We start from the raw sequence: 72,089 nt of genomic DNA, 5'->3' as shown, positions 1-72,089 counted from the left end.
CCACAAGTTTGAATCTGTCTAGCTTTGGATAACCATCTAGAAAATCAATCCTAAACTTTGAGAATGTGTCAGCTTTGACATTTAGAAATCTTCCAACCTTGGAAATTCTGCTCATCCCTTTTGCCTTGAGTTCTTCTGATCTTTTAATATACATTTCAATCTCCTCATCATATTTCCTTATCTTCTCCTCATATTCAGCCTTATTTCTTACTCTCCTTTCCTCCCTTACTATCAACCATTCAGCTAAAACAGATCTCCATGCTCTTGTAGCAGTATCCTTATCCTTCAGTAAATTATTCACTCTCTTGATTTCTGTGGGTGAAAAGGTGTCCATTAAGGTGCTGCCAAGAAATATGAAAGACCCATCTTCATAGTAGATTCTTACTTCTCTTAGAGTTACAATCCAGATTCTGACTATTTCCTCAGCTAGTTGTTGAAAGTAATCTTCATCTGAGTTGCACCAATTTAGAAGTAGAAAATCACTTTGTTTGTAACAATTCCAGATGGCCCTCTCAACTTGCACATTTTCAGTATGCTTGGCTTTCTTAAGTTTCCTCCCAACAGACTTGTAGTTAACTTTGAGTGATGGCTTTACAAAAGGTAGGTTTGTGATTTTCTTGAGAAATGTTTGGCTTGAGGTGATTGGTATTTTTAGAAAGGTGTTAGCAGTTTCTTTGTATATGAATTTAGGCTTTGAGGTATGAGGTGGTTCAGTGTATGAGTTTGTTGGCTTTGAAGGTTGAGCTAGATTTGTTTGGATTTTTAGGGTTTGTAGGTGTGGTCCTGAGCCATCTTGCTTTTTCTTCCTTCTTCTCTCATCCCCTTTATTCTTTTCATCATCCTTCTTCTCTTCTTGCTTTTTATCCTTGCTGCCTGTTGCTTTTGAAAATTGACTTGGATTTGAGCCAGAAGGTTTTTGTTCATCATGCTTATGCTTATCATCATCCTTGTCATTTTTTAGATTATAGTCTGTTGTAGGCAACATGGTCTCTGCATTTTGAAGATATCTTCCCAAGATCCTGATCATTTCCTCATCTTCAGGCTTCTTGTGAATTTTGGTCTTCAGATCAGTTTCAAGAGTCATAATCAATCTCAGATTGTTTCTTACACAATTCTTAAGAACTGTGAAGTATCTGCATTTTCTGGTTTGTGGACAGATGTAGGCAATCCCCCTGCTTGGATGGAGATAGGCTTCAGAAAAAGCAGCTTTCTGAGCATTTTTGAGTTCCTTTAGCAGCTGGGTGTCTTTTGGAATTACTTTGTGCACTTTTTCAATCATCACATCCATCTCAGATGCTCTCAGTTTTTGAATATTGGTGAGAGACGCCTGGAGACATCTGTCCAGACCACAGTCATTCACATTTGCTATGATCCTCATTTCCAGAAAGTTATCAATCTTGACAACCACCACTCTTATGAAGTTTATGTTATTGGCCAAGGCTTTCATGTATGTGATGTAGTTGTTGTGGAGAGACTCCCTCAAAACTGACATAAGTTCATTAAATTCCTGGTCTTGACAAGCTCCTTCTACAGCTTTTAGGTGCTGTCTTGTCCAACATCTTTTGAGAGTTGAGCTTTAGCAAAGTCTGTGGTTGATGTACTAGTCTCCTTTGAATTACCAGCATCCTTGGATTTTTGAATCCTAGGTTCTATCTCCCCCTTAGTCTTGGTGACAGGCATAATTAGGGGAGTTGGTAATTCTGGCCTCACAGACTCAGGAAGTGCAGGCAGTGGGATGTTGAGCTTGCCCATGATGGCTCCCAAAGCAACATAATTTTGCATTTGTAGGTGCTTGTGGGAGTCCACCAAGGCTTGAATGTCTGCCTGTTGACTCTGCACCAGTGTAGTGAGAGCATGCACTTGAGTTGTGAGTTGGTCATTGGAGTTTTGCAGAGTGGAGACTTGACCTTGAAGTGTTTGAATTTGAAGATTGGTAGATGTAGAGACAGGTGGATGAGAGCTTGATGGAATAGAGGGTCCAAAGGTGTCTGTCACAGCCTGTTTGATACCCTCCATTAGTAGTGTAGAAGGCTCATATATGCTTTGGTGAAGCTGGTTTAACTTAAGCTTTGTGTCATTTGAACTTGTGATTTGTTGTTGAACCACTTCATGAAGAGCAATGAAAGATTGTCTGAGATTTTTGACATCTTTTTCCATAGTGGTCGGATCTAGTCTTTTCATTTGGTCAGCAAAGTGTTGAAACTTTGAGGTGATCTTGATTTGGGAAGGTATAATCTCAATTATCTTCTCATTTAGTAGTTTCTTTACCCTGTCTTCATGACCAATCAGCCAGAGTTCTAGAGCTTTTCCAAAGAGATGGAAAGCTTTGAGTTGGGATTTGGAAACTTCATTGATAGCATCATAGACTTCAGTAGGAGTTAAGGCTTTAGCATTGCTTCCCAAAATAGTCAAGTAGTCTTCCTTGAATTTAGCTAAAACACCCTCCATCTCCAGATTGTAGTCCCTGTTTAGCCAAGCATCATAGTTACCATCTTGTTCGGCTTCATTAACAATTTTATCTTGTTGTTCTTGGACATCTGTTTCATATGAGAGCATTATGGCTTGGTAATCTTGGTTAGCATATCTGAGGTTAAGAGTTGTTGAGAGATCTGTGCAAGTCTAGCTAGCTGATCAACCCTGAAATCTTCAAGATTAGATTGAGGTGCGGCTTCTTGTAGCCAGTTGGAGACTAGATGAGTTGGTTGAGAGGTTGAGGGTTCAGTTGTTTGGATTTGTGAGGAGCCATGAACACCTGTGATAGAAGTCACAGTTGAACTCACAGTTTGCACTGTGGTTATGACAGGTTGTTGTTCCTCACCAGTTGTGGGAACCTCCATTTGAATTGGAGGGGATTTGACTGTGCTACTGTCATCTGCAACAACCTCAAACCCTTGCGTGTCTTGCACCACACTGTCACTTAAATGTGCTATTCTTGCCTCCTCTATGACATGATCATTGACAATTGTACTCCCAACTTCAATTATCAAAGCAATGTCAGCCAGAGTTTTGAGGGGAGTTGTTCCTTGAACAGGAACCTCCAATTGAATTGGAGAGGATTTAGATAGCTCCCCCTTAGGAGTACTACCCTCAAACCTAACAGTCTGTGAAGACTGATTTGCACATGAAGGTGCATTAGTGATCTCTATGGGGTCTTTAGTAAAAATTGATGAATCCCTCATGTTTGTGTTGGTATCATCAAGTTCTACCCCAGCATGTAGCCTCTCACCAACTAATTGTGGTTTCTGGGTGGTGAGCAAGGTTTCTTGAACCAAGTCACTTGAATGTGGCAACACTTGAGGATTTGATTCAAGTGTTTTAGTATAGGAAGAAGAAATATTAGATATAAGAGTTTTAAGTTTAGGACTAAGTGTGTGTCATCTTTGTGTGTGTCATCCTTATTTCTTCTACCATACACTTGGATTTGTTCAAGTGTTGGTTGTGCAGACTCCTTACAAGATGCATTAGAGAGAATGCTCTTTTCAATAGAAACATCATGTTGAGAGGATGTCTCTAGAATTTGTTATGTTCCCATTTGTACAACTACATCCTTTTGGGAGGATACAGAGGTGGCTTGAGTGGTCAATTCAGTTTTCTTAGCCTTCTTTGTTTTTTTGACCAAAGGTGACTCAGTTGGTGTTTGTTCCTCACCACTCTCATTCATTACTGTAAGGGTTATCTCCTTTCTCTTCTTTTTACCCACTTCATCCTTTTGAGATGATGAAGTGGTTGGTTTCCTAGATGCTATTTGTTTTGAAGAAATGATCTCACCTTGGGAAGGCCCCTGTTGGTTTTCCTGTATTTGAATTTCTACAGGTTCAGGGACCATAGCTGTACTAGATTGAGCATTTGATCTAATATCAGGCATAGGATAAGGGTAAGTCCTAAACCTATATATCATAAATGGAGTGATTTTCAGACTCACATTTACCTTAATCTTTGTAGTAAGTGAACCAAATATAATTTTGGACACTTGCTTACAATTGCCTATTCTAGTGTTGTATATACCATTCAACAAATGTATATCTGATACCTTATGATTTAAGGTAGACATAATAAATCTAGGAAATAAAATTTCCTTACCTCTAGCAGATTGGGGCATGGTCAGCCTGGTTGCAAGTTCTTGAAGGATCAATAGACCAACATTCAAGTGTCTGTTGTGGGCTATTGAGAACACCAACTTCTACACCATACTTGAAATATTGTCATATCATGTCTTCCTGCATGTGAAGGCCCTTACTATAGAATCAAACATAAAGGACCACTCATTCCTTAGGTTTGTTCTGTTCAAACTTGCCAAGTTGACTCTTCCACCATAGTTGATGAAGTCCATAAACTCAGTTAGTTCATCCTGGGTTGGCACTTCCACTAGATTTGCAGTTGGAAGACCCAAAGCTGCATTCACATCTTGCTCATTGAACTCTATCTGTTGGCCTCCAATTGAGCATGTCACCACCAATGACACAAAGTTGTCAAGCATAACAGTTCTCACCACTGTCGTTGTTCAAAATTCATGCAAAACATCCAAGTATAGGACTGGGTTAGCTGTTAAAGCACCTGCAAGATAAGATTCAGACATAAATTTCACAAACCCCTTGAAACTGTCAGGGGCTTGGTTAGCATCAGTGAAAGCGATGTAGTTGGTTCCTTTCTCTGGGATTACGGCTCTAACATTGTTGAGTGCCATTGGTGTTGAGTAAGAGTGAATGGGTAAGAAAAATTAGTGAAAAAAAGTTTGAAACGAGAGAGAAATCGGTTTGGAATTGAAAAAACTAGGTCACTTAGAGTTCCCAGAGGCGTAAGTATATGTGTATAGAGATGTCTGGGTATTTATAGTAAAAGCAGATGACTTGTCAAGAACTCAAAAATAAACGTTTGGAATTAGTCTATCGAGAAGTCATTTTGAAATGTGAAAAACATATCGATAATTCATTTTGTTTTATTCTTGTAGAGAACTAAAAATAAACTTACCGAGATGTAAAATAAATACCCAGTTTGTCTAAAAATGGACTGAATTATTTCCAATTTTTATTTGAATAAATAAAAATAAAATCAGAATAATTTTGTCAAAAGTATTTTACTAAAATAATTTATTGGATTAAATTATTTAAGTTCTGAGTTATTCATAAGTCTAAAATTATACTTGTATAGAACTCTGTAAGTTAACACTTATAGAGTATTCTACAATGACTTATCGATAAGTCATAATAAAGCTTATCGAGAAGTCACTCAAGAAGTTAGTAAATTGACTTATCGAGAACTCACTCGAGAAGTCTTAAAATGACTTGTCGATAAGTCAATTAGACTTATCAAGAACTCAATTCTCAATATACTTTTGATCACTTTGATTCTGCCTTGTGTTAATTTTACATATTAAAGATGAAAATTAACAATTAGACAGTTTTCTTAGAATTTGAAAAATTCCAAGTAGAATTTTGAATTTTAAAAAATAAATATGCAGAGATTTCTGAAATATTTATAATTCATATTTCAGTTAATTTCTAATTAAATCAAATTAATTTTGATTTACTAGAAATTAATCTGTTGCAAAACATTAGCTGAGTTCTTGCCTTAGGTTGAAGAGTTAAGCATTCCAATTTCACCTACAAGTCTAGTGAAAGTTGCTTCATCCAAAGGTTTAGTAAAAATGTCAGCTAATTATTTTTCTGTTGGAACAAAAATGAGCTCAATTGTACCATTTACAACATGTTCTCTAATAAAATGGTACCTTACATCAATGTGCTTTGTTCTAGAATAATTAATTGGATTAGCCACAATAAATATAGCACTAGTATTATCACACATAATTGGAATTTTGTGTAACACTAGGCCATAGTCCATTAGCTGATTTCTAATCCAAAGCACTTGAGCACAGCAACTTCCAGCAGCTATGTATTCAGCTTCAGTTGTGGAAGTTGACACATATTGTTGTTTCTTGCTATACCATGATACAAGTCTTTGTCCAAGAAACTGACAGCTTCCACTAGTACTCTTTCTGCCAACCCTGCATCCAGCAAAATCTGCATATGTGTATCCAACAGCTTCAAAACCAGTTCCCTTAGGATACCATAATCCCAAGTTTGGAGTCCCCTTCAAGTATCTAAAAATCCTCTTCACAGCCATCAAATGTGATTCTTTTGGATTGGCTTGAAATCTTGTACACAGAGATGTTGTAAACATGATGTATGGTTTACTTGTAGTCAAGTAAAGCAATGATCCAATCATTCCTCTATAGCTTGAAATATCTATACTCTTGCCCTTTTTATCTTCATCCAACTTTGTTACTATAGACATAGGTGTAGATGCAGGTGAACAATCAACTATGCCAAACTTTTTCAATAAATCTTTAACATACTTAGTTTGGCTGATGAAGTTTCCATCACTTCTTTGACTGACTTGAAGTCCAAGAAAGTAACTTAATTCCCCCATCATACACATTTCATATTCACTTTGCATAAGCTTAGAGAATCTTTGACAAATCTTTTCATTAGTAGAACCAAAGATGATATCATCCACATAAATCTGAACTAGGTTCATATCACCACCATGCATCTTGTAGAAGAGTGTCTTATCTATTTTTCCTCTAGTGAAACCATGTTTAAGTAAAAAATCTGTCAGTATGTCATACCAAGCTCTGAGTGCCTTATCTGAACTAGGATCATATCACCACCATGAAGCTTGTAGAAGAGTGTCTTATCTATTATTCCTCTAGTGAAACCATGTTTAAGTAAAAAACATGTCAGTGTGTCATACCAAGCTCCGAGTGCCTGCTTTAGTCCATATAAAGCTTTGAGTAGCTTTTACACAAAATCCAGAATTTCTGGATCTTCAAAGCCAGGTGGCTGTTGCACATAAACTTCTTCTTCTAATTCACCATTTAGGAAGGCACTCTAGACATCTATTTGATATACTTTGAAATTTGAATGTGCAGCAAATGCTATAAAAATTCTTATTGCTTCAAGTCTTGCAACTGGAGCAAAAGTTTCATCATAATCAATTCCTTCTTCCTGTGAGTAGCCTTTTACAACCAACCATGCCTTGTTTCTGGTAACTATACCATTTTCATCCATCTTATTCCTGAACAACCATTTTGTTCCAATTACACTTCTGTTCTTAGGGGCAGGAACTAACTCCCAAACTTTGTTTCTTTCAAACTGATTAAGCTCTTCCTGCATGGCAGATATCCAATCAGGATCCATAAGAGCTTCTTCAGTTTTTTAGGCTCTACTTGTGAATAAAAACATGTATGTAGGCACTCTTTAGCAGTTGCACTTCTAGTCCTTACACCAACATTGTGATCACCAATTATTGCATTTTGATTGTGACTCCTATCCCATTTTCTGGTGTGTGTTTGTTGATCGGTGCCTTCATCATTTTCTTCATTATTGGTATGACTAGTAGATCCTTCTTCTCTTTCTCCCCCTGAGTTTGTGCCATCAAATTCATGTGTATGAGATGAGCTTCTATTTTCATGATTTTCTTGTTCAGTAGTCTCTTCATTCATCATCTGTTGTGCATTGCCTTCATCCTCTTCATCAGAATCACTGTCAATGTTGAGATTTTCAAATGCAAGGGCTACAACTTCATTATCATCAAGACATTCTAAGCCAGGACACTTGTCATCATCAAAAGTCACATATGTGCTTTCCATGATTTTCTTTTGATCAATTACATAGACCTTGTAGGCAGTTCTCTCCAATGAATATCCCAGAAAAATTGCTTTAAAAACCTTTGAGTCAAATTTTCCCACATATTCGGAGTTGTCTTTTAAAATGTAACACTTGCTTCCAAACACATGAAGATGCTTTACATTAGGCTTTCTCTTAGACATGATTGAGTAAGGTGATTTGCCGTGATTTTTGTTAATGAGATATCTGTTTTGAGTGTATCATGCAGTATTTACAGCTTCTTCCCAAAAACTAGTCGGCAGATTGGCATCTTGCAGCATTGTCCTTGTAGCTTCTACTAATGTTCTGTTCTTTCTCTCAACTACCCCATTTTGTTGAGGGGTTCTAGCAGCAGAGAACTCTTGAACAATGCCTTTGTTTTTGCAGAATTCACTCAATGTTGCATTTCTGAATTCTATTCCATTATCACTTCTTAATCTCTTCACACGGTTTTGATCTTCAGCCTGTTTCTCTATCTTTTTTATGTGCTCAATTATGATGTGTGGAGTTTCATCTTTAGAATGCATAAATTCTACCCATGTGTATCTTGAGTAGTCATCCACCATCACAAGTGCATATTTGTTCCTTAAAATTGATAAGACATTCACTGGCCCAAACAAGTCCATGTGAATAAGTTACAATGGTGCACTTATGGAATTCACAATTTTTGACTTGTGACTTGATCTTTTCATTTTACCTTTCTGACAGGCTCAGTGTACTCTGAAGGATCTTTAGGAGCATAATGAGCTAGAATGACCATATCTCCATCTGTAGATTCCTCAACTCTTACCATAGGAGTGAAAGGCCCATTCTTGAGAATCTGAATATATAATGGATTGGCCATCCTGATAAACAACAACATTTTCTTCTTCCAAAGAGTGTAGTTAGTCTTATCAAAAGTAGGGATTTTAATGTTACTGATTTTCTGTGTATTCATTCTTCCAAGATCTTGAATCTGTTTACTTTCAGATTCTGCTCTGATACCACTTGTTAGATAATGAATCACACACAGAGGGGGGGTGAATGTGCTTTTGTGTTTTTCTGCTTTTTTTGAAGCGTTTATGGTGATGAACAAAGTAAATTAAAACAGTAAACACAAATCTTTCAAAACTCGCATAATTTTATATTAAAATTAAGAATGTTTTGCTATAAAATTTTTGGGCTCTTTGTTGATAAAGAGCTTAGCTTCTTCCTTGAGAGAATACAAGATTTTTCAGATCTAAATTGTTACAGCTAACAAAGCATCTAGTGTTTACTTTATAGAACAGTAAATACTGGTTATTACACAGCATGCATTAGCATGTACTAAACCCTATTTTTGGATAATCAAATCTTTCTATTTCTAGCTTAGTGTATCTTTGCTAATCTTGCACGCCTGTGACTTTACCTTGCCCATTCATCTTGGCCTTTGATCTTGTACTCTTCAAGCTGCTTTTGTAGACTTGTCAATCCAACTGATTAGATTATTTGTTGATTGATAATCTTGGATATTGAACTGGTCTGCACTTTGTACTTTGAATTTTACCTCGAGATCTCCAGTTTGGTATGTAGAGAACTTGACATCTTGATAAGTATATTGGCTTATCGAAATGTCTAATCACTCAATAGTTGTTTTGACTTATCGAAGTCTCTGAGTTCTCTATAAGAGAATTTGACTTGTCGAGATCTCTCATCTTCATATCTTCACTTTTGCTTATCGATAACTCAGAGTTCTCTAGTGACAACTTGTCTCATCGATAACTCTGAGTTGTCTAGTGACAAATTGGCTTGTCGATAACTCTGAGTTCTCTAGTGACAAATTGGCTTATCGATAACTCAGAGTTCTCTAGTGAAGAAATGACTTGTCGATATCTCCATTCTTCATGTCTTCAAATTGGTTTGTCGATATCTCTGAGTTCTCTAGAAGTTTTTCTTGACTTGTCGATAAGTCATTCTGGAGTTCTCGAATGACTTTTCTATACCACTTAATCCGTGACTTGTAGAGATCTTGACTTAGAATATTTTTCTCAAAATAAATTTATTCAACTCCTAGCTTCTTCATAATTCTTCTGAGGCATGATCTTTTTGATCTTCTTCCAGATTGAATTCTTAGGCTTGACAATGTTTACAGAAAAAGACTCAGTCTACCCTTGAACATTTTTACAAACTTAAGTGATACAATACAAAATGCAAACTTAGATTACAATACAACTTACTTAGGGTTGTCAATTTGACTTAGTCTTGTTATTGTACAGGCATGTCTTGCACAACAATATTTATCAATAAAAAATCTCCAATATTCATGATGATTTAATGTAATTTTTTTGAAGTTTGGTACACAATTACCACTTTGGAAAATTTTGTCAAAAAATATCACTCTAATACGCATTTAGAAAATAAGTATCACTAATACCAACCCAATCCAAACCATACATAACAAGTATATATCGCTTAGAACAGTGTGTAGGGAGGGTAAGATGTATGCAAACCATGCCTCTACTCCAAAGAGAAGGGAGGTTATTTCCGTGAAGATCCCTGGCTTAGTGCACGACAAAAATAGTATGTGATAAAATAAAAACACAAATGATAGATACTAATACAACAAAAAATATATGAAAAGTGCATAAGACAAACCTATAAAATAAGAAAAGTACTTGAGACAACCCTGAGCTTATAGTTATATTCACATTGGAATTACCTACAAAGACGCCTCTCTATAATTTAGATGATTTACATTCCCAATCTGACCGATAAATCTGAGACAACGTCGAAGATCATCGTTAAAATTTTAATCCAACGAGAAAATAATGTTATGTGTTTGTTGGTCCGATTAGTAATATTCATGTGTATGTAACAAAATGAATGGACCGCTGGATGAAAAATGCAAGAGATCAAATCTTGGATGTTAATCTCCATGATATCCTGTTCTTCCCGTTCTTTCGAGCGACATAACAAATAGATGTCATCAATTAACACTAAACTCTTCCCCTTCCGGGTTTATGATTATGCCTCCTGAGCCAGAGCATGTCACTTAAATGCGGTTTACCTTGGTTCACGTGGTTTGCAGGCTATTGCGTGAGCCCATGGGATTTACCCAGTGCGCACCTGAAGGGTAGCGGCTGCGGGTTCCCTACGATAATAAAAAAATAAAAAAATTCATAGAATCTCATACAAAATTTCGTAACCACGTGGCAATTTTGTTGCAGATACGCTTGGATGGGATGATTGACACGTCTCTGATATGCATTTAAGAAATGAGTATCACTAATACACATTTAATAAATGAGTATCACATAAAAATTTATTATAAACTGCAATTTGTTTTTAAAAAAAATCAAAAATTGACACACATTTCGAAAAATGCGTATCACTCAATAAAAACAAGTAATACACATTCCTCTCATGTGTATCAAATTTAACCTATTTTTTAAATAGAATACCCATCTACAAAATTCGTATTACTAATACTCGATTCCAAAATATGTATCAGCATTTTTGAGCGCCGCCTCCCTCTTAAACACCATAGTCGGTAGGGCTTCCCCAATTTATCTGGTGGAAAACCCTCAAATTCTTTACTTGTTTTGTTTGATTAGTTTCCTTTAATATTCTTTTTCTTAAGGGAATGATTTTCATCCTCTTGATTATGTTTAGTTTGTTTTTCTAGATCTACATCATCAGAGCTTTTAATTGGCTTTCTTTTTTCCCGATTCAAACGAGGCTTATTAGACTCGAGAGTTAACTGCCTATCTTGTGGTTCCGACTGTTAGATCTAAGTTTTTTTGAATTTTCATTTATTTCGGTTTTTGGCTTGTATTTTCAGGCTGTTTTCTCTACGGAGTGAAAGGTTTGTTTTTCATTTTTTGATTGTAAGTGATGGTCTTGATTTAATGATGAATTTTTGTATGAAATCGCAGTTTTGATCGATAGCTCAAACGATAACTCCATCGAGGCATGATGAAGAGAGTACCAGTAACTCAACGACAATACATGGAGTGGGTACTTTTATTTGTATATATATTATCTTTAAAATATTGTTTAACTGTCTTTTCATAAGAACGGACGATTGCAATTTACTGTTTGTTCGACTCAATCATTGGTGTAGATGTCGTACACTTTTTATTATTAAATTAACATATATGTTCTTCAAAAATAAATAAATATGTATAAGCATGATATATTTTGACCAAAATTTTAAAAAATATTAATTTTATCACAAAATCTAAAAAAACCTATCATTTTATTTTCTAAAAATGATTTTTCTAGGGTGTGCCTATAATGACCCGGACTTTTCAAAATTTATTTATTATTATAAAAGTAATTTTCCTAAAAAGAAAGGAATAAAATTTAATATTTTATTCCAGCTTGTATAAGTTTCAAAATGTTATTCGAGTTATTATGTTATCGATGTGTAAATTTCTTTCTAAACCAAAGTTCATATATTATTTCTAAAATACTGATTTATTATTTATGTGAGTATAATTTTTATGTGATTAAGTGATACATGTGGTTGTGATTGTGTCAACAGTAAAAAAAGAAATTATGAATATTATATATGGATTTTCTTTAAAATTATAAGTGAATAATTTTCCGTAATTGTGGTTTATATGTGCCATAATTGTGGATTTGGATTATTAATATTCTCGAAATGAGCCATATATTATTTAGATATTTTACAAGTGAAATATTGATTGTTATATGATTTTATAAATGATTTGCGGAATTATTTGATAATTTTTCTAATTAAATATAAATTATTTGTGATTATTCGGAAACCCGCAACTTCAACAGTGTGGGGAATCTACAAACCGATATATTTCCGAAAAATAATTTCTAGCCTAATTTGATTATTTCAAACACTTTTCGTGTTTTGAGTTTTTCGATCCGGAGTACGGTTTTATCGATAAAGATTCCAGGTTAGTTTTACGGGTATTAAAATATTATTTTATCGTCTCGATATACGTGCAATCTGGATAGTATTGTTATCAAGATATATTGATTAAACTATTATATTATCTTCTCGTAGTACGTGCAATACTATCTTATCTTTTCATAATACGTGCAACCAAAAGTGCTGAGCCCCAAAACTGTATTTAAAAACCCGGTTTTGATGTTTATCCTAAAACGGGGACCGTTTGGATTAGTTTTATTTATTCTTAGCTATTAAGTATTGGATTTTTATATCCGACATGATCCAACGGGGTCCTAATTTCTCGTAAATATAAATAGCCTTTACCGGGCTTTATTTTATACAGATACATTATTATACAGTAAAATCTTATAACTATCCAGAGAAACGAATGGTGTTCTTCGTGTTTTTCGCAATCAAACGAGGATTTGAGGACGTTATTGGAATCCGATGGAGGCGTATGAATAGTCAAATCGAAGCTCTCGACGAGACGATCGTATCCGTATCAAAATCTTCGAATAAGGTTAATTATTTTTCAATTTCGTACTTTCATATTATTCTTTTAAATTTGGTTTTGAATTTCAAGCAATTGTTTGAATAATTTGGTGTTAGAATATGATTATAGAGGTCCTGAGGATCATTTTGGTATATAGACTTCATGATTTTGGTTAAGATTCGGTTAAAAGCGAGTTTTGGGTTTTTCCCAAATATTAATTCGAATTTTTGAATTGTTCTTGAGTTTATGCGTGATTTTGATTATGTGAAAAGATTGGCGTGGATATTTATTTTGTTGTTAATATCAAAGTGGGTATTAATATAGATGATTGATGTTGACTTCAGTATGGGATGTTGTGAGCATCAAAGTTCGTATTGATATCTAATTTGATGTGACATCAAAATAAGTATTGATATCATGATTGGTTGTTGATTGAAATGGAATAACATAGGGATAGTCTAATAAATAGAGGAGATAATGTTAGATTTTCGATATGGTCTGAACTCGTATTAATTTATAGAATAGTTGTGATAGAGTCAAAGAATGATTATGTGTTAAGGGTTTATTCTTGTACGTGAAATGTATATGCGAAGGGTTATAGATGCGGGGTTTGTCGATTATAAGTTAAAGTCGATAGACTATTTAGTGATTATAATATTATGTTATTCTCGTAAAGGATCTGAACGAGACGCGCAATATCGAAGACGTACAGAAGGTCGAATGGTGTCGCAAATCGAATAAGGAACAAGTCAAGAAAGCAACGATGTGTTGTAAATAGACAATAGTCAGAGGTTACCGGGGAGTTGATATGCATATATTGTGAAGTATAAAGTACGAGACCGAGCTGTGAGTTGAGAATTGAATTTAAGGCAAGTATCCCTATCTTCACTTATCGTTCAAATGATGTCTATTTTGAACCCTATTATGCAAGTTTTCTACACTATTCTAATTCCAGAATAGTTCAGTATTTTTCAAACTCAACTGCTTATGATTATGCAAATATTGCTTTTTCTATTCTCAAGTTCAGAATAGATAAATGTTTTACATATTGCTGAGTTAAATGTTTTATAACTGCTGAAAATGATTCAATTTATGGAAATGAATGTTTTTATTGAATTGAATTATTAGAATTGGATTATTTTTATAAAATATGTGGACCAGATTCGTGGTCAAATGTAGGCCAATGTGTGCCTTGGATCCAGTATAGAGAACAGGGTTGTATGCCATGTTCTGGGTTAGTGCGTGACTGATCAACAGCTTGACCTTTGGTTTTTAGTCAAAATGAGATAAGTCCAATTCAATAATTCCTTTGAATGATTGGATTTCCCGGTTTCAATTGAATCAAAGATTGGTGAATCTTTTTTATTTACTACCCCGAGATTGTGAACTCTTGATTAACTATTTCAAATTGTTGTTGCTACATTGGTACTTGCTGAGCATTGTTGCTCACCCTTACTTTTCTTATAACCATTTCAGAAAGGCTTAAAGATAAGTTGTTCAAGTTCGATAGCTAAGGCTAGATGAATAGTAATAATGGTTAAGTTATCCAAGGGTCAAAGAAGGTATCCAGGGGATTGTTGAAGAAGGTTCGAGTTATAGTTGTTTATTGAGATTTAGTTGTAAATCAGGTTGGTAAATAGAGTAATTGTGATTCTTCTTATCGAAGATGACTTGAAGTTGTAAAAGATGTTGTTTATTAATAATAATGGTTGATTCTAATTTCAATGCTGTAACCTGTATGCGATCCCGTTTTTAGGGGGTTAAACTATTTTCCTTTTGAATTCTTTTCAAATGTTCAGATTTTTAAATTCTTTAATTTTTATCATCTTTTCAAAAATACAAGTTTTCGAAAATGTTTTATAAAGATGGTTTTCGTGTTAGTGACGTCAAATCCAGATCCCCGGATTTGTGGGACGTCACAGTGCCCATGGGCACATGCTAAGAGCTGGTGTTTGATGAGGTGTCCACAAAATATTGATGGAGAGCTCATTAATAATGATGAACCCTGACATGCATAAAAATCTCCACCAATAAATTTTTTATAACTCATCGATTACACTTTTTTAGCGCGTCACTAAACAGACCATTCTAAAAAACACCCCATCCATCAGGGGTGAGCGCGGTGCGGGCGGTGCGGTTTTTTCCTTAAACCGCAAACCAAACTGCACATGCGGTTTGATCAAATTTTCAAACCGCACCTGCACCGCGTACCTTCAAAAACCGCATAAACCACACCACGAAAATGCAGTGCGGTGTAATGCGGTTCACTGTGGTTTATACTTTACAAGTTCGAAAAATTTAAATAAATACAAAACTTAAATTTAATTAAATTTAATTAATTAGGTAGTAGCATACGCCATAAAATAATTTGTGCTTGTAAAATATAAGCAATAGTAATCTACTCGACTAAAAGTACTATAACAAATTTCTAGGAACTTGCATATTAAACATTATATATTTATATATTTATAGAAACTTACATATTAAACATATTAAACATTATATATTTATAAGATATCAAATATTACGGTGCGGTGTGGTGCGGTTTGAACCGCATTTCAGAAATTTAAAACCACAACCCGCACCGCACCGCGCGGTTTATTAAAAATTCAAACTACAACCGCACCACGAAAATTAAAAACCGCGTTTTGCGGTGCGGATTGATACGGTGCGAGCGGTTTTTGCGGTTTGCGCGGTTTTCTGCTCACCCCTCCCATTCATGATTTATCATCTTAACCCTTTGGTCCCGAGTTTTAATTAGGAAGGAAAGCAAGTGGTGGTGAGTAAAGTAGTTTCACTTGCATTCATATTTGTGCTCCCGAGTTTTTAAAAGGAGCGAAAACAAGTGATAATGAATGTAAATGTAACAAACTTTCCTTCCAAAACTTTCACTCCAAAAGTGGGATGAAAGTACTTTACCTCCTTATCACTTATCCTTCCCTTTAAGGGCTTGCTCCCGAGTTTTTTAATGGGAAGGAAGGTAGTGTTTAGAAGGTAAAGTAAGTACTTTCATCCCATTTTTGGAATGAAAGATTGTTAAATTTACATTCATTAACACTTACTTTCGCCCCTTTTAAAAACTCGGGAGCACGATTACGAAGCGAAGTAAAACTAATTTACTTACATTATACTTGCTTTCCTTCCCTTTTAAAATTCGGGAGTAAGGGGTAAAACCGGGAAGCGAGGCCTAAGCGCACTCGGGAGCGAGGCCTAACCGCGCGTATAGTAACTATACACACACACACTCACATACATATCTTTCTTTCCTCTTTCAACAAGGCCTAAAACAATTTCACCCACTCCAAATTGACTTTCTCTCCAATACAAAATCCATTATATATACACACAACTATTACCAAAACCACAATTCTAATGACTCGCTAATCACAAATGGATTCTCTCATCCCGGACCAATCCGACCCGCTTTTACTCGAAGATTTCGGCCAAAAAGTTGACCTAACTCGTCGGATCCGAGAAGTGTTATTGAATTACCCGGAAGGCACTACTGTATTAAAAGAGCTGATCCAAAACGCAGACGATGCTGGCGCAACCAAGGTTTCTCTCTGTTTGGATCGCCGTGTTCACGGTGTCGATTCGTTGCTCTCGAAGAAGCTTCAGCAGTGGCAAGGACCGGCGTTGTTGGCGTTTAATAATGCTGTGTTTACTGAAGATGATTTTGCGAGTATTTCGAGAATTGGTGGCAGTGGGAAGCTCGGGCATGCTTGGAAAACTGGCCGTTTCGGGTGATTTTTTGTTGATTTTTCGATAAATTGATGATCGATTAGTTAATACGACGATTATAGAGTATAATAAGTAAAATGTGTTTATTGTGTTAATTCTGATACTCAAATTATAGAGGTTTTGCTTTGCTATACTTGTGACTGTAATGTTTAATTAGTTTGAAAATTTGTTTCTGATTATTTGTTTCATGAATGATAAGTTATAGAGGTTTTGGTTTACTTGTCACAGTATATTTTAGTTTGATTTCTTTTTCTGATTATTGTTTCGATAATGATAAGTTATAGAGGTTTTAGTTTACTTGTCACGGAATGATTTAATTTAGTTTGGAAATTTGTTTTTAATTATTAGTTTATGTGCTACATTAAGGCCTCGAAGAGTTGAGGTCACTTGATTTAATAATCTTAGCTAAATGTCACATTTTGTTAGATACATTGTATTGTCGACACTATTGAGTTTTGGAGGTTTTGATGTACTTGTTACTATGTAATTAATTTATTATTTGTGATGTGTTAGATTGATTGCGTGATGTGTTTTTTGTTTAAATGCAGGGTTGGGTTTAATTCTGTGTATCATCTTACTGATTTGCCTTCTTTTGTAAGTGGTAAATATATGGTAATGTTTGATCCTCAAGGGGATTACCTTCCGAATGTGTCGACAGCTAATCCTGGGAAAAGGATTGAATTTGTTAGTACATCAGCGATTTCGTTGTATAAAGATCAGTTCTCTCCTTATTGTGCTTTTGGTTGTGATATGAAGAATTCCTTTCCAGGGACTTTGTTTCGCTTTCCTCTGAGGAATGCCGAGCAGGCAGCCACTAGTAAGTTATCAAAGCAGGCTTATACGGAAGATGATATTACTTCCTTGTTTGACCAGCTTGACGCCGAAGGAGTTTTTACATTACTGTTTCTTAAAAATATTCTCAATATTGAAATGTATGTATGGGATGATGGTGTAGCAGAACCTAGAAAGATGTATTCTTGTTCAGTTAAATCTGCAAATGATGATATAGTTTGGCACCGACAAGCACTTCTAAGACTGTCAAAGTCTGCAAACTCATCTGTTGGTGAGATCGATGCCTTTTCATTGGACTTCTTGAGAGAGGCTATACATGGAAACCAGTCTATTAAGAGGACCGATACTTTCTATATTGTGCAAAAGATGGCAGCAGCATCTAGTAGAATAGGTTCATTTGCTGCAACTGCATTAAAAGATTATGACATTCACCTGCTACCCTGGGCATCAGTAGCAGCATGCGTATCAAGAAAATTATCTGATGTATATTCTAATCTCTCCTTTTCTTCCTTATACATTCTTAACTGAAATAAAATCAGAATACATTGTAATTTTTTGGTTCAGATACTTTTTATTGAGTTGATTACAATTTTGAAGTTCAAGTTTGAATACCTTAGGTGAATGCAATATTCTGCTTTATTATGTCTTCATCGTCTTGAATGCTGATCTGTTACCTTATCAAAGATTTTTTTTTAGATTGAAATATACATCAACTTTGTTTCTTTATATAATAACAATGTGTTTGTTGTCAATTTAAAATATAAAAAGCAAATACGCTTCCTCAACATTTGTACTTCTGTTCTGCTAAGGTAGACTATCACCTCTACAGGTGGGGGGGAAATTCTGACTTATATGTGCTATCTAACAGGAGGATGATATTAATACGGGCCGGGCATTTTGTTTTCTTCCTTTACCTGTGAAAACTGGATTAACTGTGCAAGTCAATGGTTACTTCGAGGTTTCATCAAATCGCCGTGGCATTTGGTATGGAGCTGATATGGACAGATCCGGAAGAATTCGATCTCTTTGGAACAGGTTACTGTTAGAAGATGTTGTTGCTCCTACCTTTGCGCAAGTGCTACTCGGTGTGCAAGCGGTGCTTGGTCCTACAGATTTGTATTACTCTCTGTGGCCCACTGGGGCATTTGAGGAACCATGGAACATCTTAGTGGAGCATATATACAGGACTATTGGTGATCTTCCAGTCATGTACTCGGAACTTGGTGGTGGGAGATGGGTCTCTCCTATGGATGCTTTTCTTCATGATGAGAAGTTTGCCAAAAGTGAAGAACTTGGGGATGCTCTTTTACAGCTGGGACTTCCTATTGTTCATCTTCCCAGTGATTTATATGATATGCTCTTGAAATGCAAATTAAGCTTTGAGCTGAAAGTTGCAACTCCTGAGTCAGTCAGGCAACTAGTTAGGGACCACCACACCGTTATTACTCTAAGCAGATCATACAAGCTTATATTGTTGGAATATTGTCTGGAAGACCTGATCGACATTGATGTTGGCAAGAATGCAACTGACGTTCCTTTGCTTCCTTTAGCAAGTGGTAACTTTGGAACATTTTCAGAAGTTCTAAAAGGGACTCCTTATTTTGTCTGTGATGATTTGGAATACATGCTTCTTCAGAAAATGGGAGATGTAGTAATTGATCGCAACATCCCGCACAACCTATACAGAAGACTAACAGCTATTGCTGAGGCCTCAACCACAAATCTTCTTGTTTTTAATATAAATTACCTACTTCAATTGTTTCCCAAGTTTGTCCCGTCTGATTGGAAATTCAAGACCAAAGTCTCGTGGAATCCAAAAACTGAAACTGCGCATCCAACTTCTTTGTGGTTTAACCTATTCTGGCAGTATCTACGACGGCAGTCTGAAAAATTGTCCTTGTTTGGTGATTGGCCAATTTTGCCATCCCTTTCAGGACATTTGTATAGACCATGTATTCAATCAAAAATGTTAAATGTAGAAAAGTTAGCTGAAAATATGCAGTGCATTCTTGTCAAACTGGGATGCAAGATATTAAATAATAATTACGGTGTTGAACATCCAGATTTAATGCATTACATTTATGATGCTGATGGTGCCGGCGTATTGAAATCAATTTCTGATGTAGTCTCTTTGAATAATGGCGATGGCCGAGCTGTTTTTCATCATTTGGAAGTGGAAGAGAGGAATGAGCTTCGTCAATTTCTTTTGGATTCTACATGGTACATTGGAAACCATATGGCTGATTCTGATTTATTAGTTAGCAAAAAGCTACCTATATATAGAGTATATGGTGGAGAACCTGGTGAAAATGTCAATTATTCAGATCTGGATAGGCCTCGGAAATACTTACCTCCATTGGATTGTCCTGAATGCCTGCTTAGTAGCGAGTTCATTAGGAATTTGTCAGATGTGGAAGAAGAGGTATTGATTAGATACTATGGAGTTGAGCGAATGAGAAAGGCATTTTTTTATAAGCATCATGTTTTGAATAGAATCAAAGAGTTGCAACCGGAAGTTCGAAACAGCACCATGCTTACAGTTTTGCAAGAATTACCACAGTTGTGTGCTGAGGATCCACTATTCCGTGAAAGTTTAAGAAATCTGGAATTTGTCCAAACTTCTGATGGTTCCTTAAAATGTCCTGCAATGCTTTATGATCCTCGGAATGAAGAACTGTATGATTTACTAGAAGATTCAGGTTGTTTCCCTTCAGGTGTTTTTGAAGACTCGAGCATTCTGGATGTACTACAGAGTTTGGGTCTTAAGACAATTGTGTCGCCTGAAACTATTATACAAAGTGCTAGGCAGGTAGAACGAATAATGCATGACGATCAACTCAGAGCTCAGGTAAGAGGCAAAGTGCTTCTTTCATACCTGGAAGTAAACGCATCAAAGTGGTTGCCTGATTTGCAAAAGGCTGATCAAGGGGTGGTGAACAGGATGTTCTCACGAGCTGCAAATTCATTGAGATCTCGTCATTTAAAATCTGATCTGGAGAAATTTTGGGATGATCTCTGCATGATTTGCTGGTGTCCTGTTCTTCTTTCTTCTCCATATGAAGCTCTTCCATGGCCTGTTGTATCTTCTATGGTTGCTCCCCCGAAACTTGTGAGATTATTTAAAGACTTATGGCTTGTTTCTGGCACCATGCGGATACTGGATGGAGAATGCTCCTCCACAAACTTATCTTATCAACTTGGATGGTCTTCTCCACCTGGAGGAAGTGCGATTGCTTCCCAATTGCTTGAGCTTGGGAAAAATAATGAAATTGTGACTGATTCAGTACTCCGTCGTGAGTTGGCCTTAGCGATGCCCAGGATATACTCAATTCTAATGTCCATGATTGGTACAGATGAGATGGACATTGTAAAGGCTGTTTTAGAAGGGTGCCGATGGGTTTGGGTAGGAGATGGCTTTGCCACCTTGGATGAAGTTGTCCTCAGTGGCCCTATTCACTTGGCTCCTTACATACGCGTAATTCCTGTTGATTTGGAGGCTTTTAGGGATCTGTTTTTGGAGCTTGGCATCAGAGAATTCTTAAAGCCTAATGATTATGGTAACATATTGTTCAGAATGGCTACAAGGAAAGGTTCTGTTCCTCTGAATCCACAGGAAATCAGAGCTGCTTTATTAGTTGCTCAGCATCTAGCCGAAGTACAATATTTTAAAGAGCAGATTAAGATTTTTTTGCCAGATCAGTCTTGCAGATTAGTTGATGCCACTGATTTGGTTTATAATGATGCTCCATGGTTGCTTGGCTCCGAAGATAACTTATTTGGTAATGCATCTACTGTGGCCTTAAATGCAAAGCGAACAGTTCAAAAATTTGTCCATGGGAACATTTCTAATGATGTTGCAGAAAAGCTTGGTGTCCGTTCACTTCGAAGGATGTTACTTGCGGAGAGTGCTGATTCGATGAACATGAGCCTATCTGGATCAGCAGAAGCATTTGGACAGCATGAAGCCTTAACAACGAGACTCAAGCATATACTTGAAATGTATGCTGATGGACCTGGAGTTCTCTTTGAGCTAGTCCAAAATGCTGAGGACGCAAGAGCTTCTGAAGTTACTTTCTTACTAGATAAAACTCAGTATGGTACCTCATCTGTTCTTTCGCCTGAAATGGCGGATTGGCAGGGCCCTGCTTTATATTGCTTCAACGACTCAGTTTTCAGTCCTCAAGATCTGTACGCAATCTCGCGCATTGGTCAAGAAAGTAAACTGGAGAAGCCATTGGCAATTGGAAGATTTGGGCTGGGTTTTAATTGTGTTTATCACTTTACAGACATCCCTATGTTTGTATCTGGGGAGAATATTGTCATGTTTGACCCTCATGCTTGTAATTTACCTGGGATCTCTCCCTCTCATCCTGGATTGAGGATCAAATATGTGGGTAGAAGGATTTTGGAACATTTTCCTGATCAGTTTTCACCATTTCTTCACTTTGGCTGTGACTTAAACAGTGCGTTTCCTGGAACTCTCTTCCGTTTTCCCCTCAGGAGTGCTAATGTTTCTTCAAGAAGCCAAATAAAGAAAGAGGGATATTCTCCTGAAGATGTCATGTCACTCTTCTCATCTTTTTCCGAGGTTGTTTCTGAGACTCTACTTTATCTCCGAAATGTGCAGACCATTTCTATTTTTGTCAAGGAAGGAGCTGATGGGGATATGCAGCTAATGCATCGTGTTCACAAACGAAATATTAGTGATCCCAATGGTGACACAAGTACATTTCATAATATATTTAATTCCATGCATGGAAGTCAACTAGGTGAATTGGATAGGAATCAGTTCCTTAAGAAATTAAGCAAATCTACTGATAAAGAATTGCCTTGGAAATGTCAGAAAGTTCTGGTGACTGAGCAACGCTCATCCGGTGACAAGTCGCACTTGTGGTTGACTAGTGAGTGTTTAGGATATGGCCGTATCAAGAACAAACCTATAAACTTTGATGATAAGGCACATAAATTTGTTCCGTGGGCCTGTGTTGCTTCACTTTTACACTCTGTAGCAATAGACAGAGATTCAAGTAATGTCTCAAATCCCGAGTCTTCTGTACCAGCTGACATTCTTCAACTCCCTGTTGCTTCCAATATAGCCAGAGATAATTTTGAGGGCCGTGCTTTCTGTTTTCTACCACTTCCAATAAGTACTGGTCTTCCGGTTCATGTCAATGCGTATTTTGAGTTATCATCGAATCGCAGAGATATATGGTTTGGCAATGACATGGCTGGTGGTGGGAAAAAACGCTCGGACTGGAATATCCACCTTCTTGAAGATGTTGCTGCCCCAGCCTATGGTCACTTGCTTGAGAAAGTTTCGCTGGAAATAGGTCCATGTGATTTGTTCTTTTCCTTTTGGCCCACAGTACAAAGACAAAAACCTTGGGATTCAATGGTGCAAAATCTATACAAGTTCATTTCAGAATTCGGTCTTCGTGTATTGTATACAAAAGCAAGAGGGGGGCAGTGGGTCTCAACTAAACAGGGCATCTTTCCGGACTTCACTTTTGGTAAGGCTACTGAACTGATAGAAGCATTGTCAAGTGCTGGATTACCTGTTATAACAGTTCCAAAATTAATAGTGGATAAATTTCTAGAAATCTGCCCATCATTGCATTACCTCACACCTGAGTTATTGCGTACATTGCTAATTCGGCGGAAGCGTGGATTTAAGGACAGGAATGCAATGGTATTAACCCTCGAGTATTGTCTACTTGACCTAAATTTTCCTGTCCGGTCTGATAATCTCTGGGGTTTACCTTTAATACCTCTTGCTAATGGTTTATTTACAACATTCGAGAAGAAAGGGGCAACTGAGAGAATTTATGTTTTACGTGGTGAAGAATATGGTCTTCTTAAGGATTCGGTGCCTCAGCAACTTATCGATAATGGAATCCCTGATTCAGTTTACAGAAAGCTATGTGATATTGCTCAGAGTGAAGAATCAAATGTTTCTTATCTGTCTAGTGAGTTGCTTGAAAAGCTCTTCCTAAGAATACTTCCGGCAGAATGGTTGCATGCAAAGCAGGTAATTTGGCTTCCTGGTCATCATGGTCAGCCTACATTGGATTGGATGAGACTCTTATGGGAATATTTGAAGTCAAGCAGTGCTGATTTGGGTTTGTTTTCGAACTGGCCTATTTTACCAGTCGGACACAATTGCCTTCTGAAGCTTGTTGAAAATTCTTATGTAATTGTGGACGATGGGTGGAGTGAGAACATGTCCTCATTGTTTCAGAAAGTAGGGTGTCTATTACTGAGCCGTGATCTCCCAGTAGAGCATGCACAACTGAACATATATGTGCAGCCTCCAACTGCAAGTGGCCTTTTAAAAGCCTTTATGGCAGTTGCTGGTATGTCAGAGAACATTACGGGGATTTTCAGTAATGTATCCGAGGGCGAGTTGCATGAACTTAGGAGTTTTATTCTTCAGTCCAAGTGGTTTTCTGAAGACTCACTAGATAATACACATATTGATATAATTAAACAAATTCCTATGTTTGGTTCGTTCAAGAGCCGGAAGCTAGTATGTCTATGTGAACCAACCAAGTGGCTGAAACCGGATGGTGTTCGCGAAGATCTCTTGGATGATGACTTTGTGCGAATTGAATCAGAGAAAGAAAAGTTTATATTAAGAAAATACTTACAGATCAAGGAACCTTCAAGGGTGGAATTCTACAAAAGTTATGTATTAAACCGCATGCCTGAATTTATTTTGCAAGAGGAGATTCTCTCTACTATTTTGCATGACATCAAGCTTTTGATTGAAGAAGATAACTCCGTTAAAGTGGCGTTATCTTCCACACCTTTTGTGTTGGCACGCAATGGACTGTGGCAAGAGCCTTCCAGGTAATATCTCTATCTTTTTCGATCTACTATAATAGATCGTAAAGTTTTGAAGCTATTTTTAATATCGAGCAAGTCATTGAAAGCCACAACATTCTAATATGGCTTGTTAAAGAAAATAGGTGAAAGATCTAGTATGAACAATTAAGGTAAGGCACCGTATACTAGGGTGGTAATTTCGGGTAATGGGTCGGATTTGTGTCGGGTTGCTGCACCGATCGTATTTTAAGGCCAACCTAGACCAGAAGCGGGTTGAGAAATCTCAACCTGAACCTCACCTTCTGGGTGACAGAAATACCCGAAACTGACCTGGTTTGACATAACTTCAAATGGGATGTCTCTGACATGGCCCAAAAAATTAGAAAGATTCCATCAAAGCAAAGAAGCAGCAGCCATGAACTTTGCGAAGTTAAATTAAAAATGCCCTATATATACTCATAACCACAGAAATATATGAACTATGCATGTGATAAACTGAAGCTGTCTGTGATAATTAACTGATAAAGGTGAGAACGGTAAAAACTAAATAAAAAGGATATTAGGCCATATGAACTGACTATAATATATCAATTTGCAGTACTTACAAAAAATTGCATATAAAAAGAATCGGCTTGGGTTCGGGTATGACTACTATTTCAGGTCAACTCGAAACTGAACCGATTTTCCCGGGCAGATTTTTATTTGACCTGAACCCGACCCAAAATTGAAAACCCCCTACCCAAATTCCTATTTTTTTAAAGTCCGGCTCATGTCGGGTTTTTGGGTATAATACACATATTCTATTTATTAATCAGTGAAAAATATAATCCAAGATATAAGTTTATGACAGATATACCTAGTGGTCATGGATTGATCATACTACACAAGCTTTCTGTAATGGGATTATCATTATTGTCTGAGAGGCTCTAACAATTTTAGGTCTTTGGTTCAATAGATTAAAGGAATTAAGTTTGTGAGGTCCCCAGTGGGGTTATGTTGATAGGCTATTATTTAAAATACAAGAGGACATGAGCCTAATCTGTTAATACTTTTTTTTACCTCTTGATTAAAAACATGATTGAAGAATTTATATATATGTTATTAATTTGGTTTATTTGTAATTAGTTTAGAGAGAATTAACTTTTTTTGTTTATGTCTTATATGTGAGTAGGTTATATAATATGCCCCAATTGTTATCGGGCCATAGTCCATCAAGTTATTTAATTAGGCATTCTATTATCTATATCTAATGATGTAATCCCCTCGTGATATTCAGCTTTGATTATACACTTTTCTTGGGAATAATATTGATTAATTATTATTTGGGGTATCGTATAATTCATTGCTTATTATTTGCTTTAATCTTTTGTCCTGCATTACCTCTTGTGATCTTTTTTGTCCAGAAGTAACAGGTAGAAGATATAGCAATTTGTTGCGTAGAAGATCTGGAAAATAAACAAAATTAATTTCTTTCAGTGTTATACCATCAATTATTTCAATATACTCATACCACTATAAAATTCCTAACTACATATGTTTATGAATATGTATACTTTTGGCTTTTCTGGATTATAAAAACAACTTAATGTAAATAACATGAATAGCAAGATCAGAAATACGAATCAAACTGTTTATATTATAAAGGTGACTAAAACAAACTCTACCAAAGCCCAAAGGTAAAACAAGTACCTTTAGCAGCTGCTTAGTATAATACTCTCTCTCTCTGTAAAGCCCTATCTTATAGTTATTACGACTAAAACACTATTACGATGATAATGAAAAATTATTAATACTATGCCTATCAACTAAAACAGCAAGTTATGAATCAATACATGTAATTAGGGATTATATCTGTCTGTCTGTCTTAGCTTAATTCTTTTCTTCATGTGCAAACCTTTCTGTTTTTCTTGAACACGATCCTATGTAATAACACTCCTTAGATTCTGCATATATTCAAGTTCAATATTTTTAGGGTCTAGCATAGTCTCTGAAATCTGACGGGCTCTGAGAATCTCTAGTCTCTGACCAATGTAGATTTTGACCAGTGGTCTCAAAAAATCTTCATATCTCCAAAAATATTTAATGTACCGAGTCCTTTAGATAAGGGTCCAAAAAGAATGTACCTCATTATTATATTCTATACATTGTCAACTTCTGAATTTATTCTCAACAAGATAATCATCTTTCTTGCTTCACTTGTGTTATGAGTTATATACTTATATATGATAATAATATATACAAAGAAATGGTTCAGTTGTGGTTTCATTTAAAGAATTCCTCTAATTTTATTATGATTTAGTGAATAAATTGATTCAATTGTTAGGTGGTCAAATCAAAATGTTCTCCAGATGTACTAATAGAATACACAGTTTCATTTAAAAGTTTGAAAAAGCTACAATATAGTACACCTTATGATCAGGCTAAGTTGTAAAGATAAGAATGACCCAGTGTACTGATGATGGTTTGCATTTTATGGAGGTCCTGTAGTTATCACATGTTTATCTCTTTTTTTAGTAACACTTTCAAATCTCACATGCAAAAAAAAACTTTCAAATCTCTCTTTTAAAGACTACAATGACATAATCGAAATTTACACTTTTACAACTATAACTTCTCTGAGATTTATTGACATCTATGCCTCATCTTCAAATTCTTCGATGTAATTAAGTTTGACTGGTAGATCTATCTTTAACTGTTTGCTGTTAAATCTTAGGAGTTCTTTTTATTAAAAAAAGGAGAGGAGCTCTTTTCTTTATCAAATAGAAATATATAGTTGCAGGTACAGAAGTATATGATTTGCTAAACCTAGTTACTTGTGTTCTTGCTTATATTAACTTAATATCTGGGATTCAGAATACAAATATTGTATTATGTTGTAATGGCTGGAATTTTCAAGAGAATGCCCTTGAATATTGTTGCAAACCAAGTTCAACTTTGTCTTATTGGTGAACGAAATGATTGTTCAGTAAAATTTATTTATTTAAGACTTTATATTCACAATGATTGTAAGGTACTTGTTCCGGTGCTTATTCCACTTGAGAAAATTATTCTCCTCTAAAAGCAACTCAACTGCGGTTTCTCCAAGTATAACCTAGTAAATGACATTTTTTGCAGCAAGTTAAAAAAGGTATATGTTTTTTTTGGTGGCAGGTTGTATGATCCTCGTGTGCCAGAGCTACAGTATATGCTTCATAGAGAAGCATTCTTTCCTTCTGATAAGTTTTCCAGCCCTAAAATTCTGGAGACTCTTATTATTCTTGGACTTCGAAAGACGTTGCACTTGAGTGGTCTGCTGGATTGTGCTAGATCAGTCTCTATGCTACATGATTCCAAGGCCTCTGACTCTGTTACATTTGGAAGGAGAGTACTTGGTTGTTTAGATAAATTGATACTGAAGCTCTACCCTGCAGACAGGGATGACAGCTTTTGTGAATCTGAAGAAACTTCAGAATTGAAGGACAATTCTATTTCCGACCAAGAAGTTAAACATGACATTTTAGATAATTCTGAGAACTCTTCCGAGGATGATTTCAATTTAAGTTCATTAATTGGCAACTTGATTGCTAGTAAGCCAGGAGATGAATTTTGGTCAGAGTTGAAGTCAATCAATTGGTGTCCAGTTTATGTTGATCCTCCTTTGAGAGGACTTCCATGGTTAGTATCAGGTCAAGAAATTTCAGCTCCACTCAATGTAAGACCCAAATCACAGATGTGGATAGTTTCATCTAAAATGCACATACTGGATGGTGAATGTTGTTCAGCCCTCCTACAAAGTAAACTTGGTTGGATGGATCAGTTAAGTGTTGATATTCTGAGTACACAACTGATTGAGTTGTCGAGGTCCTATGCCAGGCTGAAGTTACATTCCGAGGTCGAAGCTGAATTTGATGCTTCCTTGCAGAAGCATATCTTGTCACTATATGCAAAGTTACAGGAGTATGTTGATACTGATGGTTTTATGGCTATTAATTCTGTGTTAGATGGTGTTGACTGGATCTGGATTGGGGACGATTTCATCTCTCCAAAAGCTCTTGCGTTCGATTCACCTGTGAAATATAGTCCCTACCTGTATGTTGTACCCTCTGAGTTATATGAATTCCGAACTTTGCTCTCCTCGTTGGGTGTCAGACCCAGTTTTGATGTTTTTGACTACTTTCATGTTCTACAACGCTTGCAACAGGATGTGAAGGGGTTGCCACTGTCAGCAGATCAGTTGAACTTTGTCCATTGCGTCTTAGAAGCCATTGCAGACTATTATACCGATAGACTTATATCCGAGTCTTCTAATAACGCATTATTGGTTCCTGATTCTTCGGGGATTCTCTTTTCTGCTAGAGATCTGGTATTCAATGATGCACCCTGGATGGAAAACAACACATTGAGCGGAAAAAGATTCGTGCACCCGAGTATCAGTCATGAGCTAGCAAGCACATTGGGGATTCAATCTGTTCGCAGCATCTCTTTAGTAAGTGAAGAGATGACAAAGGATATGCCATGCATGGACTTCTCCAAAATACATGAGCTTCTAGGGTTGTATAGAAGCAGTGAGTTCTTGTTGTTTGACCTTCTTGAGCTGGCAGATTGCTGCAAAGCAAAGAAGCTTCATATTTTTATTGACAAAAGAGAACATCCTCGTCAGTCTCTCCTTCAGCATAATCTAGGTACTTTTTTCTCGTTGGTCTATTGGATTACCAGCACAATAATTGAAGGCATGATGCAGGTGTCTGAGGCATAAAATATTTGTGCTAGTTTAGGCAAAAACAACACAGGTGAAGCCATGTGGTAACAACAATGGCGTACCCGAAAACTAGAGTATATAGTTTATGAAATTATATTTACAAGCTTATAACGCCTTTCGTAGTTTACCTAATAGTCATTAAAATATTCTATACATGTCAATTTGTATTTTTAGTATATGTCATCCATACATGGGGGCATCCATCCATCCAGCTATGCGTGCACACCTATAGGAGAGAACTTTAAGAAACCAAATAAATCTTAAGCATCCCTTTATATTTTAGTATATTTCATTGACATGTATGATTTATTAATGGAGTGACATTATGAGTGTGGACAGGGTTGTAGCAATTAGCAAGTCACATGTTACCAACCCTTTTATTTCCCCAAGATTTTGATATACATGTAATAGTTTTCAGTTTCGGAAATTATCTCGAAATTTTATACTGAAAATCGCATATATAGAATCAATTGAACTTTCCCCTTTTTCCCCAGTGAGGTCTTGTCATCCTAGTTTATTTCCTTAAAATGATTTGACAGGTGAATTTCAAGGTCCTGCTTTAGTAGCTATCCTAGAAGGTGCCAGCTTAAGTAGGGAGGAAATCGCTAGCCTCCAATTTCGTCCTCCATGGAATCTGCGCGGGGATACTCTAAATTACGGCTTGGGATTGCTGAGCTGTTACTCGATATCTGATCTGCCATCAGTTGTTTCTAATGGCTACTTCTACATGTTTGATCCTCGTGGCTTAGCCCTCACAGTGCCATCGGGTCGTGGTCCGTCTGCAAAGATGTTCTCTCTGACGGGTATGGTCTGCATGCTCGTAAACTGGTTATTTTTTCAAGTAAACTATTTTAATTGATTAGCATTGTACCTACCGAAACCTGCTCTTAGGAGATATTTACTTTATTCCTGATTGGACCATTCAGTAGTAAATAAGAAATGCAACGACAATGATTATTCGGGTATAAACAATGTCGACGGGAGCCCAGTAAATTGAATTTCTCAAAGAATAATACAAATACATCTGAACTCTTTTCTGTTTGCTCTCCTGGATACATATGAAGCGAACCCCAAATAGGGTGGAGGTATCTATCAAGGCTTTGTTGAGTTGAGTTTCTAATTATGTTATGTAGGACTAAAGTATCTTCAAAGTTCGACCAGATTAAGTTTAAATTACTTTAAATGTGTTACTGCTCACTGTTTGACTGCAAACTTAAACAAGATGGCAAATATAAATTTTTACATGTGAATTTGCATTTTGAATTCGATGATTAGCAATTTGTCATACAGGACAACATGCCATATTATTTTTAAGCTCAGCATCTGATAATTATACGTTGGTGGTGCACCATGCAAACTTAATGCTAAACATTGGAACCTTAAAGTTCGGCGACTTCAACAAATAGCTTTGATGTGGTGCTCCTTGCACATTAAGATTCTCAATCTATCCCTTCCTTTTAAGCTTAACCTTTCTAACAAACTCAAAAATTATTATGAATATGTAAATTAATAGTTGAAGAATAAATTTTATAGTTTGGAATCTGCTTTAGCTCATGATTATATTTTTTTCCATTGTTTTTGAAGTTACTTGTGCTCTGTGTAAAAGTTTTAATATTTTGCTCTATTTTTTTTCCATATCAGTATATTTGTTAATGTCTTTTAGGAATCTAGTTCATTCTTTGGGTCCTTGTAGATTGAGTTTATTTAGTTGAAGGACTAACAATCGAATTTGTTATTTGGTCTCAGGCTCAAATTTGGTTGAAAGATTTAGGGATCAGTTTGATCCTATGCTAATTGGTTCAAATATGCCATGGGCGTCATCGGAATCCACTATCATTCGTATGCCACTTTCATCTGAATGGTTGAAAGATGGACATGAATGTGGAATGAAGGGACTAGCTATGATGTATGATAAGTTCATGGAGCATGCATCTAGAACACTTCTGTTTCTGAAATCAGTTACACAGGTAGCTCTTATTCTAGCCTGAATGATTTCAAAAATTAATTTGCTTACAAAGCTATTGCTCCCTAAGTTAAGAATTCGGGTATTTTTCCTTCTTTCTTCTACTACAACATTGAGTAGGTTCATGTCTTAAAGAATATTCCATTACTCACTGGTAAGTTTTCGATGGTTAATGTCTATGCAGGTGTCCTTATCAACGTGGGAGTTAGGAAACTCTGGTCCTCGACAAGATTACTCCATTCATGTTGATTTGTCTTATGCCGGTGCAAGGAATCCCTTCTCAGAAAAGAAGTGGAAGAAATTCCAGTTATCAAGTATATTTGGTACCTCAAATGCTGCCATCAAGTGGCATATAATAGATGTAAACTTGTACAGAGGGGAAACAAGAATTGCAGACCGATGGCTGATTGTGCTTACTCTGGGTTCCGGTCAGACTAGAAATATGGCCCTTGATAGGTATGTTAGATATTCCACCAAAACAATAACACAAAATTGAAAAGTACCATAAGTGTAAGCCTACCGAATGTAGTAATTCCAGTATAAAGAACCAAACATTTATTAGTGGCTACTTGGAAATATGGAATTTTCGTCCAGAAGTAATCAGTGGTTCTATGTGTTCTCAGAGGGTTATAACTGTTATTATAACACTGTTCACTCTACATGTTATTCACTTCTATGATCATGTTATTCACTTCTATGATTTATTTAGTAAGCAGCTACAAGCTATGTATCCCTTGCTCTGTCTACCAGAATAAGTATGAGGGTTCATTTACAATTTGCTATTAAATAATTTAAAAAGTCCCAGAAAGTAATTATGAGTAGACTCTAAAACCTTCTAGTTATAATTAGGCCATTAAAGATTGAAGCTTGATTTTTAACTGGTCATTAATAAGGGTACATATAGGTCTTTTGCACTATTTTACTAAGTCACCTAAGATAGGAAATGAAGATCGAGTTGACAGAATAGTAACAGTCAACAAAAGGAAATTTATTTTTGTAGTTTGATTTGAGATTGCCTGGCAAATACTGTAAAGTGCAAGCATTTACCCATTTTAGTATGGTCACAAGTCATAGCTATACAATGACTTCCGGAAATACTATAACCCCTTATGAAAAGCTTTTACAATCCATTGTGTCCTCTAAATACAGAATATAATCACACATTTACAGGTAAAATTCTGTTTGTATTTTTAGGAATATAGTGCTACACGATAGTGAGTTTGAACTCTGTTGAGATATTATACACCATTTGGAGTGTGGAGCAGAATTCATTGACCGTGTGTCTCCAAGGATGACGTTGCAAGTTGAAATATGAGTATTAGTTTTGCAGGAAGTATTTTGTCATTTCCTTCTATGAAATCAGGAAATTCTTGGTCCAGATGAAAATGTATTCTGATGGCGTGCTCTGAATAGTATCATGTTACTTATTGGTTACAATTTTTTCCAGGCGATATTTGGCATACAACCTGACACCTGTTGCTGGAGTTGCAGCACACGTTTCCCGCAATGGGCATCCTTCCGAGGCCTATTTGTCAAGCTCCATCATGTCTCCTCTTCCCTTAAGTGATAGGATAAGCATACCTGTTACTGTTCTTGGATGCTTTCTTGTTCGCCACAATCAAGGTCGTTACCTTTTCAAATACCAGGATTCCAAAGCACTGACAGAGGCAGAGCCGGATGCTGGAAACCAAATGATTGAGGCCTGGAACAGGGAACTGATGTCCTGTGTTCGTGATTCCTACATCAAACTGGTGGTGGAAATGCACAAGTTAAGAAAAGAACCATTAACATCATCACTTGAAGCAAGTTTAAGTCGGCGTCTAAGTGCAGCATTGAATGCCTACGGGGATCAAATTTATACATTTTGGCCTCGATCTCATGGACATCCAGTGTTACATCAAACTGATAATAGCACTAATTTAGCACCAGCAAATGATTTTAGAGCAGACTGGATATGTCTGGTTGAACAAGTAATTCGACCTTTTTATTCTCGCCTTGTGGATCTCCCTGTGTGGAAGTTGTACTCGGGAAATCTAGTGAAGGCTGAAGAAGGGATGTTCCTCTCGCAACCTGGAAATGGAGTTGGTGGTAGCTTGCTTCCTGCCACAGTTTGTGCCTTTGTGAAGGAGCATTATCCAGTTTTTCAAGTGCCATGGGAGTTGGTTACTGAAATACAGGCGGTTGGTGTCAAGGTTCAAGAAATCAAACCTAAGATGGTGCGCGACCTTCTTAGGGTGTCCTCAACTTCTATTGTTCTGCAATCAGTTGACACCTATGTAGATGTCCTTGAGTATTGCTTGTCTGATATTCAGCTTCCAAAATTCTCAGAAATCAGGGAACCCGATTCATCAGCGGACAATATGGTTAATGGTGAAGGTGATGAATCTGTTCCACCTTTTCAAAGACCTAATGGACAGTCTTCCCACACTCCATCTACTTCTGGAGGAGATGCAATTGAATTGGTTACAACTTTGGGCAAAGCTTTATTTGATTTTGGTCGTGGAGTCGTTGAAGATATTGGTAGATCAGGAGGACCCTCGTCTCAGAGGAGCAATATAGCAGGTAGTGGTAATGTTATTGGCCAGCAGTGGGAGCGGAGTTTTCTACCAGTAGCTTCTGAGCTGAAAGGCTTACCATGTCCAACTGCAACAAATCATCTTTCAAAGTTGGGCTACACTGAAGTTTGGGTTGGAAGCGCAGAGCAACAAGAACTCATGACTTCATTGGCAGCAAAATTCATCCATCCTAAATTATTGGAAAGACCAATCCTGGCCGTTATTTTTTCTAACAGTGTTCTTCAATCAAAATTGAAACTTCAAAATTTCTCCCTTCACTTGTTGGCTAATCATATGCGGTTAGTTTTTGATGAAAACTGGGTGAACCATGTAGCTGTTTCAAGCATGGCTCCATGGTTCTCCTGGAAGAACACATCAACTTTGAGCAGCGAAGGGGGGCCTTCTCCAGAATGGATTAGGCTCTTCTGGCGATGTTTTAATGGCTCAATGGAGGATCTGTCACTCTTTTCTGATTGGCCTCTGATTCCGGCATTTCTTGGTAGGCCAGTCTTATGCCGTGTTAGAGAACGTAATCTGGTTTTTATTCCAGCGCCTTTTGCTGAATCAAATTCTGGAAATTATGTGACGAATATGGGTACAGATACAACACGAAGTGATTTAGGCCTTGTAGCATATGAATCTGGATTAATAGAGCCATACATTAGAGCTTATGAATTTTGTAAGAATAAATACCCTTGGTTATTTTCATTGCTAAACAAATGCAGCATACCTGTCGTTGATGCTTCTTTCATGGATTGTGTTGCTTCTAGCAAATGTATCCCAACCACCGCACAATCTCTGGGGCAACTAATAGCTTCCAAGCTCGTTGCTGCTAAACATGCTGGATATTTACCCGAGCTCACTTCTTTTGTACACACAGATTGCGATGAACTTTTCACCCTATTGGCATCTGATTTCTCCCCTAGTAGTTCCGAGTATCAGAGGGAAGAACTTGATGTCTTGCGTGATTTACCTATATTTAAAACTGCTGCTGGAACATATACTAGGCTGGCTGGTCAAGATATTTGTATGATATCTTCAAACACATTTCTAAAGCCAACTAATGATCGATGTCTTTCTTACACCATAGAATCTGTTTCAAGTTCGTTACTACGAGCCCTAGGTGTCCCAGAGATGCAAGATCAACAAATATTGGTGAAGTTTGGGTTGCCAGGGTTTGAAGAAAAACCTCAAGCAGAGCAGGAGGACATTTTGATATATCTTTATACAAAATGGCATGATCTACAACATGATTCTTCTATAGTTGAAGCTTTAAAGGAGACTAATTTTGTAAGGAGTGCTGATGAACTTTCTGCAAAGTTTTGTAAACCGAAAGATCTTTTTGATCCAGCAGACACTTTATTGGCATCTGTATTCTCTGGTGATAGGAAGAAATTTCCTGGAGAAAGATTTGTGGCAGACGGGTGGATTAACATACTCAGAAAAACTGGCCTTAGAACCGCGGCAGAGGCTGATGTTGTACTTGAATGTGCGAAAAAGGTAGAATCTCTTGGAATTGAAACTGCAGAATCCATAGAATTTCTTGACGATTTTGAGGCAGACGTAGTTAGCTCAAAGAAAGAAGTGTCAATTGAAACATGGTCCTTGGCGGAGACTCTGGTCAAAGCCATTTTTGCAAATTTTGCAGTCCTTTACAGCAATAACTTCTGCAGCTGTCTCGGAAAGATTGCATGTATTCCCGCCGAAAAAGGGTTTCCCAGTATAGGTGGCAAAAATGGTAGGAAAAGAGTACTCTCTTCATACAGTGAAGCTATTTTATTGAAAGATTGGCCGCTTGCTTGGACTTCTGCTCCCATTCTTTCTAAACAGAGTGTTGTTCCACCCGAGTACTCTTGGGGTGCCCTTCAACTCAGGAGTCCTCCATCGTTTTCAACAGTTGTAAAGCATCTTAAGGTAGGAAACTCTGATACAGAATAATGTATCGCATCATCCATATCCTTGTTAAAAATTAACAATGTGCTTAGACATTTGTTCATTTTTCAGGTTATAGGAAGAAACTTCGGTGAAGACACTCTGGCTCATTGGCCTACTGCATCAAGCTCTATGACTGTTGACAAGGCATCATTTGAAGTCCTAAAGTATCTGGAGAAAATTTGGGACTCGCTCTCTTCTTCAGGTCATTAATTATCTCTTGGTGTATGAACTACTCTTACCAGATTTTAATTTTAATTAATTATGCTATTCGTCATGTTCAGATATTTAAATATGTAAAGTTCAAGGTTATATTCCTCGAGTTCCTTCGACTTCAAAGTTCCGTCCCTCTTAAGACACATCAAGTCGCTAGCTTTAAGCTCTTAGGAAACATGTTCAACAGATTAGTATACACATTCTTAAACTCCCTCTTTAGAAAGGCTAACTTTAAGGTATAGACAAGTTGAGTGCACCAAATTTGGCACCCTAATGAACAAAGCTGATTTTTTTTAACATTTGGAAATTGACGGGGCATACATGGATCAAAGCTGAGACCTCTGGGAAACTTGACCGCAGTGTAAGAGTATTAAGGGCATCTAACCAGAGGGAAAGGCGTGTTGAAATTTATATAATAAAAGTGATGCAGAAAGAAAAACAACTGAAATACTTATTTATTCATTCATTCTACATATTAATTAAAATACAGTAACATGCCTTATATAGACAACATACAAACTGCTTGGCTAAGATTTAGAGAACCCAAAGTCTATCCTAGTACTAAGTGATAACTACATCCATCAAAATAGAAATCCTTATCCTAATAAACTAACAAACTTATAGATAATCTTAGAACATATTTTTACTTATCCAAAATTATTCAACTCTTTTAATTAACTTTGAATTAATTTCCAACAGGTGTATGGTGTATGATCTTAAAGAGTAGTAGCCAGAGAAGTAAATTATTGTGTAGTATACTGTTGAATGATGCAGGCAATTAAATCTTTTTATACAGGAAGTCCGGTAAAAGGGTGGTAAAGAAATACATGTTGATATCGACGACTAATTAGTTCCAATTTATATTCCATGTTGTTTAAGGACTTCTCCATTATATGCCAGTAAAATTAGCTCGTCTTTCTGGTGTACTTTTTACCAACTGAAATTAGTCTGAGAATGTTTAACTTGTATGGTTGTATTTATACTGTACATACAAAGATGTAGAGTACCAGCTTGTTGAGTCTTGTTCATTTAATTCTAAAGCTTTCTTTATCTTTGTTTTACTTGTAGATATTGCGGAGTTGCGGAATGTGGCATTCATGCCAGCTGCAAATGGTACACGTTTGGTGGCAGCAAGCTCACTTTTTGCACGTCTAACAATAAATCTTTCACCATTTGCGTTTGAACTACCTGCCAGTTATTTACCTTTTCTCAAGTTTCTTAAAATCCTTGGCCTCCAGGACATCCTATCAGTTTCCTGTGCAAAAGATCTTCTTTTAAATCTGCAGAAATCTTGTGGATATCAGCGTCTAAACCCAAATGAATTGCGGGCAGTCATGGAGGTTTTGCATTTTGTCACTGATAAAAGCACAGAGGCACACACACCCCAAACATCTTACTGGGGATCTGAAGCTATTGTCCCTGATGATGGTTGCAGACTAGTTCATGCCAGTTCATGTCTATACATTGATTCTTTTGGCTCTCGATATATTAAATATATTGACACTTCAACATTGAAATTTGTCCATCAAGATATTCCAGAAAGAATATGTACATTTTTGGGAATCAGAAAGCTCTCTGATGTAGTAGTAGAGGTATTATGATATGCTGCAGTCCATTTCTTAAAATTGATTATAGTCTGTCCGATTTGCTTGATATACCTATTTATGCTCTATATATGAAGTAGACCGCTTATGAAAAATCTTTTTAATATTCGTAGGAACTGGATCATAGGGAAGATCTACAGACTTTGGAATCCATTGGGTCTGTGACACTTGCAGCCATCAAGCAGAAGTTGATCAGTAAACCATTTCAGGCCGCAGTAGGTGTTGTTTTTAATAGTCTAGCCAGTGACCTTTCATCATTTGACAATCCAACTCCTGAAAACATACAGCTGGTGCTGCAGTCTATTTCTGAACAATTACAGTTTGTTAGACGTCTTTATACTCGTTTTCTGTTTCTCCCTCGGTCTAGGGATATTACACGTGTAAATAATAGATCCACTATTCCAGGGTGGGAAAATGAATCCAAACATCGGGCACTTTATTTTGTTGACAAATCAAGGACCCGCATGTTGATTGCTCAACCACCAGTATATATGTCAGTTTCTGATCTTGTAGCAGTTGTTGTGAGCCATGTTTTCGGCTGCCCATTTCCATTACCTATTGGTTCATTATTTTTGTGTCCTGAAGACAGTGAAACTGCAATTGTCAGTATCCTGAAGCTTCCCTCTAATGAGAGAGTTGTTGAGCATACTAATGGAAGAAACAGCATGCTAGGCAGTGATATACTATCCCAAGATGCAGTTCAAGTGCAGTTCCATCCAATGAGACCCTTTTATACAGGAGAGATAGTGGCTTGGCGGTCTCAAAATGGAGAGAAATTGAAGTATGGTAGGGTTCCGGAGGATGTAAGACCGTCAGCAGGCCAAGCTCTCTACAGATTGAATGTTGAGACCTCATTGGGAGTGACAGAGCCTCTTCTTTCTTCACATGTATTTTCATTTAAAAGTGTATCTGCTGGCAGAGAGGCTTCTTCAGCAAATATGTTAGAAAGTGAACATGATCTTGTTGAGAACAGGGTAGACATCAGACAGCAAGAAAGTTCTCAAAGAGCTGAAACAAGGCCATTTCAGGTATATTTTTCCTTGTCTTTCTGACGAATATAAATGAATCCCCCCCACCCCAAACCAAAAACAAGTGGTTCAAAGCAATGTTGGAGTCCATTCAAACTGTTACAACTGGATAAATGAACTGGACTTCTATATCTTCTGAACTCTATTTTTAGTAATGTTGTTGATTCAGGAGTAATAAATTTTGTAATTAATTTGCTTAACTATAAATCTTGATAAAGGCCTGTGGTGTCACGAGTTTTAACTATTATTCATCATGGATATGGTTCTTGTTTAAATTTGTTGTTTTAGAGGATTCTAGCTTCCAAATTATCATAAACTAGACTGATAATTGTTTTCATTATTGACAGGGAAAGGCTGTCAAAGATTTGCAGCATGGCCAAGTCTCAGCTGCTGAATTAGTGCAGGCAGTTCATGAGATGCTTTCTGCTGCTGGCATCAGTATGGATGTGGATAAGCAATCTCTTCTGCAAACAACACTAACCCTACAGGAACAGCTCAAGGAATCCCAGGCAGCACTTCTGCTTGAGCAGGTATTCTACTCTCACTTTCCTTAATTTTCGTAGTTAATAATATGTTAAAATCAACCAAATGACTATTGGGTTGTATTTCAGATCAAGATTATTGCTAGTCTTTTGAATATTTACTTTACTAAATTATACTTGCAGGAAAGATCTGATATGGCAGCTAAAGAAGCCGACTCTGCTAAAGCAGCATGGCAATGTCGGGTGTGTTTGACTAATGAGGTTGACATTACGATAATTCCATGTGGTCATGTTCTATGTAGACGCTGCTCATCTGCTGTAACCAAGTGCCCTTTTTGTCGCCTCCAAGTGTCAAAAACAGTCAAGATATATCGGCCTTGATGATTTCTCTTATGAAAATTATCTACAGCTAATTTAACCATGAGACTGAAGTAGGTTTTTTAAGGTGTCGGTTAAGGTTTTGCGTTGGAATAGTGGACAGTTCTACAAGGACAAGCTATTGCAGTCGGTAAATGAGAACCAAATTAGATGTCATAAACTTAAAATTACAAGTAGGAGGATTTTGTGTGCCTCACCCATGGAGGGGTAGTGTATATTTGTAATGATGTAAATAGATAGAAAGAAGTAAATTGTATAGGAAATACACCTTGCCCTAATTTCTTACCATGCCATATATACAAGGCTTATTCCCTGGATCTATCTGACTAATCCAGGCCTTTTAACTTTCAATTAGAAATCATTTTCCAAACAAGGCTAAAGGCTAATACTTTGTATATTTGACTCTTTCGGGACTTATCAATTCTCATACTTGTACTAAAATTTGAATGTCTTGAATTTCACATGAAATCCAAGTCTAAATTACTTATGCAAACATGTAATTTGGTCAAATATAGAATTTTAAATGAAATTCATGTGTAACGGAATAACGGACACTTAAGTTTTCAAGTTATTTAACAATCCTCTCTACACTGATCTTGACAGTGCTGCCATGATTTGACCTTAGAATCTCAACACCATAACCATAATTATACAACCTTTTGTATTGCTTTTCTATTTCTCCTCCGCTTTGAGATGAAGCAAGTTTTTTTACAAGCTAAGCTTTATTCTTTAAAATTATCGAAGTATGCATCCCAAAAACATGTTGGACATTTCTCTCTGTTTCCATTTAAAGATGGATTTCGCCTCGTTAGTTGTTACCTGATAAAGGACAAAAGTATTTCTCCTTTATTAACTAATTCTAAGCAAGTTTATAAAGATAATCAGAGAGATAACTAGAGAAAATTAGAGAGAATCACAATTAAAGGAGATGAGAAATACAAAATTTTCATTTCTTAATTTCTTAAATGATCCAATTTACACAATAATGTTTTTATATAAAGGAAGAAGCTAACAGATTTTCCCGCTCCTTTCCTTAATAGCCAATCATCAATCAATCAACTATTTAACTATTTAACTTATATGTTTATTTATTATTTTTACTCCTATAACATTGCCTTCAAGACTTGTCCTCAAGTCAAGTAAACTACAAAGGGAAAGTCGGAAATTGCTTAACAAAAGAATCGGCAGATTCCTAAGTAGCTTCAGAATCAGGAAGACCCTCCCAATGAACCAGAAATTGAATTTTCACGGTATTGTTGACCTTCTGAACTCTCCTTTCCAGGATAGCTAAAGGCACTCTATCAGATGTCCTCATAGAAGTACGAAGTGTAACAGTTAAAGGAACCTGACCATGAAATACTTTTAACTGAGAAACATGAAAAACATCATGGATTGTGGCAGAACTAGGAAGCCTGAGCTTATATGCCACCTTCCCCACAACAATTACTTGAAAAGGACCATAAAACCTTGCAGAAAGTTTATAATTGCCTCTCTGATGTATTGAATGTTGTCGATAAAGTTGAAGTTTTAACCAAACCCAGTCATCAACTGCAAAACTTCTATCAGATCTATGCTTATCACCATATACTTTGATCCTCTGTTGAGCCTTCTGCAAGTTACTTTTAAGATCAGCCATAATTTGCTCCCTTCTTCGCAAACTCCTATCAACCTCTGCATTAATTACTTCACCAGCTAAGTAAGGAAAATGCAATAGAGGAGGTTGACCATACACCACTTCATAAGGTGTGATTTGAGAAGAAGTATGAAAATGAGTATTATACCACCATTCCGATAATGGTAACCAAGAACACCAGGTTTTTTCATTAAAACTGCACATACACCTCAAATAATTCTCTAAGCATCTATTCACCACTTTTGTTTGACCATTTGTAGCTGGGTGGTATGCTGAGGATAGTAAAAGATTAGTACCATGAATAGAAAACAATGACTACCAGAAGGTACTGAGGAAGATACTATCTCTGTTACTGACTATATGTTGGATTTTAATCGCAGCGGGGGCATGACAAAACACTTTTACACATATAAAATCCAAATAAAAACATATAAATCGTGGTAAAAACATAGGGATCGAATCTAACCTTTAAAAATAATTCGGAGACAACGATCAGAGATCCTTAGCAGTTGCTCCTCAAGTGTGAAGCACAACACCGGTATCCACCAAGAAAACAATGTTAGGAGGAGGAAGGAGGTGGAGAGAATTGAGTTTTCCAAACTTTTGGGTTTTCGGGTTCTTGTGTTCAAATAAAAATAGGGTCTATAATAGTGTATTTATAGGCAAAATTTTCAGCTGAAATTTTTCCATAAATATTATTATTATTATCCAATTTATTATTCTCATTAATAATTAAAACACCTTTTAATTATTAATCATTTTTCTAAACACTTTAGATATAATTCTCTCTCTTGATTTAATTTCCAAAAATTAAATCCTTAATTAATAATATTAAGAACTTTTCTTAATTAATTTATAATCAATTAAATCTCATTTAATCAATTATTAAATTTGCCAATTAATTATTTATTTCACAAATAAATAATTATTAGCCATTATTAATTAATTCCTCCACCATAAAATCATTCTCTTTTTATGGTGTGACCCTGTAGGTTCAATATTAAGCCGGTAGTAGAAATAAATAATAATAAAACTATTTTATCATTATTTATATAAATTCTCTAATTTATTAAATATGATTAATTAATTAATCACATTTATTCTACATCGTGATGGATACTTTTCAGCATATCGCGACTATCCGGATAAAATGAATTCACTGCTTAGAATACCAAGAACCTATTCAGTGAAGAGTTACCGTACAATAAACTCCTTCTACCCTACAATGTCCCGATTAAATACAAGGCATGAATCTCGTGTCAAGCCTATCTAATTCAATCACTTGCTTACCATTTACTATGCTTAGTTCTATGCAAATTAGAAACTCCTTTCTAATTTCATTCACTCTAGCCAGAGATTCCTGAACTAGCATAAGTGGATCAGCCTTGAACATTCGCTTCCTTCACTGGAAGGGGTAGATCCTTTATTGATCATACACTATCTTCGTGTACAAATTCCTATACCCAGAAGAGCCCTAATAATTGTCCCTGGAGACTAAGAACTAAACCAAAGCATAGTTCAGTGTACACAAGATGACTATGATGACCTCAAGTCTAAGGATACTTGTACAACTATCACTATGTGAACAACTGCTGACACGTGAGTGAACTCCATCAGTTGTTCAGCTGTGCGAGTCATGTTCAGTGAACTTATTCTATAATAAGCACCTACATACTAGCTATAGTGTCACCACACAAATGTCTATGAGAACATACATCCTTCATAATGAAGCAAGCATAGTATGTACCGATCTTTGCGGATTATTAATTACCAGTTAGTAATCCTATGACCAGGAACTATTTAAGTTTAGAGTTATCATCTTTTTAGGTCTCACTATTATGATCTCATCATAATCCATAAAAAGCTTTACTCTAAACTATGGTATATCTTATTTAAACACTTAAATAGATAGAGCCCGTAATAAAAATAAAACAAGTCTTTTATTAAAATCAATGAAATCAAAAACAGATTATATAAAAAGTTATTCCTAAATCCTAATACATGATTGGACTTAGGACATATTCCTTTCACTATAGACTTAGGCCAGCCATGTAATTTGAATACGTTGTCCAAATAAGCCTGGGCTACCTCAACAGCAGTAAAAGGATGAGCTAAAGCTATAAAGTGCGAATATTTTCTCAACCTATCCACTACAACAAATATAACTGATTTGCCTCCAGATTTGGGTAAACCAGTTATAAAGTCCATAGAAATGTCAGTCCATACCTCATCAGGATTAGGTAATGGCTGTAACAAACCAGGGTAAGCCACCAGATCACTTTTATTTCGTTGACAGATTTGACAATTTCTCACCCATTTCCGAACATCATTAGACATTCATTTCCAATAAAATAACTGTTTGATTCTTTTCAGTGTTAAATCTCTTCCAGAATGCCCTCCCTCTGGAGTTGCATGGTGCCAAAGTAGAATCTGCTTCTTTAAGTCAGGTTGATTACCGATCATTATCCTATTCCCTTTTTTTAACAAACCATTTTCAAAAGAATTAGAGTTTCCAACCTGATTGTGCTGAATTTTCAATAAAATTTCTTGAGCAGCAGCATCATCCGTATAACTGGATGCAATCAAATCATATAAATTGGAAGAGATTACAGATATTGCCAAACATAAATCTCAGAACCTTGTGCCCTTGACAACGCATCGGCTGCAACATGTTCTTTACCACTTTTATATTGTATCTCATAGTCAAAACCAAGCATTTTTGATAACCAAAATTGCTGAAAGGGAGTTGATACTTTCTACTTAACAACCACTTCAGGCTCTTCTGATCAGTCTTAATAATAAAGTGACTACCTGACAAATACTGCTCCCATTTCTGAACTGCAAAGACAATATTCAGTAACTCCTTTTCATAAACTGATAGTTTTTGCCATTTGGGACCTAAAGTTCTACTAATAAAGGCTAAAGGATGACCTTGTTGCATCAATACAACTCTAATACCCTTATTAGAAGCATCTATTTCTACAATAAATGACAAATCAAAATTAGGCACAGCTAATACAGGTGTAGTAGTTAAAGCCACTTTTAATTCTTCAAAAGCTTTCTGAGCATGTTTTGTCCATTCAAATGCTTCTTTTTTAACAAATCTGTAAGAGGTTTGCTAATTAAAGCATATCCTTTAACAAATTTCCTATAGTACCCAGCCAAGCCTAAAAATCCCCTCAATTCTTTAACACTACGTGGTACTTGCCAACTGTTAACAGCTGATACTTTATTTGGATCAGTCTCCACACCTTGTGCTGATATAAAATGGCCCAAATACTCAATCTTCTGGACAGCAAATGCACATTTACTAGCTTTCATAAACATATTATTATCTTTCATAAGTTGAAAAACTGCAGCTAAATGAATCCAATGATCCTCGAAATTCTTACTATAAACCAGCACATCATCAAAAAATACCAAGACACACTTTCTTAGTAATGGCCTAAAAACAACATTCATCCAAGACTGGAAAGAAGCAGGAGCAATAGTCAAGCCAAAAGGCATGACTAAAAATTCATAATATCTGTGTGTGTCTTGAAAGCAGTCTTAAAAATATCATCAGGGTGCAATCTTAGTTGATGATAACCTGCTCTCAAGTCCAGTTTACTGAATACTTTAACACCATCCAACTCATCAATGAGTTCATCAATTACCGGTATTGGGAACTTGTCCTTTACCGTTTTTCTATTTAGGTTGTGTTTGGTATTACTGTTGCTGACAACAACAACAACTTTTCGCTGAAAAGCAGTTAAAAACTGTTTGGTAAAATTCAAAAGCTGCTTTTCGAAAAAGTGCTTTTGGCCTAAAAGCTGTTGTTAGAGAAAACAAGTCCCCCCATGCTTTTAGAAAAAGCTGCTTTTGAGCTTTTGCGGGAAGAAAATGCTGATTTCACCATCAAACCTTACCAAAAGCATTATTATATTTAAATTTTTGCATCAAAACATATACATATCAAAAAAATTACCAAACAGTCATCTGATTTTTACAACACTTTTTTCAACAACACTTTTTCTACCAGCACAACAGTTTTTAACAGCAATACCAAACAGAGCCTTAGTTCCCTGTAATCTATACACAGCCTCCAAGTTCCATCTTTCTTACCAACCAAAACTACAGGAGAAACAAAAAGGGATGAGCTATCTTGTATAATACCCCTTTCCAACATTTCCTGTACTAATTGTTCTATTATATCTCTTTACTTCAATGGGTACCTATATGGTCTGATATTTACAGGCCCTTTACCTGGTGCAAGTGGAATCTTATGCTCAAAAGTCCCTCTGCTAGGAGACAAATCCCTTGGTTCCTCAAAAACTGCAGCAAACTATTCCTTTAGTTGTTGTAACTCTGCTGGTTCTGGTTTTGAAAGTGGTAAAGAATCACATTAAGATACTTCTTTACTAGCCAATATCAATGAAGATATTTTTCTTACTTGAACCAAACAGCAGTGAACAGGATTTTCTATTATTTTCTAGGTGGTTGACCTTCCAACACCTTAATCTTCTTTTGTGGTATTCCCTTCAGTGAAATCTGCTCATCATCCAAGATAAAATTCATCTTTAATTTTTTAAAGTCCCAATATACTGGACGAATGGTAGACAACCACTGTATCCCAAGTACCATATCACAACTACCCAATGGTATTAACATCACCTCGACATTGAATTTCCTACCATTCATAACCCAATTGAACTCCTCACACACATGTTTGCAGACAATATGATTCCCATCTGCTACTGTAACTGCTTGTGCTGATACTTCCTTCACCGTACATCCCATCTTCTTAGCAAATTCTAAATCCAAAAAGTTGTGAGTACTACCAGAATCTACTGAAATGTGAACTGAATTATTTTCTACCAAACCCTTTAATCTCTCATGGTTTGAAAGTTCTGATTTCCAGCTAGGGCATTTACTGAAATACAAGGTTCCGTTTCATTCTCCAACATTAAAGACACATCTTCTTCACATTGCTCATCCATACCATCATCATCACCATGTACTTCTATTATAAAAAGATGAGGCTCCCTGAATTTACATTTATGTCCTCTCTCATACGCCTGGTCGCAATAATAGTATAGTCCTTTTGCTATTTTCTCACCATATTATTCACTATAGTTTTAGCAGGTGTTGGAGTTGGCAGTAAGGGTGGTAAGTTGTTATCCAACATAGGTACAGACTGCAATGGTTTATGCTGATTGTATGGTGATAGAGTGTTAAACTTGTAAAGTTTACTAGTGACAGCTAATGACTCTTCCTTCAATCTTGCATACTCAATTGCTTCTGCAATAGTTCCTGGTTTGAATGCCCTAACAAATGGCTTAATAACAGGTTTCAAACCACCAACAAAACTATCTAAAATGTAAGAATCAGGCAAGACATGATTATACTGCAACATCAAAGATCTTATACCTTCAAATTCATCTATATAATATTCTAATTGACCTGCTTGATGTAACTTGTTAAAATTTTCCACAACTTTTCCAGTCCCATCATCTTTAAACCTTGCTACCAGATCTATAATGAAGTCATCCCACTCTACATTTCTCCTATTAGCCAAATAACCGGTAACCCATGTTTCAGCCTTACCCAACACGTGTAAAGAGGCTAAATCTACCTTCTGTTCCCCAGTGATTTTACATAATTCGAAGTATCTATTACACTTCTTGATCCAAACCTTAGCATTGCTACCATAAAATTTAGGAAAATCGACTTTAAGAGTAAACTTCAATGATCTGTTGTTACCTGAATCAAGAATCAGTGTTAAATCATGATTTCTTGGGATTTCTGTTCTAGTTCTTTGAGATGAGCTTGCCCCTTGTAATTGCGCCTTCATTTCCTCGATTGTACGCATCAGTTTGATCATCGTTTCTTCAACTTTCTTGTTCTATAATTCCTGCTTTTGATTAAATGTCTCCGACTTTTGATCTACAGTCTTGATATGTTCTTCCATGACTGATGATTTTCTGGTTATAGCCAATTGAACAGATTCGATTATATCTATTTTGTGTATAATGCGCAAGAACGAACAACTCTGATACCACTGATGAAGGACAAAAATATTTCTTCTTTATTAACTAATTCTAAGCAAGCTTATAAAGATAACCAGAGAGAATCACAGAGAAAGGAGATGAGAGATACAAAATTTTCATTTCTTAATTTCTTAAATGATCCAATTTACACAATAGAGTTTTTATATAAAGGAAGAAGCTAACAAATTTTCCCGCTCCTTTCCTTAATAGCCAATCATCAATCAATCAACTATTTAACTATTTAACTAATATGTTTATTTATTATTTTTACTCCTATAACATTACCAAATTTTCTTACCAAACAATCTGATTTTTCAAATTTATGCTTAGACACATGCAATTATACTATTAGGCCCGCAAAATAGATGTTAAAATAATTGGGTTTAAGAATTATTGGGCTAAATCTGGTCAAAGCCCGGGTCAAATCCTGGCCTGGACTGGCCTAGCAGGCTGAATAAGTCCTTCATTTTTAATAACAAATCCGGCCTGGTCTGCTAGGATAATTAAAAAGCCCAGTCCAGTCATTCTAATAAAAGCCCAGTCCTTTTATAGTGCGGTCCAGTCTTTCTAAGAAAAGCCCAGTCTTTTTAAATATGGTCTTAGGCCTAGCAGGCCAGACCTTGGTGCAGGTTTGTTGAAAAAGATTTTGAGAGTATTCGGAAAGTTGGCACTACTGTGTTCCCGAACCTTTTTAACGAAAGAAAAGAAATTGAATATTTAGTTTACTAAACAAATTGGGGATTTAGGGATCTGGAGAGAAGAGAGATTGATATGAGATTTGAAAGAGAGAATGATCAGTAGATTTATCCGGATAGATTTTAATAAATGGGCTGGGCTTTAATCTGTTGGGTTGGGTCATTGATTTATTTATTTTTGTTAAGGCTCGAACTCGGCTTAGTTAGACTCGGCTCGTATTTGTTCACGAACAAGCTCGTGTTCGGCTCGTTAGTTAACGAGCTCGAACATGAATTTTTGTTCGATAAAGAAGCTCGGCTCGGTTCGTCAGATAAAAAATAAAAGCTCGACTCGTTTACATCAAAACTCGGCTCGACTCGGTTCGTGAACAACCCTAATTGTGGAGATCTACCTCATTATAACAGATATACTCGGAGTATCAGATACGACACATATCCTAATTTCGGACTCGGCACCTCCGAAAATCTTGGACACGGGACACCGTCCGAATTTTAGAGACGGGGACTCGACATAATTAAATATTATATATATTTTTTATATTAGTGAAATAAGAAATATGATATTGTTAGTCAATTTATAATTTTTTTATTATTACTTTTGGTAAAATTCATAATTTTAAAGTAACCAGTCATTTGATATTGACAGTATGCCAGTTAATGTTAGGTCACACAACACTATAGAAGGGGGTTTGATTATTTTGAGTGTCTTGAGTTTTGGTGGGCTTAGGTGGAGTTTGTGTTTCTTCAGACATGATTGTAAACCGGATCTTACTATTTGTATATCAACATAGTAGCTCTGATACCACTTGTTAGGTCACACAACACTATAGAAGGGGGTTGAATATAGTGTTTATACAATCAAATCGATTTATCAACACAAGTATGCAACAGTAATCAAGTATATTCAATATAATAAACTTTGTTACAATATAACAATTGTTCTCTCTCAGTGATGAACAATATCACTAAGAGCTGCTAGGGTTATTAAGAATAATGTTCTCGTGAATGATAACAGATATAGTGTAAACCCTAAGCTGTGTTTATGTAGTACACAGTTACAAGATATCTTCTAATTGATATAGAATATAATTCTGTCTCCTAAAATATTTCAATCAGATATTCTCTTCTACAAGTCTTCTAGCTGTCCAACTCTTCATGCATATCTTCTATTATTTTAGTCCAGATCCTCTCCTGTAAATCAGCCGCATTCCTTATCTGAAGTACCCACACTTAAGTCCTGATATAAATCCTGACGGCCTTAAGTTCTGATATAAGTTCTGACTTCAGTAAGTTCTGATTTCCAGTAAGTCCTGATATTAAGTTATGAAACTAAACACATCAGATTAGTTATGACATCACAAATATATCTAACAGTTAATTCATAAAATAATAGTACTAAATTTAAAATTGTGCAGTAGTAAACAACTAGATTCAGCTATCTTATCTTAAAAATGAATCCGGACAAAGTATAACCAATATACATCTATTATTTACTATTTACTTTATACATATACAAATTTATAAATATTAAGTCGTTCTACTTTTCTTCTGCTTCTTGTATCTTCTTCTTTTATCTTCGATTCTTCGTCATAGTCTCATCTCTTTCGTTACTTTCCACAACGTTCTTCCTTTTTTCACGTGAAATCACTAAAAGTAAAGATATGAAACATCACTTATTCCGGGTCGAAGTCTGCTAAGACGAGGATGAAGGGTCGAATTTTCAAATAGCAGGTCTGGTATGTATTCCAGGTCGTTTATAGTGTCGGGTCGGGTCAACACGGGTACGGCCGCCAGAAGTGACGAGTCGGAGTAACTAAGATCTTGCCTCAATAAGAATTCTTTCTCCAGAAGATCATCCAACCATATCGTAACTCTATAACAGAGCTCGCTGTAGCAAAAGAAATTAAGTAACAAGCCATCTTGTTCAGCCTCTGTTAAAAATGATAAGTCTCAGCATTGCCTTGAACATAGTACCCGTGTTAGGTATGAAATGCACACAGGGGGTGAATATGTTTTCTTGATTTTACTTACTTAAAAACTGTGTTTGAATGTTTTCAAGATAATCAAGTTAAGTGTTTGGCAGCTTGAACTCGATAGACTAAATTATTGTAGTGATAATCAAATAACTGTAAAGACATAAACACAATTATCAAAACTCACTTGATTTATATTAAAATCAAATTAGTTGTGCTACAAATATGTGTTCTTGAATAATAAGAACTCAACTACTTCTCTTGAGAGAATACAAGATTTCTCGATCTGTTTTGTTACAACTGAACTAAGGATTCATGACATGCTTTATAGATCAACATGCATAGTTTACAGAACTTGCACTAAAATAGACTAACACATTTTCTAAAATCCGTTTGTCTGTATCCATTTTAAGTGCAGTAAATATGCATATAATCTTCTAGGTCTGTGATCCTCCTTTATCCAGTTCATCTTGGCACTTGATCTTGCGTTCCTCAAACTGCATTTGTAGACTTTCTATTTCAGTGATAAAATGGTTTGCTGACCGATAATCTTGAATCTTCAAGTTGGCTGCATTATGTAATTTGAGTTGTTATCGAGATCTTCATTACTGTATAGATATGTCTCATATCAACATGTAGAATGACTTATCGAAATCTTTACTTCTCTACAAGACTTATGACTTGTCAATATCTCCAGTTCTCTATACGCAGTTTAACTTGTCGACTTCTTTAGTTCTCTATATGCAGTTTAACTTGTCGATATCTCCAGTTCTCTATATGCAGTTTGACTTGTCGATATCTCAGTTCTACATGCAGTTTTGACTTATCGATTTCTCCACTTCTCTATATATATTTTTGACTTGTCGATATCTCCAATTTTCTACATATATTTTTGACTTCTCTACAAGTAGAGTGACATCTCTACAACTATAATGACTTCTATACAAGTATGATAACTTCTCTACAAGTATAATGACTTCTCTACAAGTAAAGTGACACCTTTACAAGTACAATGACTTCTCTACAAGTAGAGTGACTTTCCTATAAGCTTATCTGACTTCTCGATATAACTTGACCTGTGACTTCTTGACATTTGACTTGGAACATTTTTCAATCCACAACATAATTCTTCACCAAGCAGTTTATCTTCATTCTGAAGCATGCTCAGGCTTGATATTGTTCCAGAAATTTATTCCTAACTTGTTGGTTGTTTACTGAAAAATACTCCAGTCTAGTCTACCTAACAATTTTACAGCCTCAAGAAATATCATAACATAATACATAATTACAAGTCAACTAAATCTTGGGATTGTTAAAATGACTTAGTCTTGTTATGTAAAGGCATGTCTTGCACAAACATCTCCCCCAATTCGTGCAAAGATTACTTATCACAAATTCATGCCCGATAATAAGACTAATCCCAAGCTAAAATTTGAAAGATAAACAGAAACACAAAGATACATAATTTTATACATGAATGTCACTTAAAAGTTACAAAAATATTTGAGTTTACAGAATTAGCTAATGTCTTCATAGCCAGGCTGAGATCTAATTAAATTCTTGAGTCTAATAAGACACTTTAATTCTTCAATGATTTCAATACCTCTGAGTGCTTCCACAAGATTTAGCCATTCATTTAATGAGTAACTGTCATGGTACTTGACTCTGTATCTTGAGAATCTGCAAGTCTTGATATTAAAAAAATACACCATCTGTAGAAACTATACTCAATCCTCTAGCTCAACTCATTGATCTTTTCTCAAACATCTTCATCTCCTTAGCCTTTTTGATAACATATGCTTCCCTTTCAGCCTTCTCCCTTGCATTTCTTTCATCTCTTTCTCTCAATCTTCTAGCCAACTCAACCTTCCTCATTCTTGTAAAAGCATCCTTACGAGTCATCAGACTAATTAATCACTCTTTCAAGTTCTACTCTTGAGTAATTTCAATTACTTCTTTGTTGAGTAAGTTGACTGTGCCATCTTTGAAGTAAATTTTTACCTCTCCTAAAGTTTCTACACGGACTTTGACTATTCCTTCAGCTAGTTGATTGTTGTAGTCATCTTCTGAATTTTTTTTTCCTGAAATTGGTAGAGAATCTTCTTGATTAAAGCACTTCCATAGTGCACCTATTTCAACTTTTGTTTTCTTTAATTTTCTTCCAGTTGACTTAAAGTGTATTTTGGATGGTGGTTTAAATGATGGAGGTTTAGTCATTTTATTCAAGGAGTTTTGGTTGGCTAAGATATATATTTTGAGTACAGAGTTGGACGTGAGTTTGTAAAGGTATTTAGGCTTGAAGGTTTGGATGGTTTGAGTTTTTGTTTGGCTAGGGTTTTGGGTTGAGGTTTGCAGAGTTGCAGATTTATGGCTTACTATCTTTCCCATCCCCCCACTCTTCTTCTTTCTACCTTCATCTTTTTACTTCTTCTTATCTCTCTTGCTTGCAGCATCTTTTTGACTACTACTTCTCTTACTAGATTGACTTGGATTTGAGTCAAAAGATTTGTGTTCATTTTTCTTTTGCTCATCATCATCCTTGTCATTTATATTAGTCTTTGGCAACATATCATCAACATTCCTCAAGTATCTCCCAAAAATATTGATCATCTCATGATCCTCAATAGTCTTGGTCTTCTCAGTCTTTAGCGCAGACTCAATCACCATCATTACCTTATTATTCTTCATGACACAATGCTTTGGGATTAGAAAATATCTGCATTTCTTGGTAGTTGAACATATGTAGACCACTCCCTTGCTAGGTTTAAGATATGCCTCGGGAAAAGCTCCTTATTGGCCTGCTTTGAGTTCCCTTAGCAATTGACTGTCCTCTTAAATCATCACTTCGACTTTATTGATGAAGATGTTCATTTTTGAGGCTCTCCTAGATTTAAGAAATGCTAGTGAGACCTGCATGCATCTGTCAACTCCAGTATCATTGATATTGACTACCACTCTCTGTTCCCTTAGCATTTCCCTGGTGACTAGTACCACTCTCAAGAAGTTCACATTGTTGTTGATAACCCTCTTGTTAGTATGATGGTTGAGATTCACTAAGACTATCAGGCCCTCTGGAAAGTCACTAAACTCCTTGTCATAGCAAGGGCCTTCAGCTGCCATCTTGAGTCTCTCCTCCATACCAGCATCTTCACTCTGACTTGTAGATTTTAGCTTGGACTCTATCTCCCCCTTAGGCTTGGTAGTAGGCAAGTTAGTTTTCCGAGGGATCTATGACCTAACAATCTTTGGTGTTTCTTGGAGAGGAACTTTAAAGGCACCCATGAAAGCTCCCAATGACACAACTGTCTATATTTGGAAATAGTTTTGGGAGTCTATCAAGGATTTGAGTCATTTTACTGGTTGTGGACAAGAGTTGTGAGCTGACTGACTTGAGAACACTACACCATATATGGCCTCTACCAACACTTTTTTTGGTGTTACAAGTAAAAATGTTACCTTAAATCACTAAAATTTGATCTGAGCTAACACATTTTTTTAGCGTTACAATAGAGGTTAGCCGATGTTACTATAGACATGAGAAAATTACTACTGTAACATAAAAAAGTGTTAGGATTGACACCGGAATATGTGTTACCGTAGAGGTCAAAATCTAGGCGGTTGATTATGGCGGTCAATTTTTGACCAATTATTTGGGCGGCCAAAAACTAAATTAGAGCCCGCTCAATTATTTGCCTAAAAACTCTTCAAAACTCTCTAATATATCAAAACTCATTCTCTCTTTAAAACAAACACACAAAACATACACAACAAGAGCTAATCGAAAAGATGAAGTTTTAGGGTTCAGTGTTTTTAGTCTTCTCAGTCGGGTTTGGGTAGTTATGAGCTTGGAAGAAATTAGGGTTCCAGTATTTAGAGGCTTGAAGTGAATTTGGGCTCAAAAAATTGGGGTTTTTTCCTCAACAGGGATTAGGGCTTATAACCAGGGCTTTCTTCTTAATCGAGCTTGTAATTTGGGGTTTTCTTCTTGTTGGGTTCAATATTTAGTCGGGTATGCTCTTATTTTCTTCTCTTATTTTCTTGTAGTTGGGTTTGATTTGTTTGTTTTTATTTCTTGTTAATGATTTTGTAGTATTAGAATGTATAGCGAATACTTGCAATACCGTTAGGTCAGTCACTTATTTGTTATAATCTTGGATGAAATCAAATGTTGCATTGAATAATTTTATTGATTTGTTGCTTATGATAATATTGGCCTATGTATTTCGATTTAGATAGAGCATTGACATATGTTTCTTTTGTGTTTTAACATTAAGTTTGCAGAAATAAGCTAATATGAACTCAAACGGAAAGGGAAATTCTTAGTCTTCTGGACCATATATTTTTTCCACTTTATACGCTTACTTCGAGAGTGATAAATTATATTGTTTATTCATGGAGTTCTACAGTAGCGGTAATCTTTATAGTCTTCGACATAAGCAGCCCACAAGTACTTCATAGAAGAAGCTACACAGTCAGTAACTATTTACTTTGTTACATGTAAACTTCTGATCTTGCAAAATATTCTCTAAATTTTACATAACTTGATAATTGCCACTAATTAATTTCATAGAGATTGGTGCTTTATGCAATTATGCATTAGCTTTCTCCAGAGCTTAATGTTTGTCAAATGCGTAGAAATTGTATGTTTAACATAAACTTGTCTGTCTAAAAAGTCATCTTTTCAAGGAAAACTCTGGGATACATTTAAATTATGTCGTGTATGTTATTTTATTCACGAATTGCATTATTTGGCTTAGCCAGCTCAATATTAAGATGTATCTATGTTGTCATATTTTCTGATATTGATACACCATGCCAAGCGAAAGCAGACGAGAACAAGGATTGTTATACTTGTTGCACTTGTTGCAGGGAGTACAATTTACTAGTGCAAATATGGTGTACATATTTTTTGCTTTTTTCTGCAGCTTCTGAGATTGCAAAAATCACTTATTGTGATATTCTGTTATCTAATTTTTGTGCTATCTTGTTACGAAGAGTACATTTTACTAGTGCAATACCTCTTTCTGTAGGTACACTCCCCTAAGGATAAAAACTTCTAACAATCTGTCGCGTTTAAGATGTGATCTTTGGCCACTGTATATTAATATCTATCTATTAAATAATTTTTATTAGATAGTAACTCCTACTTCCCATCTATCTTAGGTCAAGCTATCTGAAACCAAGTCTTATTTGGAGACAGCTAAAGGGAAAATCACAGATGTTACGACAAAACTTAGTGAACAACAATTATTAATATAGAAGCTGGAAGATGATATATGCAAGGTTTGAATAATTAGTTCTAAATCTAAGAACTGTTAACAGCTAACAAAATCTGCATTGGCTATTCTTTCAACTTTGTAATAATCTTTTGTTAAATGTGATTAGCAGTTGTACTTAGTTAGAATTCAATAAAATATCTTTCTTAACGTGTTGGCACGACTGCTCGTTATTTCAAATATTGACACAAGTAAATGCGATATTTCTCTTTATTTTGCACAAGGCATAAGCTGATCCCTTTTTCTATGCGCATGTATAAATTTCATTTACTAATACTATATTTAAAGATTTATAACCATGCAACTTTTATTTTATAGACTTTGCAATGTACTCTTTTAAAGTCTAGTAACTTAAAGTCTAATAATTTCGAAGCCTAATAAATTTTTTAAATTTACTACTGTGTTGCCTTTAAAATTAGGTGTTTAGAAAATAGAATCAGAAAGTGTTAATGAAGCTGGTTGATGCCCTATTTTAGGTACTTCTTATTTTTTGTATTAATACATACAATCAATATTACTCTTTTTATTAAAGGTGTGTTATCTTAATTGTTTTTTAGGACCAATAATTTATGGGTGCTTGTATTGTCCAGTTAAAATTATAAGAACTAGGGACCTTTGCCTGCGCGCTACGCGTGCTAGCAAAAAAAAATTAATTGTATTATTTTTTACGATTAGCACCAAATAAATTATTTTACCATTTCTTTTTATAATTTGAATATTTTATTTTTCGCCGGAAATCATGGTGTTGAGTTTAGGTAAAAGTATCTCAAATAATATTGTCACGAATAGTTGCGATATGATGTTAGTTTTATTTTTTTGTTGCTAATATATAAGAGAAAAACAAAAGTTTCAAATTAGACAATAGCATAAATTACTTAATGTGGTTTAATTTTATGAAAAAAATGTATAGATACCAAATTGTGGCCTAATTGAAATATAATTGACACATCTCCTATTCTTTTATCAGGCACCAAAATGTTTCAGCTATTATTTTTACTACAACTACATGGTAACTATCACTTGAATATAAAATGGAGGTATTATTGTTATTCATCGGGTCCATTTTGTTACTTCCTCACCCTTACATCATTGATTTTTTTTCACATATGATATTACATGTGATACTTCTGTGTATATCTTTAAGTTTGTTGAACATTAGTGATGAGTGATTAAGTAATTGTTCGGATATGATTTTCTTCATCCATGCATGTTCTTCATATCATCTATATATTCTTAAAGTGTACTCCTTAATTTACCCATTTTGCAAATGGGTAAATTTTTTACCCATAACCCATATTAAGTATAAAATCACTAGATCCATGGATATATCCACAAAATTTACCCAATGGGTAAATAAATTTACCCATGACCCATATTAAGTATAAAATCTATATATCCATGGATATATCCATATAAGTTTACCCATTTTTTTACCCATCAAAACACTAAACATGGAAAATTTTTGAATTTTAAAATTTAAACATCTTATCTAAGGAAAGATTTGCATGATTTTCTCACATCTTTTACAACACTAATTCAATGATAAATAGATTTTCCTATTCTCTCTCATTCTTTATTTACACATTTAATTGTTTTTTTTGAAATTCAAATTTCCTTAATTATCTTATATCCAATCAAATTACCCAATTAATATTATATGTGTGCTACTCAAAATTCACAATTTTAGCCACGAATACGATAAAACTATCTATTCAAATATATCTACCTTCAAAAACCACTATTTCAAATTACATCAGACATTTATCTCTCTCATTCTTCTGTTTTCAATTTTTTTTTTCTTTTTATTCGACTTTTTACTCTTTTTTTTGTAATTTTAGTATAATTTTTTGTATTGATTTGATATGTCATCTCTTTTACTCTTTCTTTTTTTGTAATTTTAGTATTATTTTTTTGTATTGATTTGGTATGTTTGTATAAATATTCTTAATCTAAATTTATAATTTGAAATTTAAAAAGCAAGCTATCTATGGAAAAATATTTTAGACTAAATAATCATGCATGATTTGCTCCTTTATTTGTTATATTTTTAAATTTTGAATTTCATACTTATCTAGGGAAACTGTCACTCCTTGATATAAATTGAGTTAAATTATTGATATATATAGTCTGTTATTCTTCTTCTCTCAAATTTCAAATCTCAGAATCTCATTTTCTCTCTTTCTTTTTGCAGGTTACATGTATCTGGTTCTTGATGTCACAGTGGACATGGAAGCTTCTCTGATAATATTGAGAAGGATGGATCTTGGGTTCCTGTAAAGTTTCTTCACTCTCATACTCATAACTCAAGAATTGTTTTTTCACAGTTCCTTATAATAAAATGTGCATCAATGTTTTTTATTTTGGTTTCAGCTACCAGAAAAGATATACAAAAGTCTGTCAGTCCACATTAAACTTCTGAGATTCAAGATTCCTTTTCCCATATTTGCATATCTTCATATCTGGTGAGAAATCATCTCTGTTTTGATAGAAGCTAAAATCCGTCTCTAAGTTCTTAGAACATAAAAGCTCATAATTTTTACGTATAATCTGCATAAATAATATATCAGCAAAAGTCCAGGGAAGAAATATTCACAGTTCAACTCATATAGTGATATATTTCACCTGAGTGAGAAGAATTTGGTGGTAACGTCGACATTGTGTTGGACTGCAATGCTATCTTTCCTTGGCTACATGGCTAATACATTTGGCCAGGACTGTTGCAGTTAATACTATTAAATTACAGTGATATTGCATCTTGTATCATGTATCATGCAAAGAAGTGCTGATGCAATTGGCAATGATGGAGGAAGCTAATGCTAGAGGAATGAATTGAAGTTTAACTGTAATGCCATATTTCAATGTTAGTGTCGGTGATTTTTGTTAATTTGTAGTCTGTTGCTTAGTGAGCTTCAATTTTCTAAATAGTGAGTGGGTTCTTCTTTAGTATATTTGGTCCAAGAGTATGTGAGACTGCATGCTATGTTTAATAATTGTATTAGTATCTTCTTCGTGAGGTTTGAACTATCAGGGCTTGCTGTGTTCTATTTTAATATATCAATTGACTTTATAAAAAAAAGGATGTTTTTATAGTTACAGAAATTGCAAAGTATATAAATAATAAATTTAGTACAAGTTTATTCATTTCTACATTTTATTGAAAAATCAGATTAAAAAGTATCATAGTATATAAATAATAAATTTAGTTTATATGCATACTTTTTATTGTATTTTACTAATAAAATTATTAAGTTCATTCAAATTATGTACAAAAAAATATTATAAAGATAAAAGTGCAATATTAAAATATGAAATGTTTGGATAAATTATGTAACCTTATATAATATTGATTTTGAGGTCAATTATCTTTTGATATTAAAATCTCAAATATTGAATGAATTAATGAAAATCTCAAAAAATTTAAAAAAGAGATAGTGTGATATTTATGCGATATTTTTATGCATTTCAAAATATATGCACACACCATTTATATTTTCAAAAAAATTATATTTATCTGCATTTCAAAATCATTGTTATATTTTATGTAATTTTAATTTTTTTTACAGCAAATTATGTCGAGAAATGAAATATTTTAATTTTATAATATTTTTTCTAAGAATTAATTTTATAATGCTTAAAATAGGAGGTGTCAATGTAAGGTGAATATAAGTAATATTAAATTGAATTTTTAATAAAAAAAATTCCGTTAGAAAATAATTTTAATGCACAAATATTTACTTTTGTAAATTGTATACATCAAATATAACATAGTGGTTGTCAATTAACATATTTTAAAATAACTTATGTAGAGTATTTATATATATATATTTTTTCAAAGTTTAAAGTGTGAGGTGTCGTCATGGCGAGTAATATTGAATTAAATTGTATATCAAAATTCAGCTATTTTGATATACTTTTCATTTGTCTATAATATATATTTATCTTTTGAAAATTAATGTAATTTATATAATTTTAATTTTTTTTACATCAAACTCTGTCGAGAAAATAAATATTTTGATTTTATTATTTTTTTTGAATAATTAATTTTATAATTTTTAAAATTGGAGGTGTGAGTTTAAGGTGGCTATCAGTAATATTAAAATGATTTTTTAACAAAAAGTTTTTGTTGCAAAATAATTTTAATGCACTAATATATATTTTTGCAAATTATATACATCAAATATAATATAATAGTTGTCAAATAACATATTTTAAAATAACTTATGTAAAGTATATATATTTATTTTTTCAAAGTTTAAAATGCGAGGCCGTGTGATATTGAACTAAATCGTATGCTATTTTGAATATAACTATATAATTTTTATTTGTATATATTTACCTTTTGACAATTAATTTAATTTTTATAATTTTAAAATATTTTAATTTTATTATCTTTTTTTTGAATAATTAATTTATAATGTTTAAAATTGGAAGTGTCAGTTTAAGGTGGATATTAGTAATATTAAAATAGTTTTTTAATATAAAGTTTTCGTTGTAAAATAATTTTAATGCACTAATGTTTTAATTTTGCAAATTGTATACAAATTGTATATATCAAATATAACATAGTGATTTTCAATTAACATATTTTTAAAATAACTTATTTCAAAGTTTAAAGTGTTAGGACACCGAGTAATGTTGAACTAATTGACATGTTTAACAATTGTATTAGTGTCTTCTTCGAGAGGTTTGAACTATCAGGCTTGCTGTGTTCTATTTTAATATATTAATTGACTTTGTAAAAAAAAGAACTTACAGAAATTGCATAGTATATAAATAATAAATTTAGTACAAATTTATACATTTTTACATTTTATTGAAAAAATCAGATTAAATAGTATCATAGTATATAAATAATAAATTTAGTTTATATGAATACTTTTTATTGTATTTAACTAATAAAATTATTAAGTTCATTCAAATTATGTACAAAACAATATTGGATAAATAAAAGTGCAATATTAAACTATGAAAAGTTTGGATAAATTATGTAACCTTATGTACTATTGATTTTGAGGTCAATTATCTTTTGATATTAAAATATCAAATATTGAATGAATTAATGAAAATCTCCAAAAATTTAAAAAAGAGATAGTGTGATATTTATATGACATTTTTATGCATTTCAAAATATATGCATACACAGTTTACATTTTCGAAAAATTATATTTATCTGCATTTCAAAATCATTGTTAAATTTTACGTAATTTTAAATTTTTTACACGAAACTATGTCGAGAAAAGAAATATTTAATTTTATAATATTTTTTTTCAATAATTAATTTTATAATGCTTAAAATAGGAGGTGTTAAGGTGGATATCAGTAATATTAAAATGAATTTTTATAGAAAAAATCCGTTAGAAAATAATTTTAATGTACTAATGTTTGCTTTTGTAAATTGTATACATCAAGTATAAGTTGTCAATTAACATATTTTAAAATAACTTATATAGAGTATTTATATTTTTTTCAAAGTTTAAAGTGTGAGGTGCGCCTAACGTGATGGCGGATAATATTGAACTAAATTTTATATCAAAATTTAGCTATTATTTTGAATATTTTAATTTTTATTATCTTTTTTTGAAGAATTCATTTTATAATGTTTAAAATTGGAAGTGTCACTTTAAGGTGACTATTAGTAATATTAAAATATTGAAGAATCAAAATTTGTGTCGACGGGTATTTCAACCATCCTTATATTCCTTCTATGTCATCTGTGTCATTTTCAAACCTGATTAGCATTTGATAACGTCATATTTTTTGTTAGATCTCTCATCTCCCTTTATAATCTAACTAAAGTGGGTTATAAGGTTAATATCTAAAACAAGTGCATATACTGCATCTGTTTATGTAGATATTTGGTTATTGTTACAATTTCGTCAATATTATTTTGTGTATGATGTTACATGCACGGGTAATCTTAGATTTATGTGAAAAGTTTAAACATGATATCGGTTTTAAACATGTTGAAGGGGATTTTGACTCACAACAAGAAAATGGTTATCAAAACAACTTGATAATCATCACACGCTGCTCAAACATAGGGGAGTAAAAAAATGTGGTATCACTGATACACATACTATATATATATTTTTTTTTATTACCTATTCTTCTATTTCTTTTTATTTTGACATTATTAGTGGCAAGTTTAAATACAACACATCTTATAAATATTCCAGAATTTAATTTTTTTAAGGGGAACTAATGAACATGCTTTCTATCCGGGTGATTATGCTATCGATGTGCGCATTTTTATACCTATATCACTTTCATCACCCTCAAATGCAAGTTACGCGTGACCGGTTATATTGTTACATTTCTTACCATGTTAGACACAATATTCATGAAACAAGTTTTCTAAACTCTCAATCATATTTTTTGTGATTATAATTGATAGAGAATATTGTGGATACACAAACTCTCAGTCAATTAATCAATGAAAATAGTGCATATCTGTTTAAAAGTTGAAAATATTATGCAACTCTACCATAATCAACTTCATTTAACTGTACTATATATTCACATGCTTGGGCTCTGAACCTATACTCAAACATCAGAAGAACATAATAGAGATACACATTCTTGATTTTCTCAAATATAAATTGAAGTTTTATATTAATTTATTAAGTTTCTCCTCTTCTTGCATTCAGATATGAACGACCATCAGCATTTTTCCGCTTTGGATGCTACTCAAGTAGCTTGGAAATTGAAGGTTCGAGTGACAAGAATGTGGATATCAAGGAATAACCATGGGGAGGAAATCAGGCATAATCTTATTCTGTTGGACTGTGAGGTATGATTTAAGTATATCAGTTGCATTCGAACCATTGCTCACATCTCTTGACGCATATTCTGCATATTAACATCTTAATTTTAATCCCGATGATGAGAAATCTTGATTTCTTTAGCAACAAGATATGATCAAGATCATGATATGTTCCTAGATTTCTCCTTCATCAGGATATGAATCAATATCAGGATATGAATCAGGGTTTGTTAGCATCAGGATTAGAATCATCATGTGATTACAATCTTAACTTTCAATTAGATTCTCCATGATTACAATTCACAGAGAATATTATGGCTAAACAAATTCTCAGTCAATTAATCAATGAAAATAGTGCATATTTATTTAAAAGTTAAAAAGATTATACAACTCTACCATAATCAATTTCGTTTAACCGTACTATATATTCACATGTCTGGACTCTCAACCTATACTCAAACATCAAAAGAAGGTAATAGAGGTACACATTTTTTTATTTTCTCAAATATACATTGAAGTTCCATAGTAATTTATTAAGCTTCTCCTCTTCTTGCATTCAGATATGGACGACCATCAATATTTGTCCGCTCTGGGTGTTACTCAAGTAGCTTGGACATTGAAGGTTCGAGCGAACAATCCAATTTCTCACATCTATTGGAGCATACTCTACATATTAACATCCTGATTCTAATCTTGATGCTGAGAAATCCTGATTTCTTATGCAACAAGATATGAATTTGTCAGTATCATGATTAGAATGAGGATGTGATTACAATATTAACTCTCAATTATATTCTCCATGATTACAATTCACATAGAATATTATGACAAATTCAGCATTAGGATTAGAATCAGGATGTGAATACGAATAGTATATTGTTTCATATCTATGTTTTTAGTTAACTTTTTTTAAAAACATTTGCTGAACACACATATGCTTGCAATCTTGCCATTAGCTATTTGGAATCAATTTGTGATTTCCATGACATCTACTGTTCAAGAGACTTCCAACAAATCTTTTAGAAAACTGGAGAATCATTTTGCAAATTATAGAGCATTTATATGGATCCGTGCTGATAAAAAAATATTTTAATTGTATAATGTTTAAACGACGAGGCGTCGCAATAATATTAAAATATTTTTGAATAAAAATTTTCCTTTAGCAGAATAATGACTTTTGTTTTAATGCACTAATTTATATGTTTTGTATATGTATTCAGGTAAAACATTATGGTTTTCAATTCAACAGTTTTGAAATAACTTATATTAATATTTATATCTTTTAATTTTCAAAATTTTAAACTGCGAGGTGTCGCCGTAAGGAGACGCCGAGTAATATTGCACTATTTTTTTTATATTTAAGTTATATATATAGTAATACAATTAGAGAGTAATTGACAAAAATTGATTTCAAATTCACATGTGTAAGCAATATATGTAGAAATATAACATTGTAGTTTTCAATTCAACTGTTTTAAAATAACTTATATTGAGTACTTTCATTTTTTAATTTTCCAAATTTTAAACTACGAGGTGTCGTCGTAAGGCGATGCCGAGTAATATAGAACTATTTTTTTTTATATTTAAGTTATATATATAGAAATACAGTTAGAGAGTAATTGACACAAATTAATTTCAAATTCATATGTTTAAGCAATATATATAAAAATGTAACATTACAGTTTTCAATTCAACGGTTTTAAAATAACTCATATTAAGTATTTACATTTTTTTAATTTTCTAAATTTTAAACTGCGAGGGGTCGCCGTAAGGCGACGCCGAGTAATATTGAACTAATTTTTTATATTTGAAATTTATATACAGAAATATAGTTAGAGGAGTAATTGATAAAAATTGATTTCGAGTTCACATGTTTAAGCAATATATGTAGAAACACATATATGTGAAAAAATATTGATTAACTGAAAAAAACTTAAACAATATTTATAAAGTGAAAAAACTGTGTAAATAATATTTATTGACTGAAAAAGTGAACTATACAAAATGAAATATAAACAAAATATCAACACCTATCTAAATTGAATTAATTATAAATTAATAACAAAATATATAAATGAAATTGTATGATTTAAAATAATTTTAAAATAAATTAAAGTTCAATGAGATACTAATTCATATTATTACAGAGAGATACTGATTTGTTAAAATTTGTTCACAGACACATGTTTACAGGGAGATACTGATTTGTTAAAATTTGTTCACAGACACATGTTTACAAATGCATCAGAAGCCAAATTTGAATATAAATCAGGCTCAACTTGATCATCGCATGCTGGAAACTCCTTCACAAGCTAAAAAAATCAGCGTAAGTGACGTGTAATAGTTCATATTCCAGAGCCTGAGCAAATGGTGTCAAAAGGCCAGGTATTCCGACATACTCATTTGTCAACATCACACAATATTAAAAAGTATTGCAACCTTGAACTGATGTTTTCTATTATTTATACTCAGTTTGGTTTCCAGCTTCACACGGTATGTCTCCGTCTTTGTGAGCCTATATAGTTTCGTACATGTTTATGATTTAAATTAGAATAGCATTCTCTAATATCAATTTCAGATAACAATGATTCAATAAGAACGCCTAGAGCAAATTGAACACATGCCAGAATATGAGCAATATATTTCTGGTAAAATATATTAAGACAGATTTTAGTCAGTTTTTTAGACAATAAGCCATTTTGTATTTACCAGAAAAAATTATATTTCTATATATTGTTTTTTCAGATGATAATGCAGATGACTTAGACGCTGAAGGTATGTTCAAACTGATAACCACTCATTACAATCAAACCTCAATAATTATCCTATTTAGATGACCATTAATCTATTTCTTTAATATTTATCATAGTACAGCTCATAGAGGTGAGTACTTATCCGATGATGAAGAAGACAATAATCAATATTTCCCAGGTAGCATAAATATTTTAACTACGTCACAAAGGAAACATAATTTATGAAACTATGACATTTTTATCTTTATATTAATTTTTATTGTCAGATTTATGGACGGGATACATGGACCTCGGCCCTCCATCTAAGGTATGTCAGAAGTGTAACGCACAAATGTGGAATGAAGAACGGAACAATAAATCATCGAAGAATAGCACACCAACTTTTATAATGTGTTGCAAAGATGGTCAAGTTAAGCTTCATGCTGAAAAACATCCTCCTCCCTTCCTTGCTTCTTTGCTATCTGGAGGTGAAAAATTTGATCACTTCAGGCTCAACATAAGAACATATAATTCCCTATTTCAGTTCACCTCAATTGGTAGCAAAATAGACCGCAAAATTAACAATGGAGGAGGGCCTTACTGTTTTAAACTTAATGGCCAAAACTATCATCTAATTGGAAGCCTCAAACCCAAGGATTGTCAACTAGCAAAATTCTGCCAACTGTATGTGTATGACACTGAAAATGAAATAGAAAATCGCATGAATGTAGTACCTGGCTCGGAAGTGCTTGATCCAGATATTGTAGAAGGATTGTTAAAGATGCTTGACGAAAATAATCAATTGGCAGAAGGTTTTCGTTATGCGCGTGATCGTATTAATCTTGGTGAAACAGACGACTTTAGTTTGCTTTTGGTTTCATCTAAGTCAGCCTCTGGCAGGAAAAACCAGGTTGGACCTTCAAATGAGGTGGCAGCCTTGGTAGTTGGAGATAGCGATGATACTTGCCCATTCAGAGATATTGTCGTTCAAACAAATCAGATGTATCTGAAAAGAATATATGTAACCTGCAAGCACTTTATGCAGCTTCAATATTCGTTACTTTTTCCTTATGGTGATGATGGTTTTCATCTAGATATTCCCCTTCACAACAAGAAGCCTAAAGTGCCGGATGAGAATGTAAGTGATCTACATCCAGATGAGACTCAGCACAGAAATATTGTCACAATGCGAGAATATTATGCTTATAAGTTAATGATACGCCCAGAAGAAGGTACTTTTAACCACTGTCTTCTGATGCATAATATATTAGGGTTGTGCTCAGAATTATATCTTTAGTGCTAACTTTATATTTACTATAACAAGCATGAATCTTCATCTTGGCGGTCATTTATGGCAACAATTTATGGTAGTTGCCTTTGCAGCAGTTGAGCAATATAGACTGGACTGGATTCGAGCTCATCAGAATATAATAAGGTCTGATCTTTATAAATCTATTCGTGATTCGGTATCAAAAGGTGATACAAATCCATCTACAAAAGGCAAGAATGTCATCCTTCTTGCAACTCACACTGGTTCGCAAAGATATATGAATCAATACTTCAAAGATTCATTAGCTATTTGTCGTACCATTGGTCATCCATCCCTATTTTTGACAATGACGTGTAATACACAATGACCTGAGATTAAGAGTATGATGAAATTTTTCCCTGGAGTAGATGTTGCTGACAAACCTGATGTGACAGCAAGAGTTTTTAAGTTAAAACTTGACCAGTTGTTGGACCTTATCAAAAATAAGAATTATTTTGGGAAATGTATAGGAGGTAGTAATGCACTCTTATGATTTAGTTTCTTTCTTACAATTATAAAATCTTAGTTTATTACATATTGTTTATACCTTTTAAAGTTGTAAATAAATATATCACTATTTTTTTCTTTTGTAGTAATGCATGTAATTGAATTCCAAAAGCGCGGTCTTCCTCACTGTCACATGTTAATATGGTTGTACCCGAGAGATCGCCCACAAAATGTTGATGACATTAATCATTTAATCTCGGCTGAAATACCGGATAAAAATCATGAGTTTTTAATATTGTCAACAGTCACATGATTCATGGGTCATGTGGAAAAGATTACTCCTACTCTCCTTGCATGGTTAAGGGGAATTGTGGTCGCCATTTTCCTAAAAGGTGTTGATTTTTTCATATTTGGCATTTGCATTCGTATATGTTTAATAAGCCTGTGTTTTTTATTCCAAGATTTAACAACATAAATGTAGAAATATAATAACCATCCTTTTTTTCCTTATCCAGGTTTAATGCTCACGCATTTTTTGACGATGGTGGCTTTCCTATATATCGTAGACGACGCACAGGGTTGACTGTGATAAAGAAAGGAGTGGAACTTGATAACCAATACTTGGTTCCTTATAATAGGGATTTATTAGTCTGTTTCCACTGTCATATTAATTTGGAGGTTTGTAACAGTTCGCGATCTTTGAAGTATTTATTTAAATACTGCTTGAAAGGTCACGATACGGCTACCATGATTCTGAGGAAAAAACAGCAAGGAAATGAAGCAAGCACTTCATCTTCAAAACCAAAGTCAAATGATGAAATAAAAAAATTCCTTGATGGTCGTTACATATGTGCTTCGGAAGCTGCCTGGCGTCTTTTAGGATTTGACATACATCATCGTTTTCCTACTGTTGAGCGTTTGCCAGTGCATTTGGAAGGCGAAAAGAGTGTGTCTTTTAAGCAACATGAAAATCTTCAAGATGTTGCGGAGAAGGATAAAAAGAGATTTAGTAAATTGGAAGGATGGTTTCAGGCAAATAAAAACATACCAGAGGCAAGACAGTTTACATATCATCAGTTTCCTCAGAATTTTACTTGGAAACAGGATCAAAACAGGTGGAAGATTCGTGAGCGTGGTACAGTTTTTGGGCGTTTATCTGATGTTCATACAACTTTTGGAGAAACATTTTATCTGCGTATGATTTTGATGCACATTAAAGGAGCAATATCTTTCAAAGACCTCAGAACTGTTAATGGCATTGTGTATAATACATACAAAGAGGCATGTGATGCTCTTGGCCTATTAAAGGATGACAAACAATGGGATGTCACCATGACCGAGAATTCCAATCATGTTATGCCCTTTCAGCTGAGACAATTGTTTGTATTCATATTATCTAATAATCAGGTGGCAGATCCTTCGAAACTATGGCAACAATATTGTAAAGCAATGGCAGATGATGTTCTCTATTCAAGGCGTAAAATTTCTGGAAACGTTAATCTCCAGCTAAGTGAATCAGATATCCAGAACATAACTCTAATAGGTAATTTGAACTATTTAATTTTTGTCTCATATTTCTGGAGATATAACTGAAGTCATGTTGATGTGTTATATTGAGCTAAAAGTTGTTATATTTCACATGGTTATAATGAACTCATTTTTCCTTTTTAACTATAATTTTCTATATAGCAGATTATAGAATCCTAATTCTGCCTCAATTAATTGAAGATATTCCTCGTACTTAAAATTTAAAATATCACTACTATACCCACCTACATTTATAATAGTTTCATGTATGTGACTAATTTCTTATTATGAGGAATAAGCTCCTCGGAATGATAGTTGTTGCAAACTGTTTGGTAACGTTAATCTCCAGCTAAGTGAATCCGAATTCCAGAACATAACTGTAACAAGTAATTTGAACTATTTAATTTTTGTCTCATTTCTGGAGATATAACTGAGGTCATGTTGCTTTGTTATATCAAGTTTTGTCACTTTTACAGGTTAGTCTTCATGGTTGCTATCAGTATACTATTAAGTCTATGTGTAAACAAACTTTTTAATATGTAGATGGATAATTAACTTTAATAGATTTTTTTAATCTCAATATACAAATATAATCCACTGTCAACTTTCATTATTGAAGTAAACACCATTGTATAATGCTATACAAAATTGAAATATCTGATTAGTAATGTTTAGACAGTAATAAAAATCTACCAAGTTTTTCTATATGCCAAATCTATTCACATACTGTGTACCAATCTAATGCAAAGTTTAAGCAGGAACGAGATTGATAAAAATATTCTCATACTTTAAACAATCCTCATGGTGTACTATTTATGTTATGTAATATTTACTGGGTTTTTTTAAAAAGTATTTAATTAAAAAAATATTTACTCAGTTTTGTTGTACAAATTATTAAAATATTGACTACTAAAAACATAAAAGAGAAATGTTAAAATATGAGTTCAGAGACATTTAATTGGTTAAAATATAAGAGAAAGAAAACTAAATTAAAATACTGAGATTTAACGTTAAACTATAATATCAATTTTATATTTCAAAATAAATGGAACCTAAATAACTGTAATAAATAAATTAAATAAAACTAGAAGATAACCGTTTATGTTATAGAAATTACAAATTTCGTGAAAAAAAATTCAAAATTGAAGAAATTTGGAGCGCGCATAGCGTGGGCAAAAGGTCCCTAGTAAAATCAAATAACTATTAAGTAAACATATAATGATTTAACATTTATAGATGAAATGAATTATATTTAAAACTTGGGAATTGAGTTTGAGTTGATAGAATATTTTGTATCAAATGTTACAATCATGCATTTGAGCAATCCATACTGTAGCGACTGGGAATTTCACGACGTGATTAAGTGAATAAAGTATAATTCTGTGTTGTAATTATAAATTATGTGCTAAATGAATTTTGTTGGTTAATTGTCTTTATTTTATATTAGTAAATGGGAACGTAAAATGACCGTTCCAGTTTGATGAGTCAGCTACGCGTGCTAGCAAATTTTTTTTTATTAATTTTTACGATTCGCACCAAATAAATATTTTACCATTTTTTACCATTTGAATAGTTTATTTTTCACTGAAATATAATGGTGTCGAGTTTAGGTAAAAGTCTGTCAAATAATATTACCATGAATAGTTTAGACAATACCAAAATTAAATAATATGATTAATTTAATGAAAAAAAGATATACATACAATACAACAGTCACATTCATTCTTAGATGACATCACATATTTTGCATCTAAAAAAGTATATACAACGGCAAGTTATTAAAGATTTTCCAAACCTATGTACAGTATTGATTAAAACATAATTATAGAATTTTTTGATTTTAATTAAAATACGTTAATAGAGCATTTATATTTCCATACAATTTATAAGGAAAAGTATAATATGAATTTAACATTTAAAATTAGGTTTTTAGGATGGACAAAATAGTTGAATAATACACAAACATATTCCAAAAACAAAAAGAAAAAGCAAATCAGCATAACTCAATTACAATTCATACACTCTCTCTTTCAATTTGAAACAGAAAAAACTCACTTAAAATTCACAATTCACACACTCTCTCTTTCAATTTGAAGATGATTCAAGGAATTTATGCTTAGAGCTTGAAGTGTTGCATTCAGTACAATAACTAATCCATACCATTTCATCGAGGGTACTCATTCCGAAAGAAGTAAGTTGTTCAATTCTCTTTTACGTATTCTCATTTTAAGAATGAGAATTTGATGTTCGATTGATCGTTGAATGTAAATTGATGCAGAAATGGATCTAAAAGAAGTTTAGATATGTTTTGTTTGTACAAATATGGGTGATTTTTACAAAAAGGGGGAATTGGTATGTATTAGAATGTAGCTCTATACTTTGTTAAAGTTCAATTGCTCATTATGTGATATTTGTAATTGTTATATATTAGAGTATCTGTTTTGCTTAATTTGTTCAAATTATGCAGTTTCTGCCATTGCCATTTAATGTAAACTATGCGAGTCACCTCCTTGGCGAGGTTAAGTTGTTAGGACTTTTGAATATTTTTTGGATGGGAAAATATCCGATAAACTCTAAGAGCATCCAAAATCTGTCTGATATGATGAATTTCTACTTAATGAAGCCCTACCACATGGTTCTACTGGAATATGAAGGAGGAGCACAGTTCAAATTTCAAGTATATAATCCGTATGCGGTGGAAATGAAATATACAGAAGTGGCGGGGTTCTGACTTGATCTGGATTGATACCGAGCTAGAAAGACTGAGTACCATTTTTTGTTATAATGCTACAACTAATTTCTGCACTATTCAGCACATACTTATTGAAGGCAAACATTTGTTGGGCGCATCATTCACAGAGGTAACAAATAGACGTCCATATTTCAAAATTTATTTTAAAACATTGTCATTTTTTTAATGTGTTGTCTCTAATAGTTTTGTTCCTTCTAGGTTATCAATTCAGATACTTGCGACAAATTGGGGTTATGTGAAAAGTCTCCAGTCATTACATTTTGTTTTGAGGATCAAGAATGGCCTATACATGTAAAATGGGTTCCTGACGCAGTCCTTTTTACTAATGAGTGGAATTGGTTCATTCGAGATACACAAATTAAAATTGGTGATATAATTGCTCTCTACCATACTGATGAAGCACTAAAGTTTAACATATGTGTTTTGGATGAATCTGTCATTCCAAAAGATGGAACTTATGGAGGTATCTTGTCATTAACAACTTCTATTTAAAAACCTGAGATTTTAAAATTGTTTCCCATGTTCCATTTTAACAGGTGAGGCAGATGATGTTCAGTATTATGCCAAGTTTTTTAAGGTTATTACAGATCATACGTTACAGTTCGGGAACTGGTATGTTTGTACTTTGTTCTTGTTTTATAAGGAGTCAATCACTAAAACGAGTTCTTGTAGTAATTGATAACCTTACTATGCAGGAAGTACCACATGTATTTTACTGTCATCATGGTACAAAAATTGCCAATAACTTAAAAAAATTTCTCGGTGGTGGGATGAGTGCAAAATTTAAATTCGGTTTTACGGAGAAGAAGATTTATGGGATGAATCAGTTTTTACGGAAGTATGTTGTACGTGAGGGTTATATTATGTTTTTTAAATATTGCAGTAATTCAGACTTTCATATTTCTGTTTATGATACGCCATGGATGAATTACCTTCGTCATTGTTATGGAACATACTACTTTAAAGATTTCATATTTCCTTCATGTTCTGAAGAAGTAATTGAGATTGATGATAGTTTCGATGTAAAATCATAAACACTTAATATTTTCTCTGTATGATACCAATAAGATACGAATGGTTTATGCGTTTGTGTCATGGTACTTTGAGTGATAGTATTGAAGGGAATTCCTGAAATACGTTTCATTATAAAAGTCTTTTTGTGTTTCATATTTGAACCTGTTTACATTTGGTCATAAATTTTTACATTTGTGAGTATTTTGATGATGAATTGGAGAGAGAATATTGGTTGTCAAATACTCACTCCCAGATTAGTGCTTATGATGAGAGATATAGAGACTTGCAATTACCAAAGTTTTAGTTAAATAACTTGCAGTTATTTAACTACACATTATAGAATAGGCAGTTATCAACATTTGGTGCTTTTATAAGGGAAAGGTACATGACCTCACACATACAATCACATTAATAGAAACACCCTCTCTTACACCTTCTCTTATATAGCGTCAAAAATGACTTCACGCAGTGTAAAGAGGAAATGATGGCCAGGGATTAAAAATGTGGCAATGGAATAGTTGAACAAATTGGCTGTCACTTGCGCAGATTTCAACACTGATTTGGAAGATGCAAATGTTTTCTTCTCAGAGTTGTATGCATCCATGGAAAGTAGGCAATCTGATTTGTTTGCTCGTTCGGT

At 34.3% G+C, this 72,089-nt stretch overlaps 3 protein-coding genes across 3 annotated transcripts; 2 read left to right on the top strand and 1 right to left on the bottom strand.

Annotated features, from left to right (window-relative positions):
• The first annotated feature begins 16,272 nt into the window (after window positions 1-16,272).
• Window positions 16,273-39,672, top strand: LOC141677496 (uncharacterized). Its single transcript, XM_074483463.1, has 13 exons — window positions 16,273-16,788; window positions 17,335-18,061; window positions 18,447-24,427; window positions 27,554-29,064; window positions 29,681-29,944; window positions 30,888-31,108; window positions 31,289-31,560; window positions 32,552-35,573; window positions 35,664-35,796; window positions 36,876-37,399; window positions 37,525-38,439; window positions 38,787-38,969; window positions 39,105-39,672. Exons 1-13 carry the CDS (start codon window positions 16,436-16,438, stop codon window positions 39,300-39,302), a joined length of 14,304 nt encoding a protein of 4,767 aa, XP_074339564.1. The 5' UTR covers window positions 16,273-16,435; the 3' UTR covers window positions 39,303-39,672.
• Window positions 39,673-40,491: 819 nt separating this feature from the next.
• On the bottom strand, window positions 40,492-44,439 carry LOC141680663 (uncharacterized). Its single transcript, XM_074486830.1, has 3 exons — window positions 44,090-44,439; window positions 43,744-44,036; window positions 40,492-41,204 (listed from the first exon to the last, which is right to left on the bottom strand). Exons 1-3 carry the CDS (start codon window positions 44,437-44,439, stop codon window positions 40,492-40,494), a joined length of 1,356 nt encoding a protein of 451 aa, XP_074342931.1.
• Window positions 44,440-64,288: 19,849 nt separating this feature from the next.
• Window positions 64,289-68,164, top strand: LOC141680662 (uncharacterized). Its single transcript, XM_074486829.1, has 7 exons — window positions 64,289-64,316; window positions 64,414-64,443; window positions 64,543-64,599; window positions 64,688-65,632; window positions 65,784-65,835; window positions 66,672-67,699; window positions 68,160-68,164. The coding sequence occupies exons 1-7, from the start codon at window positions 64,289-64,291 to the stop codon at window positions 68,162-68,164; spliced, it is 2,145 nt and encodes a 714-aa protein (XP_074342930.1).
• Window positions 68,165-72,089: the final 3,925 nt, after the last annotated feature.

This window comes from Apium graveolens, chromosome 8 (assembly GCF_009905375.1).
Source record: "Apium graveolens cultivar Ventura chromosome 8, ASM990537v1, whole genome shotgun sequence".
In the NCBI taxonomy this organism is placed as follows: domain Eukaryota; kingdom Viridiplantae; phylum Streptophyta; class Magnoliopsida; order Apiales; family Apiaceae; genus Apium; species Apium graveolens.
This window is presented reverse-complemented; position numbering and strand designations above follow the sequence as displayed.

Excerpts from the sequence above, each read along its gene's own strand:
- LOC141680662 (XM_074486829.1), top strand. The coding sequence starts at position 64,289 with ATGCCAGAATATGAGCAATATATTTCTG. Across the intron at positions 64,600-64,687 it reads CAATAATCAATATTTCCCAG|ATTTATGGACGGGATACATG; the intron begins GTAGCATAAATA and ends TTTTATTGTCAG. Across the intron at positions 65,633-65,783 it reads AATGATACGCCCAGAAGAAG|CAGTTGAGCAATATAGACTG; the intron begins GTACTTTTAACC and ends TTGCCTTTGCAG.
- LOC141680663 (XM_074486830.1), bottom strand. The coding sequence starts at position 44,439 with ATGCCTTTTGGCTTGACTATTGCTCCTGCTTCTTTCCAGTCTTGGATG. Across the intron at positions 44,037-44,089 it reads GGATTTTTAGGCTTGGCTGG|ATTTGTTAAAAAAGAAGCAT; the intron begins GTACTATAGGAA and ends AACCTCTTACAG. Across the intron at positions 41,205-43,743 it reads ATGGGAGCAGTATTTGTCAG|CATACCACCCAGCTACAAAT; the intron begins GTAGTCACTTTA and ends TACTATCCTCAG.
- LOC141677496 (XM_074483463.1), top strand. The coding sequence starts at position 16,436 with ATGGATTCTCTCATCCCGGACCAATCCGACCCGCTTTTACTCGAAGAT. Across the intron at positions 16,789-17,334 it reads TGGAAAACTGGCCGTTTCGG|GGTTGGGTTTAATTCTGTGT; the intron begins GTGATTTTTTGT and ends GTTTAAATGCAG. Across the intron at positions 35,574-35,663 it reads CAGTTGTAAAGCATCTTAAG|GTTATAGGAAGAAACTTCGG; the intron begins GTAGGAAACTCT and ends TTCATTTTTCAG.